Below are 66,212 nucleotides of genomic sequence, written 5' to 3'. Positions count from 1 at the left end.
CCCGAACCGGAATCGGAGGAGCAAGGCCCCGAGCAGCAGCCCGAAAAGGACGCTGGGCCCGAGCCTGAAGCGCACACCGCGCCTCAACCCCTGGCCGAGGTCGATCATCACAACTCGCAACCTGTCCAGAAGGTGGCTGCCAGCGACGCTGGTGACGCCATCAGAGAAACCGAGTCCGGGGAGAAGGAGAACGAGGTAGCGGTGGAGAAGGACGCGGCGGCAACGGACAAGGTAGCGGAGAAGGAAAAGCAACAAGCGGCCAAGGATAATATCATCAAGCCGGCGCCCCCGAAGGTGCAGTACCGCGTGGGCCTGAGCAGGAGGACCCGGATTGCGCCGCTGCTGAAGAGTTTGAAGAAGGCTGCGTGAGAATGGGCGAAAGGACGGGTGGACGGTCGGCGTTTCATTAGGAAGCGAGGAACGGGAGAGGGGCGCTATGAACGGGACGCAAATGACTCCGTGGGCCGGGTGGGACAAGGCGTTGAATATCTTTGCTTGATGATACCCATTTTTGCTTCACTTATTGGCATCGTGAGTAGTTCAATTCTTTCTTGCTTCTTGCTTTTCTTGACGAGCGCACCGGAGTAGATGGACTCAAAACTACGAGTAAGTTTCACTGCATTGCCAGGTAAAAGCAATAATAAGAAAGCAACCCAAAGACGAAGCATGTGGAGCCCCAACTTAAATCGTGGTCAATGTCCCGCCGGGCGGGATGTCAGCGGTTCGGGAGACCAACAAAGTTACTACTGGCCATGACTTTGGGGGCTTTGGGGTTTGCGGAGCTGTGTTTGTTTGGATGATGTAGGTAGTAAGTAGTCAAAGCTCAGAGGTAGGGTAATTTGATTGAAAAGGCGTTGTTGTATGTATATACATACATCCCTTTCTTCTGAAAGTAAATGTAAACGTAGGTGTATAAACGTTGAAAATATTGGGTAATGTGTTGTGGAGTGGTGGTTTGTGGGGCTGCCCCAAACGGGATGCAACTTAGCGGGTGAGAGTGCTATTCCGAACACATATTAGCGTGCTCTCTTCATGCCGGTAGCCAGCATTGACGGCAAGGCGGCGAATCAAACAGGCTGGAAATGCGGCAGGCATCTCCCCAGCTTGGCTGCGGAGCCGGCGAACCACGTCATCAGTGCACCAACGGCATGGACTCGGGAGCCTTGCCATGTCTCGGTCCTCAACCAGCCAGCTCCTACCGCATTATCCTGCTTGTCTCGTTTTTTTTCCCTCTTTTTTTTTTTTTTCCACGACAAATCTCAACTCTAGGTTCACCTCGAAACCGATATCGTCCCACATGTCGCTGCCGTAGTTCACACTGTTGACGGGTGGTGTGTAACTGCCTGCACTTCGACCCTTCCTTCCTTCCCAGAGGGGTTGACGAGAAACCAAGTAGTTATGCCTGTTCGGCAACTCCACCTACCAAGCCAGACCTTCCATTTTGTGACCAGCCAAATTCTGCATCACCCCTCCCGCCCCGCTAACCTCCCCTTCTCTCTCTCGACCAGGTCCCGCCCACCATGACTACTACTACCTCCCACCCCCGATCGCACACCTTCACCCCGCCATGCCGCCTCGCCCCAGCTCCCTCCCCGGCACCAACACCCGGGCTCGAGGACATTCCGCCGCTCCGAGCACAGTTCTTCTATGCCTCGCACATCCCCATCGATGACCCCCTCTCGGCAGCGACCATCGCCGGCTCGTCCTCGTCGTCTTCGTCCGCCGACAAGTCGAAGCCCTCCTCCTCCAAGCTCCCGCTCCGCCCCTTCTCGCCCGGCGACAACGCTGCGCTCGAGCGCGCCTGGCTGGGGCTGGGCTCCGACCGCCACCGCCGCATCCACGCGCTGTCGCGCCGCGACAGAAGCCCCGGCAGCGGCCTGTCGAGTGAGAACGCCGAGAAGCTGGCGGCCATCGTCGCCGCGCTCGCGACCAAGCATCACGAGAAGCATGACCGGGAAGGGCAGCAGGCGTCCAGTGGCACCGCAGGGGTCGCTGCTACTGCTACCACTACGGCGGCGGACGGGGGGCTGGCGACTGACTCGTCGGCCATGATGGATGCTCCCCTCGAGAATGACGGGGTGTCGCTCTGCTGCGCCGAGCTGGCCATCGACGCGTCGGCGGAGCTGAGGCGGGAGTTTTGCGCCGTCACGAGGCGCAGGCAGCCGGCCCTGGACCACGACCGCGTCTTGGAGGGCGTCGTGGCGCAGCTGGCCAGGTTGAGGATGGAGGCGGAGGGGACGGCCGCGAGGCAGGCGTGTGACTCGGGCTTGTCTTCCACCGCGCCGGGGGCGGGCCCGGCGTTGCATGCCGTCGGAAGCCTTGGCGCGAGGTCCTCCACGCCGCCCGTGGACGGGGCTCCTCCTCCCCTCGCGTCCAGCTTGCCCGTTGGGGGGGTTGTGCCCGCACGCCCGCCGGTGTTGGATGATGGCATCTCGGGAAAGCCGTTTGTGAGGGTGGAGCCGGCACCGCGGTCGAACAGGTCGTCCGGAATAGCGACCCCGGATGACAGGCCGGCAAAGAATGTGCTCCGAAGCAGGGCCCGGGGCGACAGTCGGGCGTCTGCTCGTGGGCGGCCAGTTGCGGAACGGCTGGAGGACTCGGTCGAGGTGCCCGTGGGCATCTCGAGGCTTCACATGGTCTCGCTGCCCGTGCTTCAGATGAAGCCAATATACTGGTCTCCGGTCAACGACATTGCCACGGTGTTGAGAGCCACGTGGTTCTACAGGTGAGGCGCGCGTCTCTGATACGTTCTCGAGACTCTCTTGCTAACCTCTCGACGTAGAGACACCATGGTGCCCGTAGAGCCCATGGTCGCGAACCAACTCGAGGCAGGTTACCGCGAGCTTCGGCCGTGGACAGAGACCTGGAGGGATGAGATCAGGTCTGCTCTCGACGTCGGACCCCTGGGCGAGGAGAAAATCTCCCATCGACTGTGGCCGGAAGTCCCTGACAAGCGGCACAAGAACAAAGACGGCCTGCTGCCAGAGCCGCCGATATCGAGTGACCCGTTTTGCGCCGCCAGGTGTTTTAGCGGAGAGGCGGCTACGGAAGGATCGCTGGAACCGGTCCATGCGGAGGAATACACGGCGCTGCCGCCTCCAGAGTCTAGAATGTATTCAAATCACCATGTCATCTACAAGGATGGTTCGACTGCGTTCTTGCTGAAGCCCAGCCAGAAGCCGTCCGCTTATTATGGCAGAAGACCTCTCTCGAAGATCATGAAAGGCATCACAGTAGGCCTGCCTGTTGTGCGTGGGTTTGATCGTGCCGCCTGGGAACGAGTGCACGATAAGGGGGCGAGCTCGCGGGGCAAGAGCGCGGCCGCCATGACCCCGGAGGCGGAACTACGCCAGATCGCCGAGCAAGGCGGCTGCCCGGGATGCCAGCTCGACAAGGACCGGGGCCAGGTGACCGACCTGGTTCTTGTCATCCACGGTATTGGGCAGAAGCTCTCGGAACGCGTCGAGAGCTTCCATTTCACCCACGCAGTCAACGCCTTCCGGAGGGCCATCAACATTGAGCTCGAAAACCCGGCTGTCAAGTCTGTGCTCCGCCCCGGGCAGAACGGTATCATGGTGTTGCCAGTCAACTGGCGTCATCTTCTAAGCTTTGAAGACGAGAATCCCCCTCGCCAAGAGGACAGGACGGCCTATTGCCCGGAGGGTTTCACTCTGAAGGATATCGAGCCACCTACGATCCCCGCGGTCCGGAGCATGATCTCGGACGTCATGTTTGATATCCCGTACTACATGTCGCACCTCAAACCCAAGATGATAGCCGCCGTTGTCGGCGAGGCCAACCGCGTCTACCGTCTGTGGTGCAGCAACAACCCGGGCTTCTCCGAGAAGGGGCGTGTCCACCTGATCGCGCACTCCCTCGGCAGCGCCATGGCGATCGAAGTCCTCTCCAAACAACCCACCCGCGTCCCCCGCCCGCTGGACCTCTCCAAATCTACCCCGGATACCCGCTTCTTCGAGTTCGACACAACCAACCTCTTCTTGCTCGGTAGCCCCGCGGGCTTCTTCCTCTTCCTCGAGCGCAGCGGCCTGGTCCCGCGGCGGGGCCGCCTCAAGCCGGGCGCCGACGCTGCCGATACAGTTGCCAAGGACGTGGTCGGCGATGTCGGCATGTTCGGCTGCATCGCCGTCGACAATATCTACAACATCCTCGCCAAGGAAGACCCCATCGCCTACCTGCTCAACGGGACCATCGACCCAATCTACGCCGCCAGCCTCAAGACGGCCTATGTCCCGAGCACTAACACCTCCTTCTTCCAATCCATCGGCAACGCCGTGCGCGGCATAACCGGTACTTCTCCTCACCCCGCCGCCACCGCCGCGGCGACGGCTTCCGAGCTGGGGAAGCGGCCGCCGCTCACCGCGCGCCTGCCGTCACAGCTGGAGTTGGAGGTGCACGACTTCACGCGGGAGGAGATTGCAGAGCGCAAGGCGTTTCTGCTCAACGACAATGGGCAGATCGACTACTTTCTGCGGTCGGGCGGCGGCCCGCTCGAGATCCAGTACCTCAATATGCTGAGCGCCCACACGAGCTACTGGACCAACCAGGACTTGGTCCGGCTGCTGTGCGTCGAGATTGGCCGAGAGCCCGGAAAGGGCCATGCGTTGGCTTCGATGAGGGCCGTCAAGACCAAGGGGCGTATTCTCGGACAGTTTTGATCACGACATTTAATCAGCAGCCCTGGATACGGGCGTGTGTGGGTGGCGGCTGTTGTGTGGAGTAGCAATATATCATGGCGAAAAGGAGTTCAGGTTATTGCCGTAGGTCAGGACAGGGAGCCTGTTTTCTTCATCATCGGCATCTTGCCGTCGTGAAGTGGCGACAAAGGCGGGTTTGGTGCTTGTAGTAGTTGTAGGGGACGAATGTCTTTTATAGCATTGATACAGTATACCCGTTTGGACCAAGACACTACTAGATTACAACCGCATATGTATCTTAATTCTTACATCTCTCTACCTCGAAACATGTGCGTACCTCCCTGTCCCTCGAAGCGCTGAGGTTTCCCGTGGAGGACGTCTTCGTCTCCTCCCGGCACTCTCCAGTGTCATCTCAAAAGTGCCAGCTTGATATCTTCCAGGTCTTGTGTCACTAGTTAAACGGCGCCACGCGAGCTCCCCCGCCAACTACACCGCCGAAATATGTCGCTGGAAGGGAACATCCGTCGGGCACGCATTAGGCAAATCTTGAATATCTGCGAACAGACATCCACAATCCAAGCCTCACTCTGCTGTAGTCGGTCGCTGCCCGCATCAAAAATGCCAGACAAGGTTGAGAGTGAAGGCGACGCCCTTGAAACGAAACTGCTCGATTGGTAAGACCCGTCATGTTTGTTTGCGAACTGATCTGTGGCTGACTAGATAGATCTAGACAGGCTTGTCGATAGACGACGTCGAAGTCAGCGATGAATGGAGCCCGAAGACGGAGGCTACCTACATAGAGATTCGTAACGGCTTCGTCGTTACCGAGGACGAATGGTTGTATCCACCAACTGGAAAATGGCTATACACGCGTGCTGACATTCCGGGGACTACACGTTAGGTGTAAACGATGTTGTGATTAAGTACATTGATAAGAAGACATGATGAGGTGGCCGGTAGTCCTCGAAGGAGATAATGATACATGCTGTCGTGTTGGGAACTGGAGCTGCTATTCTTCAGCCTGGAGCAGAGGGCTAGTTTTTCATCCCATCGAACCTCGTTATTTCCTGATTGGTAAAGGTGGTGGTGGCACCGCCATTACCCATCTAGGAAAAGAAAAAAGAGGAGTTACCTCCTCCCTGCGCCCGGGAAAAGGCTCTCCCTTCAGCCCTGCTTGTTGTCGAGGGCCATCAACTCGGCCTCGTCGTCATCGTCCATGTCGTAGTCGCTCACCCCGCCGTCATCGACGACGGCCGCCTGGGCAGCCACCGCCGGGTTCAGCTCTCTCTCCCGCTGGGCCTGCAGCTCCCTGATGCGCTCCTCGTCCGTCTTCTCCTGGTGCCGGCGCAGGTCGTCAATGCTCCAGGTGCTGATGCCCTCCTGGTCCTTGGCGCGGAACGGCTGGGCCATGGTGCGCAGGAAGCGGCGGGCGCTGCTGACGGCCATGTCGGTGCTCAGGTTGACGTCGGCGTCGAGCAGGGCCTGGCTGATCCACTTGGGCAGCTGGGCACGCTTGCGCTGGAAGCGCCGGTCCGCGAGCACCATGAGCCCGTAGTCGTCCTTGCCGCGCAGCACGCGGCCCAGGCACTGGGCGGCGTGGCGCATGGCGTCGAACGAGAGGAAGTCGTTCTCGCGGATCCGGTACGTCTCCCGGAGGAACTCGAGGCGGGCCTTGAGGATGCGCGACTCGGTGTACTGGAAGGGCACGCCGATGCACAGCACCGTGCGGCCGTACTGGTGGTCAAAGTCGATGCCCTCCGAGACCTTGCCGCGCGCGACGCAGAGGAGCACCGCCCCGCGCCCGTTGCAGCAGGCGGTCCGGTACGTCTCGAGAGCGAGCGACGTCTCCTGCGCGTCGGGCGTCTCGACCAGGATGAGCTTGTACTTCCAGACCTCGTCCAGGATGCCCATCCCCTGCCACATGCTGATGATGGACTCCATGTAGAGGTAGGACGGGAAGAAGACGACCATGCCGTCGGGCGTGATCTTGGCGAACTCGGTCAGGAGGTTCCCGTAGTTGCGCACCACGCTGGGCTCGTTGCGGACCTGGAAGCTCGTCGAGATGGACGCCTGATCGCTCCCGCGAGTGACAATCATGGGCAGGAAGGATCGCCGGGCCAGCGTCATGCTGTAAGACTCCTGGACGACCGTGGGGAAGTTGAGCATCTTTGGGTACATCTCCAGCGGAGACAGGGTTCCCGAGGTGATGACGACGGAGCTGAAGCGGTCGAACACGGGCTTGATGGCAATGGCGGCGTCCAGGCAGGTGAAGTGGAGGACCGGATTCGGCACCTCGGCCGTGTCCGATTCGAACGGCTCCAGGATCAAGAGAAATCCCTTCTCGTAAGTCGCCACAAGAGTCGCAAAAGTAGCGACTTCTTGGAGCGGCTGGTAGTCTTCGATGTTGGTGAGCTCAAGCGTCCTCACCAGCGACGTCAGTCGCTCGGCGCAGAACCGCAGTGGTTTCTTCTCGATAAACGTGTGCTCTTTGAGGTGGGCGAGGAAGGACGGCGGAGTTTCGGATATCACCTGGCGAACCTTCATCCTGGTCTAGGGAACGGTCAGCGCCATGCGTGCTCAACGTCCAGCCATCCGGCAGCCCGGGGGCGGAGTGGGGGGTGAATCCTGACCTTGAGATATTCGATGAACCTCCGAAGAAAGGCGACAAAGTGCTCCGCTCGCCTGATGTTTCCAGGCACGGCTTCCTTGAGCAAGTCATCAGGAAGCGCTGAGAAGGCGGTCAGCGAAATGGCCCGGTAGGAGGTTGGCGGTGGAGCATACTAGGGTTCGCCATGAAGGAGTCCTCCTGGCGGCCGTCGTCGGCGCCTTTGAGGCCCTCGACTAGTTTCTCGTACTCGTCCTGAAGCTTCTGCTGGTCCGATTCCCTCATCTCGTTGATCTTGTTCTCCAGGTTCTGAGCTCCTCTGGTGGCTTTCCGCAGCGAATCGTCGGTGATGTCGGTGCTCAAGGCCTCGATGCACACGTTGTCGATATTGTGGGCTTCATCGAACACGACGATGCAATCCTTAGACAGGTCTCTGGAGACGCGCTCGGCGATTTTGGGATCCAGGAGATAGTGGTACGAGTAGATGATGACATTGCAGTATTGCATCTGTAACAGAGTCAGGGAGTCGCGCAAGAGGATCTCAAGCACAAGGGCGACCGTACCATCCGCCGAGCAGTGAAGTAAGGACACTGCTTGTGCTGCTCGCCGTATCGCAGGATGCCATCGAACGTCCAGACGCCGTTGGGAATGAGGTTGTGCGGCTCAAGGAGGTCGAGGTTCTGGGAGGGAAAATAGAATAATCAGCGCAGGGGACAAGGCGTAGGATGGAGGTTGTGCTCACGTCGTGATAGACACAAACTTCAACATCCTCGCCCTTTTCCTTCTTTTCCTTGATGAAACCAGCGGTTAGGCTGCGGCAGCGCGCATCGACGACGTTACCGCTCTTCTCCCGCTTTACCGACGGGTGCAGGCAGAGATTCTTTCGACTGGTGAGACCGAGGCCCCTGAACTCCTCCTCGTAGCCGAGCCGTTCCGCACGGAACTTCATGAGCGCCTTGAGCTCCACCAACGCCTTCTCGATCTCGGACATTGTTCCTGGGGGGAGGCGGTCAGCCACGGCAGCTCGCAGTTTGATTGATGACCGGAAGATAGCGGCGTACGGGAGCAGTAGATGAGCTTGCGATGTGACGGGTAGTACTGCTGGTAGGCCACGATGAGGGACAGCAGCGTTACGGTCTTCCCTGTGCCCGAAGGCATCTCGAGCACGCAGTTTCCCCCAGCATCGAGCGTCTCTAGCGCTGGTTAGCAACGGGCGGGCCCGAGATCCCTGTTCCGTCCCGGGAAGCCGCTCACTTTTCAAGTCCACCATGTAGCTAGAGCAGAGCAGAGCATTCCGGTCAGCCAGAATCACCATCACACGAAGGACCCTCAGACATACGCATATTGCTCTGACGACGCGTTAGCAGCGTGATTACGAGACAGAAATCAGGCCTCGACGAAGGACTTGCCTGGGTAGATGCGGGGATAGGGAAAGAGGACGGGCAGGTCACTGTCGCCGTGTCAGCCAAGAAAGCGGATGCGGTTCCGACACGGACACAGGCCGTTGCCGTCGGGCATACTCAATGTTGAACTCCATTTTGGGCGTCTATATGATGGACGAGCGACTACTACGACTCGAAAGCGGTGCTCTATTGCCGCGCGCGGGCGTCTCGATGGAACCGCGCTCAAGATTCGCGCACCCGTTGGGAGCTTTGCGTTGCTTCTTCCTCCCCGAGTTCGCAAGACCCGGAAACCCGAGATGGGTTCCTGCCCGCTCCTATCCGCGATCCGTCAAACCCTATTACTGATCCTTTCACCGGGCACAACGTTGCGAACGCCTTGATGAATCGCGAGGCTAGCAAAAACGAGCTGGCGGCTTGATGTTCTGGGAAGTTTGGTTGAAGGGTCACGTGTGGGGCTTGCTGCCTATTCTGTTGAGCTGCAAATCTGCGCCGAAGTCGATGAACGGCCAAAGCTTCAGCAGGTTTCTCGGTCGCTCAGCACGCCGAGGTGAGCAAAGTCTTGGCGGCACCAGGCGAAAGCCTGACCCAAACCAAACTTAAAAAAAGCAGTTTGGTAAGGTGCGCGCAGGCTTGCCAACTCCCGTTACCCCATTTTTCCCACCAGTCATCCAGTTCCCCCTCCCCAAACTACACAACGGAGCAGAAATGTGTTCCTCGTACGGGAGCGTAAGCCATCAAAAATCGGATCAACCGTGTCGTTGAGCTCGACTCCGACAACCATGACACGCGGCACGCGGAAAGGTCCCGTCATGCAGGGCCGAGTCTTGGTCGCCGACCATCGAAATTGACACAGCGTTAAGGTCGCCTATCACGGTTGCGTTCGGGCACCCAAACGATGTCCGCTACGGAGTACCATCGTGCAATCCCACCGTTACACGAGGGCCCCGGTGCACTGCGAGGGTCTTCGCAGTAGTGTATGGGCCCGTCGACGGCAATTCCGATCCGTCCCTCCCACTCTTATTACTGCTTTGTCCACCAACCACGCTCCACCGCCGACGGACACCATGCATGCCTCTGGGCGCATTGCACCACTGGCAAGTCTGAGACCTGGGTCGAATGTCGTCTCGCTTCTGCCGTGGAGACCTTCTAGAGACGTTCCATGCATCATCAGCACCAGTAATCTGCGCCAGTCACCACGACCCGTCGGCTACCCCGCGGTTGCGTTGCACTACCTGTAGGCCCAGAAGCTAAGATGCTCGCCGAGGGCCATTGTTGAGGGGCCATGGGTCACGGGCAGGTCCGCGGGCCAGAGGCGAGGGAAGAAAGAAGAGGTGCCCCAAGCTTTCCTCCCGCCGCCGCCGGTCTATCCGTGCTTTGCGCCCGTCACGCCGTAAAAGTTCATGCCCGGTTCCGGGCAGATCTCCACGTGGATGTGGATGGCCGCCCGCTCTCGTGGGACCCCCCCGGGGAGGCGTTCCAACGCTGCCCGGACCGCGGGAGATCCGTGGTCTCTTCCCGCATCGCCCAGTCCAGAGCAGCAGCCACCTACTAGCCAGCAATCAGATCATGGACCAAGCGGAGCGTCATCGTGTTATCCCCCCTACCCCACCCCCCGGTTGTCGTTTCAGACGCATCTGTTTTTAGCAACCCTAGGCTGAGAAGCAATCTTTACAGTCGACGGGAGTCTGTGTGTCTCTCTGCAGCTAACGGCGGATTCCCCCGAGGATCGCATGTTTCAAAGACATGCTGAGGAGGGCGTTGTTCGAATTCCACACCCCTTCCCCCCACACACCCCCGCCCGGGTCCCTCACGCATGCCGCTCTTCCAGACCGGCCTACCCGAAAGGGTCTTACGCCGCCAGCCTGCATTCTTGGTGTGTAACCTCAACACACCATAAAGCCCTCTTTTGCTGATGGTGGCCATTTCATCTACAGCTCCCTCGTATGAGTGCGTCAGACTGGATGTCTGACCTGCCGGTCGGGCGTCATCACTGGCCGAAGGGCGTGTTCTCCGCGCAGCTGGACCGAGTAAGCTGCATGCACAGAAGCTTTCCAGAACACTCTCCCGAAACGCTACAGGCGAACGCAGGGGTGCGGCTGAGGGGCTGAGGCAGGAGATCTGGCTGGTCCGGTGATCCCGTGCTGCCCATCTTGATAACTCAATCGATTCGCAACTTTCGACCGTTGCGGACCTGGCTGCAAGGCATGATGTTCCGATGACGAGCAGAGACGGCCCCCATGGGGTCCGCGTGTCCTGGCGCCGACGGGCTACCCAATGCTCGACTGTATGTATGTACACTCCGTCGGCGTGATCAAAGTCTGCCTCAGGGCCTTCTCCCCCCTCCAGCCTAGGGTCTTAGACAGTTAGAAGCGAGGGCGAGAATGTAACGGCCGTTGATCCCGCTACGACGCTGCTCACGGGCAAACCGATGAAGGCTTATCACATCATTTGACCACGGGACCGTCCGTTTCTCGAACATGGCACCGTACATTACGACATCCCCTAGAAGAAGGCCGGGTCCTTCCCGTATCAGCAACGCTCATGTTTACATCGCAAAGTATGTTCTAGTCTTGTTTTGTATTTTTATTTTTATTTTTTTTTTGTTTTTTTGGGGGAGGGGGGAGGGGGCAGAGTGGGGGGGCTAGAGAAAGAAACGACCGGGAGCGGGTGCCGGGGAGAGCGGATGACGAGCAGCGCACGGCTCACAGCCCGCATGCTTGGGAGGGGGCCCTCCCATTCGTCCGTCCACCCAGTTCCGGGGCCGGGAATACAAGGTTTTTGTTCACTGGCTGCGCTTGCGGGCGCCTGTTAAGCCACGCTGCCCCTGCAGATTAGCCGCAGGCACCGATATGGTGTAAACTAGTGCGGGGCAGCTGGAGAAGCGCGGCCGCTTCGATACGTGCTAGTATTGTATGTACATGCATCCATACATACAGGTAGGTAATCTATTGTGTATCTATGTGCGCAGTACACGATGTACAGAATGCCTTACATACAATATTAGATTGGAAATCCGGATTCATACTCTGCAATGCGATTCGTATGTTCCGTACAGGACTTTGCGTCAGGTCACGAAGGAAGAATTTGGGCAAAATGCGGAATACCCTCAGACCATTGGGCCATCAACCCGACGTTTTGGGCAAGCTATCCTTCCAAGCTCCCCCTGGCCCGCCCACTCTGCCACGCGAGGATTACTATAGCAGAGTCATGGAAGAGACTTTGGCCAGTCGTGTTCGGCATTCCGTCTCCACTGCTGTCCCATCTTTTGTTTATAACTAATGTTTCTATTGTTGTTGTTGTTGGTGCCCAGGGTACAGTCGAGTGGTATGGAAGGGCGCGGTGGGGGTCGCGCCTAACCGAGATCAGGCTTCGTACCTCAGGAAGCCAAGTCCAGCGCAATCTTTTAGGCCGTCTCCCCCCTCCCCCCTCCAACCCATCTACGGAGTACACTAGCTTGTATGTACCTGGGGTGTATATACATGCACCAGCAAAGCATATGGTGATAGCGGGATCCAGGCAGCGAGGTTTCAACTCCAGGCTGTGCTCTGTAGGTCGATATCTGAAACACCCGCGAATGCGGGGCAGCTCGCGAGAGCCCCGCCGCCGTGGTGCATGCTGTTGGTAGGAATTGTACGGAACACTCTCCGCCTTCAGCCTTACGTGCGAACTGAAGTCTACTGTTGGTGGAACTTCAGCGCTGTCGGAGACCGGAAATCTCTTTAGTGATACTTGGTGTTATGTGTCCATAGAGACAAAAATAGACATGTCATGGTAACGTGCCCTGTTGATCGGCTCTGCACATCGCTCCCCTCCCCAGCACCGGCACGTTGGGCTGTTGGTTCTTGTCTTTGTTTCACCTCTTTCAGCTCTGGCTGCAGGCCCTCGACAGCTATCGACAAAGTTTGACACAAAAATTCCAGACGAGAAGGTGTTGGAGTTGGAAAGGACGATGGTTGGTCGGGAAGACCTGAGTGACTACCGACTGTGGCAGGCACTACCAACCACAGCGAGCCGATATGGATTTGAGGCGTCGGTTGGGTGCTTCTAAGATAGGAATATCTTTCCCCGATGTGGCTTTTTCTCTGCACTGGAGAGCAATCGTGCCTCTGCAAGGCTGCCCGTGGATGTGACAAAAAATAACAAATAGTGCCTGTATAGAGAGTAGTGCTGTATAGTGCCTGTCTGTACTACATGTATCTATCTACACAAATACCTTCAGGCATGTCCGAAAATACGTGTATACACCTGCTGGGCTTCTGCAAACAACTAGACTACACAACTACTCGCACATTTTCGCACATTTGTCACGTTGTCATGTTCATTTGTGTTAAATGAGCACTGTTCGTGCCAGTTTTTCCAAAGAGACAAGGCAAGGCCACCCGCAAGAACCAACAAGAGGAGGGCCGCTTCGGTGTTGTGCCTCCACTTAAGCGAGGGTGCTGATCATGTGCACCCACACACTATGACACAGTACGCCGCGAGAGAGATCAGATGTTCCATACGGACTACTGCGATGCGAGCCAGGCCGAAAAACTGCCGCTTTTGGCACTTCATCGTGAACATGGTGACGACAGAGCGAAGTCCCCACTGACCCCTGCGCCTTTGAGACGAACGAAAATGTCGACCATCACACGCAAGTGTTTACAAAACTATCGGGCCAGGATCAAGACTTGGGCTGTTCTTGGTAGAGGAAAACGAATGCACTGCCGAAGCACGAACATGGAGGAGCTAAATCCTCAGATGTAACCGTTTCCTCGTGATCGCGGTTAGCAATGTTTCAGAAAAAAAACCTCATCATACCATCGGTCATCAGCCACATCTTCCGGCTGGCTCTTGCAGAAAACGGGAAAGAGAAATGAAGAGAGCAGGAAGAGACTTGTGTTGGTGATCATTTGGGATGGTTAGCCGCCCTCCAATCAACGTCGCAGGTCTATATTTGGGCAAAATTCCCTCACTGTGTGGGTCGGTGGACGACGGGTTAACAAGGGTGCTATTGTTGCTATGCTTTTTTGCCCTTCACCCCCTCCCCCGTTCAACGCTAGCTCGAAGCAGCAGTACTAGCGTATGTATATACATACTACGTAGACACTAACTAACGCTAGCGTAGCTTGTTTAGCGCGAGATAAACGCGATGGAATCCATTCCAATCGGGAAGCTGGATGGCGCACACTGTTTCCTTGATCGGCTGTTTCATGCCCACGCTACGGGCCTAGCTCCCGCCTGGCGCCGTGTGGGCTTTTCGGTGGATATCTCGCCCAACTTGGTGCAGATGCGTGCTAGGCTACGGCGTGTGTAGGACGCACTAGGTACGCTCCCGTTTCTAGCGTTCGGCCATCGGCGGATGCTCTTGTGTGGCTATGTTTGGCTCGAAGAGGGGTAAATACTTGGGAACACCGAGACCGTTCGATGCGGGGGGATGTTGTTGCATTTGCGTAGGCGCAGATCACTTGGTACGTGCACACAGTACGGACTACACAGTACAAGGTACCTTCCTTTGTAGATTTGCAATAAACGCGCTAGCTTGACGGGTGGAGCAGGGACCAGTAGTGTACCTTTATCATCGCTGATCAAACCAATCCAGTCTGCCGGTCTTTTTCAGAGTTGTCTTTGCTAGCCGGGCACCTGGTATCGTCATGCCTTCCACGTTGCGGCACCGTGTCTCGTTTCGCGTGGGGCCGAGCTAGCGCAAGGAACTTGCTGAAGAGCTGCAGGATAGGCAACCTGCCGGGGGGTCGGCAGCGCCTGGAGCCGGGCGACCCGGATCTCCAGTGCTGTTCGAGATGCGAGTCGTCGTAGTTTCGTACTGTTTGAGCGAAGCGCAAAGTGCCAAATGCGGACCTCATGCACGACATGGTAAGGGGCCTTAGTTAGCTGCTCATAATGCTCACCCAATTGGGACGGTGAGCGCGCTCAACAATGGAGTCGAAGAAGGGTGGTCAGAGTAGGTTCTCTGGGCGGGTGCCTGAGTCAGGGACCTGGTTTCTCTCTCGTCCCAATTCGGCCGACGCATGTTGGTGTATATAGTAATCCGTACACTACATTACTGCGGATGCTAAGCGAGCAATCCAATCCCCGCGACTTGAGCCGTCATCTCGGACCAGATGTGCGCCTGCAGCCTTTGCACGTGCGAGCATAGTGTACGGATCCGTACTCGCGGTCGGCCGGGTGGACAAGGGAACTGGTGGGGCCCAGGATTCCAATGTGGATATCAATCGTTGCAGCACTGCGACGGTGTCGGCTCTACCTCCCAATCTTGAGGAAAGAACACTTGCTGGCCCTAGGGTGGGTGGCATCAAGCGACCGGTCTTCCTCGTTCCTGGGAAACGCTGCATACCGACAGGATGCCGCTCGTGCTGTAGTGTAGGATTTAAACTCCTGACACAAGCCGGGCATTGGCCGAAACTGCGATAGAGAAATGACGACAAGGTCTCTACAGTCATGGGACTGGCTGCCCAGAGCCATCTCTACCTTTGACTCCCGTGAAGTCCCTTCGTTACAAGGACGTGGTGCGGCCACACGTTTTGCGAGTGCATAAAAATGTCCTAGATATTGTATGTTCCGTATGGAGTGCATTATACGTTGTGTCCTGCCTCCGCTGTAGTGTACAGCACTAGTGTAGGAACAAGCAAATTGTATTCTGACGGAAAGATGAGCGCTTGGCCTGTGCACACAACCGGGGAAGGGGCGGGACGCGGAGTTCCAAGCGGGATCCACAAGCTGTTGATCTTCGATGGATCTTCACGTGGCCCCTTGCAAAGATGCCAGGGATGGTCCAAACGAGCCGACTGACCCGGTGGACAACGCCTGTCCTCACGTAACTTGAGCCAACACCAAGGCGAACCAACACCACTCCGTCGGCGCGACTCTGGCGGTTGTCCTGGTTATTAATCATTGAGGCCGTGGTGAAGGGCCCTAGGTTGTTTAATGCAACTAGTGCCTCGGAGTATGGGCTCTTTCGTGCAACCCGTCAGATACAGTAGCGAAATGTGTGCATGTAGGTAGGTAGGCTAGTATGTACGGTATATGCATATGTTGCCCTCGCAGTATGTACTGCCTTACTCAGAACTTGATGGTTTTCTTTTTTTTTTCCCCTCAAGACCAGCTGTCTATTACTAATGGGTTCCTGATGCTCGCGAACCGAGAGAGACATCCACCGGGGTGACCGTTTCTTGTTTCGTACAACGGCGGCAATATCAGCGAGCGACGCTAATGGATCAACAACTACCGATTCCAATGGTGATACATGGGCTCTCATTCCCATCCGGAAATTGTCCGAGTTTCACTCGCCCTGGTATGGGTTATGGCATGAGTGAGCCTTGAGGGATTCCTAACGTTTCAAGAGGGTGCCCATTTTTGGAATTCACCTCTTCAGCGTCTTTGCATCACCAAAGACCGGCTCCTTCGACCCAAATAAATCCCGACGAGGCCGTGGCGCTGGATAGGGCGACCACTCATCACGGTTGCCAGCCCTGTCTGCTTGGCCCAACATCTGGTCCATTCCGCTCCAGCTGGGCAGCTCAGGGGCCGGCGCAGCAGACCGTACTCCCAAGTTGGGAATTTAGGTGTGCAGCGCCGCAAGAAGCCCTACAGAGGCTTGTTGATTGCCGTGTTTCAGATTTACAGCTACAGATCTAGCCTCTGTTGGTATCTCCAGCTCTATCTGCGTGCGCATACATGCTCGCTTCGCGGTGGTGGCTGAGTCTTAAGCCAGGGTGTGTTGTAATTCTGGGTGTGGCGGCCGGCGCTAGGTCGAGGAATGCGTTACACACGGCCGAGTGTGCTTGGTTGACAGTGGGCTTTCGCAACTTCCGTTGATCAGCGGGCTCGCAAAGAAACTACAGTAATGGAAACAAGACCATCACATCATCCAGACTCTGTCTGGTTGCACCTTTGCAATTGTTTCCAGAGCAGGATGCCCGCGTTGTTCAGGCCGGAGTCGCAAACGTCGTATTGATGATGCCTGTTTGCACCCACACATTTTGCGGTTTTGTGGAGAACGAGTCCCAAATGTCGCTGCCTGATGAGCACTGTAGTATCTCGAGGCTGTGATGGTGGGGCTTACTCATTACCGTTCAGGCCAATTCCGCGTTGTCATTGGTTAGGTCAGTAGTCCCCCGATTCCCCCATGCAGAATAAACTTACCAAGCAATCCGTACACACATACATTCCATAGTGCTGTAAATACTCCGTACCTACTACATACGCAGTACACTAACATACATGGCGATTTCTACGAATAACTTCACACATGCACCATGTACTGTACATACCTTACACAAGAGAGACGATCCACACTCCCTGCACACACCAAGTCGCAATGAGAGCAAAGCCTACAAACCCCATTAGCGCGCATTTCAGTTTACCTATTCGCACCTGGTAGTTTGGTGCAGGGATGATGCTTTGAAGTGGACAAGTTTGCCGCGGCGGAGAGCCAAGTTCTAAGAACCGGGTCCCGCTAGTTTAGCCCAGCCCGAGGGCCAGGGACGGAAACGGCGGGGCAAACGGTACCGAGAGAACCTAGACCCCAAACGATCCCGCCACTACGCCCCTCGAAGGACACTACACTAGCCGTGCAGGTTAGGTTATCAGGTTGGAAAATGCTACAGGGAGTCCAATGTTACAGGGCACAAAAAATATCTCAAAAAGTTGGAGTCATCGGCGGCCAAGCTGAACTAATGGGATTGATTCTCGACTATGAGCATCACAGTGTTGAAACGGCACGGCGATGCTGAAAGAATTAACCCTGCAGGCGGAGAATGAGCCAATCAGATAGCATGGCTCGACGATGCATAAGAGCGATGGTGAACAGCCAGCGAAGCATTTTTGTAGATGCCGACCTTTCATATCGCATTAAAACATCGCTGCCGTGAGACACCATTTCTACTGGGAGTATTTCGTAGTACAAAAATATAAGAGAAATGCTCAGGATGGTCGGTTTGCTTCGAGCGCTTTGGCCCCGAATGGATCCGCCCGAGCATCGGGCCCGAGGAGCTGGGGGCCGCAGGGGCAGGGGAGCGGGGCGGGGAAAGGTCGCTTCGACCCGCCTGCGAGCAGCTGCTCAAGTTGACTGAGTAGTCTACAACCTCACTACTCTGTATTCGCGACGTCGCACCCATCTGCATCCATCATCACAGAGCGAGCCGGTCGGACTCGAAGACTGCCCTCGTATCGCATGCAATCCCGCTGGAGACTGAGCCGGCAAGGTTCTCAATCGACCTTTCTTTGAAAGGATCCTGTCCTTGATGCGCCGTTTCAACGATTCTCGGGGTGGGCATGGCTCAACTGTGGACCGGTAGCCCGATCCGCACTGCATCGGCAGGAGCCCGGCACACAGTTCGATCGATTCTGGCGGGCCAAGCCACCCACAAGCGCGGCCAACAGGCGCAAGCGCTCGTCTCCCCCATACCAACGTTCTGGATGATCCTTCCCAGTTACAGCAGTGGTACCTCGGGTCACATCAAAAGCTTCGCGCCGAGAATCGTACCGGCTGTGTAGCGGCGTTTCCAAGTAGTCCGGCCACCCTACACTAACCGATGCAGCCAACCGCATAGGCCAAGGTCTTCCGATTCCCGACCTACCTGATTTCTTGTTCCTACAAGAAAAAAAAAGGCACGTATGTACATACATAGACGAGTGTACAGCCAGAATAGAGGACCGGGAAGCGGGGGGAAAAGTTTCTCGTTTTGGAGACAAATCCAAGACTTTGAGCCCGCATATAGGGCGCTCGAGTGCGAACTTCGGAGGCGTGACTCTCCACTGCTATCAGGGTAAGTTTGTATGTACAGTGTACATGCATACTGTAGGGAACCGTACGGTCCCGTAACCTTCAAATGCACTAACTGGTGCTTGCCATTACGCAGAAAGTCTCAAAAGGGTGGCGGTGTCCTGTGACTGGTCAACAGCCTCGCCAAATTGACGGACCCCGCAACGTACACTACTGCTGCGAAGTGGAATTCGTACACAGCGCGCAGTGAGGTAGGCGACCAACAAAGGAAGTCTTGCTCTCGGGAAACTCTCTCGCACCGGAAGGGACAAAGGGCTGCCCCACCCGAGCTGGAAACGGGACACAATGACTCGAGCCGGGGTGCTGTGCGCAGGGGTCTTGTTCCCCTGTCGAGAAAACCCTGGCTACTTTTAGACAACCCCTGCCCTTCTTGAGACAAGCTGTTCCCAAGTCGGAGTAGCGTTTCTATTTTTCATTTCACCTGGGCTTTCTGTCTTGCACGCCCCTCTTTTTTAAAATTCACACCCTCTGAGGCCCCAACACCTTCCCGCACTAACCACATCGCGGGGTGCGAGCGATTCCCACTTGACCAGATCCTTCCTCATCGGGCTGGTACTCTTCCAGCCTTGCTCTTCAGGGCAAGGTACGCTCCCACACACACTAGCGCAGTTGCGTGGTGGTCGGTTGGTGCTGACCCTTGGCAATCACCGACCCCGGTCCCGGCCGCAGTCTCTTCGCTACACTACATCCACACACCACTGCCAAGGTGTGGTACAACTGCGTAGCGTAGTGTAGTGTATTCCGCGCCCTAGCTTCTCACCCCCTTGTCCCCTGTCGAGCACGAGTGTGTCCCAAGATGCGTCTCTCGACACTAGCCCCCAGGCGCTCAAGAGCGGGACTCGTTTGAGAGATAACTACCATTATTAGCCAGGCAGAAGTCTTCTACTTTTACAAATCTTATAAGAAACCCCGGGATGTCTGCCTTGCCAAACGCACCCATCCTTTCGCTCCCACAGCGCGCCTCACATCCGTCTCAAGTTGACGAGAGGGTTCTTCGTTCGAATCGCCTTGTATATGTTGTTGCAGTGCTTCGCACACACCTGAAGAAAGGCTTCGACGACCACTCTGCCGGCCTTCTATAATAATATCTGGGCTGCCCGCCTCGTCCCTCTTCCAGCTTAGGACCTCGATACGCTTGTCCACCACCAATCGGACCTCAGGCACACTCTCTTGGTTGACATCCCCTGGTCACCGCTGTTGGGCGGGCAACTTGACGGCCTTCTTTGCGGCACCGACCTTTTCTTACCCTCCTTCCCCCCCTTCTCTTCCGGGCCGCCGACCATTGTTGGAATAAATATCTCGAGCGTCCCCCAGCACTTCGCTCGCAACATTCACTTTCATCATGGAGCAGACCCCGCCGCCATCACTGACAAGGTCGCCATCATCCCCTGCCAACACGTACTGCTCCTCCTCGGAGAGGTCCTCGCTTGACTACCCGTCGCCGGGCCTCGTGGAACAGCAATACAAGATCTCGTCCATGTATGGGGACCAGTCTTGCGTGACGCCGCCCATGGACCCAGAGCTGTCTCTTCCGCCGCTCGACTCGATGGGCCACCCGGACTGGAACAACCCGACCGTGATCCATCCCATGTCGTCAGCGTCCGGCATGCCCAGCATCCTGTCGGGCGACTACGAGACGTTCAGCAACTACCCGTACAACCAGGAGGTCTACCAGGCGCACCCGACGAGCCAGCCGGCGTCGGTCCACGCCTCGACCCCTCCGCCTACCGGGTCCGCCCCGCGGTCTCCTGCGGGGCCGATGAGGACGCCGTACACACCGGCCACCTCGGTCCCCGGCCCCATGACCCCGAGAGTGAAGATGGAGAGCGGTTCGGGCGCTTCGGACTACAGCCAGAGCATCGAGGCGTCGCACTACCCTTCGCCGAGATCCATCCACACCCCGTACGCGTCCGACAGCGGGACATACACCACCACCAGTAGCACCTCGACCGGTTACCTGTCCGACAGCGGGCCGACATGGCACAAGCCCGAGTACCACCAGCCCATGGAGCCCGAGCACTTCTACCCGGGCCCGCCGCCCCCGCCGCCGTCGGCCTTCCTGCACGACCCCAGGAGGCAGTTCCGGGTGGCGCGGCCGAAGCGGGCCCCGCGCCGCCTGACCACCAAGGAGGAGGCCAACTTCCAGTGCCAGGTCAAGGGGTGCGGCAAGCTGTTCAGCCGCAGCTACAACTTCAAGGCCCACATGGAGACCCACGACGAGAAGCGCGAGTACCCCTTCCCGTGCCAGGTCCCCGAGTGCACAAAGAAGTTCGTGCGCAAGACGGACCTCCAGCGCCACCACCAGAGCGTGCACCTCCGGGAGCGCACCCACAAGTGCGACTACTGCTCTCGCATGTTTGCGCGCAAGGATACTCTGAGGAGGTAAGCCTACTCTCTCTCTCTCTCTCTCTCTCTCTCTCTCTCTCTCTCTCTCTCTCTCTTTTTTTTTTTTTTTTTTTTTCCCTTTTTTATGAATCAGGTCGAGAGAGGAAAAAAAAAAAAAGAGAGAACAGCTTTGCTAACCGGTGCTCTTTTTTTTTCCTCCTCCAACAGGCACATGGAAGATGGCTGCTCCAAGAGGTTCGACATCGGCACCATGGACGTCCGCGCCGACTCCGCCTACGACAGCATGCACCACCACGGCGCCCGCCCCATGGGCCCCTTGAGCCACATGATGCCTCCCCACGGCGGCCTGCCGCCCATTGGCATCCCTCCCCTCTGCGGCCCCAGCCTTCTGAGCTCCATGCCCCCCTCGATGCGGCCCCGGGAACCCATCGCCGGGGGTGACCACTCTCAGGGGCACAACTGGGGGAGATGATTACGCACATGCCATCACCAAACCCCCTTTGCCGTATTCCTTGACTGGGATATATCGATATACATATCTATTCTTTTCTTTCCTTCACTTTTTTTTGGCTTTCTTTCTTTCAAGGTCTTCAACATTCTCTGGGTAGATACCAAGGAGGCGTCGAGGACATCAAGACGGGTCATGAGGGTTTGGCTCTTTTTTTTTTTTTCAATTTCTTCACACGCTCTGTATGAATAATGTACGTGATATGTGGGTAACAACGGATGGGCACGGAATTCGGTGTTTGGAGAGATACATCGGGAGGTACCGGATCAAGGCCACGCGACTTGGAAGGCAATGGGCGGCTTCGACATCTTCTGCAACGATTCTTCCTTATTTCATTTTTTTTTTCTTATTTGTTCTCTTGTTCACCGTCATTGGCGGTTTGGAGAAGAATGGGGACACGATATCCCGTGTACGAAGTGTATTAAACAGTGTAAACGGCGGTGGCTTCAATTCGACAGCCTCTTCAGAAAGAGAAAGCAGCCATCTTTCCTCGCCTTATACCGTCCGATTCTCGAATGGTGACTTCTTAGCGCGCGACCCCTCATGATGGCCGGGCTGTCCCTGTCATGTGCCGCAGCCTTCCCTTTTCTCCGCCGCCATCAACGGCCCAGCACCCGACGCTAATTTCGACTCCGCGCTTGGCAACGATTTTGCAAGGTCCGGGCCCTGAACGCCCTCCCGCGATCATCAGCTACACGTAACTAGTTAGTGTCAGATAAAGCGACAGAGAGTTTGTACATTGGTACATACACCCGTCGACTAAGACAATGGTTCCTGGCACGAAACATTGCAGCACACATGCTGGCGCGCTTGGCGCGCCTACGCTTTCGTTCGCTTTCATTCCGCTCCCTTCGCACCAGAATTCCGCTGCTTTTTTTTTCTTTTGCTTCAGAGACGACCGAACTTTGCTGGAAGCCAAGGCGGCAACTGCAAGTGCCAAGAGAGCTAAGGGCAAGGCATCCTGTCAATGCCAAGCAACCCTCGTCAGGGAAGTTGCGCCCCTCTCATTGTTCCCCCCACCCCCTTCTTCCCTACTCCATGACTGCCAGACTGCCAGCTGCAAAGAACTTGCCGCTTCCGTCCATTACTGCGCGTCGCCCTGTCGCTCCTTCCAAATGCTGCTGTCAGCCTGAGCGCTGTGCACTGTACTACCTACTTGCTCACCGTGTCTCGGTCAACTGAACAAGTTCTCTCTCTGGCTGCATGACGATTGGCATTGCTGACGGAAATGAATGCACTGTAGTCGACATCTGGGGGCGAAGTCTGCTCACTCGGAAAGCGGCTGACCCGGCCACGCAGCCAATCTTAGCGACAAACCTACACGATTGGATCACAGGACACGACGCTCAAATTACTGCGTCCACCACGCAGAATCCCTACTTGGTAGTGAAAAAAAAGGGATGCTGCCCCGATAGGGTAGGTTCCATTACGCACCACGCTCGTAGGGCTGGCGGATGCACTAACACATCACCGCGTTCATCATCCACTCAGCTGCCGTCTTCCACTACCTCCTACTACGAGCCCAAGAGAGTAAGCCTTACGGCGTCCTACGTAGCACGGCAGCAAGCCGATCCTACCTTCTCGCTCCTCGAATTTGGGGGAAAAGGAGGGGGAGCGCGGACGATCGTCTTTGTGCGATTTCTACTTCTGTCCTCGGCCTTCGACACACACCCTCTCTGATCGGGATGCCTGCGCGACAAACTTTTTTTTCCCCTCTCTCACGGGCGTACGTAGTACAACAGAGGATGGTAGCAGTGGGGCACCATCCTCATCGGTCGGCCACCTCCAAGACCTCGAACTCCCCATTAATTTAGCTGCAGGCTATAATCTCGGCAGGGCTGTGTGGGGTGCGCAGAAAGCTTTTGTTCGCGATTCTCTTCCGCGTGGTGGGGAAGCGCTTCTCCAAGGCTCATGGTCCGATATGGCCTCACTAACAAGTGACGGACGAAGACTCGCGAATTCTTCCGTATTGCAGCGTGAAGCACTGGTGCACGCCTCGCTAATACGAATTATGGTTAGTTAGTGGAGAGCACCAAGCGATTTCCTTCTTTCGTGCACCTGCTAATAAGTACCACGCTAGGGATAACGGACGTGACAGGGCGCCCGTCATCGACGCACATGCGTTGACGAGGCGGAACGGGCTGCCGCGCCTCCGGCATCCTTGGAGTCCCAGGCGTCAGCAAGTGTAGTCCGGGAACGCGCGTCCTGCATGGACACGAAATGTCGGCGACTGGTCCAACAGCCGCCGGGAACTCTCGAGGTTGCAGGGCACCGCACGGCTATTCGGCTAACTTAACTCCGAAGCTATCCCCAACAAGCAACGTGACGGGTTGGCCAGCCGACGGACCGCGCCCTGACGACGTTGCGTACTTGCAACATACACGGCTTATCTCGATCTGGGTTAGAGCATCCTCCGTGGCAAAACCCAGATCAACAGACCCATTCAGCGAAACTGCTATGTACTTTACGTATGTGCATACTATTATACTACTCCGAAAAGTTACAAACGTACACCGTCACTAGTGCTTAGTGGTATGGAGTAGTGTACGCAATGCACGGTCAAGGATCGCAGCAGTTCCGTCGACTCTCCAGTCCGGACAAAGGCCCCCGACTCGCTGGCGGCTGTTGGTCCAGGCGCGGCAAGGCAGCGAGACGGATTTAACCTGGCTTTGGCTGTTGTGCGTGGGGCAGGACGAGGGAGCATTGAAGGATCTGGCAGGTCCAACAAGTGCAACCCTGTCACAGAACATCAGGGAGCTCACCATTGAGCATGGTCATGCGATGTTGTCTCCATGGTCCGGTAACACCTCCCTACACAGTACACACTACGTACACCACACACTATACGCTAGTGTAGTGTGCGTTCTCTAGTGTAGTGTATACTAGTGTACCATCGTTTCGGCCGGAGCCAATGCCAGACCGCCGTCCTGGATCCCTTGTTTCTGCCTCCCCGGAAAAGCTCGGTCTTCCACGTGCGCGCCCTCAACGCTGGTATCAAGGAGCCCAGTCATGCGGCGCAGTACATACATGCGCTAGATAGATTATCGTTGCGGCGGCGGCTAGAGGCGCGCCCCCGCGGCGCTGCGCAACTGCCGGCCGCCGCCGTCTTTTGCATCGCTTGTTAGTTATGCAGTTGGCTGTCGCTACCGCTTCTGCCGCTGCCGCTGCCGCTGCCGCTATAGCCGCATGCCCTGGGAACGGCCAACGATTGTGTCTCAACGCCCAGTCCGGTCGTTCCGCGAACCCGGATAGTTGTTAGAGGACGAGAGAGAGAGAGAAGAAGATGCCAAGCGCCATCCAACATGGGTTGGATTTCCAACCGCACAAGTCCCCTGCTTAGGTGAGATCAGGCTGATATATCGGGTCCGGCAAAGTCGCATCGCGATTTGGTTCCATTTTTTTTTCGTTTTCTTTGTGCTTTTTTTCCGTTGAAGTCGGCAGCTATTCTACCGGCTCGGTTGATGCTCATCCGTCACATTTGGCAGCATTCATACAATGGACACTACGTAGTCTGTAGTCCACCACTTGTATTCCGCACACACGCTTGAGACATCCAAACCAAGGAGTGTGGATCCGCAGATCTATTTGCCAGGGGCGTTCGTCAAGAAAGGTCCTTGGCGGCCAGGATTGCATTTGCAAAGCGTTCCCATCCTACACTAGTTATCCGCCCATGTGGCGTGGGGATCACCAACGCAGAACCGTTGTTCTGCCCCCGTTTAATAATAACAATCCGTGATCCTGGCAAACGTTGATGAGCCGACCCGCCTCACGTAATAGTAATCCGCACACCATAGTAGGTAAGGACGGAGGAGTATGAAGCTGACCGGTTCCGACCTCCGCCTGTCCTGCGTCTCGCTTGGAAGCAACACGGCGGGATTCTCATTAAGCTTTTATTTAGCACAGACCCAACAAGGGGGATGGGCGACAGCCGGGAACCAGTGGAAAGCGGAGGTGTGTTAAGTGTACGGACTATGTATTCCGTGCTTGCAAATAACGTTACGCTACTGCAGTACGGAGTAGTGTATCCGTATTGTAATGTAGTGTAGTGTAGTGTAGTCGACCCCTGGCACCGGTTCCCTTTTCCCTGCCCCTCTCTGCCCTTCCCCCCTGGCCTTTCTTGCCTTGCCTTGGCGAGATATTAGTGTACCCCTGGACTTGGGCCCATGTCCCCTGCTTCTCGCGGGAAGCCACCCACCCCCTCCCTCTCTCTGTCGCCTACCTCCTCGGGGATCGGGCATCTTTTCACCGAGTCCGTCGGGGTAAAAAGTGGAACGTTGAGGCCCCGAGAGGTCCCAGCACAGCCCATGTAACTATACATGTACAGTACATAGATACGGCACAGCAGTGGCGTATATAAACGGAGTGCATACCCGCGACGATGAGGCGGAGAGATGAGGTAAGCGGGCTCAAGTTAGAAGCCCATAACTATTGGGGACGGGCGGCCCACCGTTTTGTTTTAGCTGACTCCCATGCTAGTGTGCACGGATTGCATACACTAGTAATGTGCCCATTCTTGGATATATCACGGGGGATGTTATGTATGGGCCCGGAGGAACAATGGTTCGTGATAACCTCTGCTGATCAGGGGTAGCAAAAAACGACCTCAATGTTCCGGGGATCCCGCGTGATACATACAAGTCCCAGAGCGCACAATTAGCCTAGCTGTTCCTCTCGCCACCTTCGGGGAGCCGGGCTGCCTCCTTTACACTGTATAGAGGGGGGGAAGGAGGGGGGGGAGTAGACGGCTGATATGCTACAGTGAACTACATACACAGCAAAGTGAATATGCATGTACCTATATATGTACGTACAAGAATAGGGTATAACATCTTATCTAACGAGCTCGTCGGTGAGCAAGACAAGGCAAGGTATGTACCGAAGAGTAGGTAACTAACTCTCCGGTGGATGGAAGGGAGGGATGGAGGGAAAAAAAAAAAAGGGGGGGGGGACTGACTGTCCTGGGCCTACAGCAAGGTACACCAAGGTAGTGCAGTACTTCGTACAGATCCGGCGACTACCCGAAACGGGGTGTTGTAGGGTAGTTAAGGGAAGGGAGCATCAGGAACAGGAAAATCAACCAAGACGGCCCTACACCCCCCCCCCCCCCCCCCCCCCCCCCCCCCCCCCCCCCCAAATTTCTGTCTGTCCTCTCTGCCAGTCTGTCTTTGACACATCAGGAGAACTATGCAAGGGAGGTACGCAAAGACTGCAGGTTTGCCGCCGCTCTTGTTTACTCGCAGGGCGTGGGGTGTCACCGATAGCTGTTTTGCGTGGGGGAGGAGGGCGAATTATTCCCCCAACCCCTCCTCCGTTTTCATGTCCATGGACACTCATGTGTACAGTACAACCCTTCTCCTATGCAGAGAACTTGTGTATCGTTGTACAAGTATATATCTAACGCACCCCTTACGCAGTATGTACGAAGTGCGGAATCGTGTTTGCTCGGTGTCGTGATCACATTTCCGCGCCTGGTCGTTGTTCCCCGTCTGCAGGATCTTTGGGGATCTGCTGCACGTGCGTGGCAAGGGGGCGAGGGGCCTTGTTGTTGTTGATTCGACCCTCATCGCGTCCTCCTGGTTGTTGTCAATGACGGGCTTTTCTTGTCCCCGGTCCGACTCCGTTCCGCCCGCCGTCCTACAGATTATCTCGTCTTTTGGGCGTGCTTATCCTTCCTGGGTATCAGATAGACGGTGGCACGAAAGCCAAGATTGCTCTTGACATGCTCCCAGAGGCAAAATATGTCGCTCGTTGAGTGACGAGAGAAATGCTTACTCGCGAGGCCAGCAGGGTATCGGAGTCGGGTGGAAAGAGAGCGAGAGAATAAGGGGTCGGATACAACACTGCTGATAGGGTCTGTTCCTATTTCGCATGCCGCTTGTCCCATGCTGGCAACACCCCCCTCCCTGACAAAGAAGAAGGAGAAGAAGAAAAGAAGAAGAAAGTGAAGAAGAACGCCGAATGGTTGGTTGATTTGACAGTACCGAGCTTCGTCTCGCATGGGCATGGCATGGCGTGCACGACGGATTGGATGGGAATTAGGAATTGAGGCCTTTTTACCTGCGGTCGCTCCCGTTGCTGTGCCGTCGTTTCCCGCGCCCTTTGCTCGTCACCCCGCAGATCCGGAAGCATGAGATGCGTATCGAAGGATTCAAGGTGTGGTAAGGACGCTGATGTGTATGTATGTATGTACCTGACGGGTGCCTTCCCTCGATGCCATAGCGTCACTTCGAGTGTGAACGGCGGCCTCGAATCGCGTCAGTGCCAGGACGGCCGGGCATATGCTGTTGCATCGAGGCGAGATGCCTAGTTCCCCGGTTCACCGCGAGTTGAGTCCTTGTACCTTGCCGCGAGGTATCATCCTCCTCATTATCATCAGCACCACCACGGTCATCATAACCCCTATCATTCACCGAGAATTAAGCATAAATCATCCAAGAAAAACCTCTCAACGACACCTGTTGCTGTAGAGTTCCTATTCAAGGTCATCCATCAGAAAAGGATCCAGGTGCTGATAAGCATAAAATAAGAAAATAAGTATATATATATATATAAACAAGCTCCCTAGCAATGTCACTAGCCGTCAAGGTGCCCTTCGTTTCGGGCCGCTATGGTAACATTCCCGCAAGGCGCATAAGAAGGGATTCCCGGATGCTCTAGTCCCTTCAAACACCAGGAGCACCATGCCTGATGTAGGTTATTCCGGAGCAGGGGTTTGGACCGACTCAAGAACCAGTCCGAAGACCACCAAGACGGCTATCAATCGCACCCCGCTGAACAGACTGTAGATAGTCGATACCCTAGCGGAGCTTTCGGCGTTATTGCGTGGCAGTGCTTGCTGGTTGGGCCATTCCCATAGTTAGAACGTCCCCATCTAAATGAGCCAGTCTTCGGGAATCAGGGACGGCGTTTTCGGGGCCTTTGGACTTGACGCCAAGGATGGGGAGCCGCACAAAACGTTCCTTAGCGAGGCCTGATGAATAGCTGCTTCACTCTCTCTCTGCAGTGCGCGTTTCCAAGCGGCTGACCGAGACGCCTTAAGCATGTGCTTGATCCTTCCGAGCAAAAGAACAACGCATGGAGCATCTCACTCGACCGCCTGTTTCCCCCCCCACCCCTCCCTCGCCCCTCGGGGCAAGCCAGAGAAGCGCGAACCCTGATTGCGCATCAGCCCCTGGACATCCACCCAGAGCAAATCATTGGATATCCGTAACGTGTACCGGACGGGTTCTGCCGACCAGAGCCGCTTTCGACCCTTGCGCGCGTCGGAACCGTCTGTGTTCGGACAAGTGAGGGCTGGAAGGCCGCATCTCGCCATTTTTTTTTTCTTTCCCTTTTCTTTAAAGCCGGGAGTCGGAGAGCACGACGGCGTACTGCCCGACCTCAGAAGGGATGGATAAACGCCGACGGGGTTTGCAACATGAGCTGAAGCCGTTGGATGGTGCTCCGGGCCGAAATGGCTGTTTGATTACAGAGAACCATACATGTACGGTGATACGTTGATACGTTGCAGGACTGCTCTGCTTCCCTCCGCCAAAACGGCCTCCGCCGAAGTGTGTCGCTCACATCGGGATGCTTTTCGCCTGCGTCCAAAAGTTCTCCATCTTCCGATGGGAGAGAAACTCCCGCGCCTCCGCGTCCGTCTCGCACACCTTGCTCCCCCACTTCTTGAAGGCGGGCGCCTTGCTCTCGCCCTCGAACACCAGCACGCACTTGTTGGCCGACAGGTCCTTGAGCTGGCCGTTCTCGTCCTCGCTCCTGAGCCAGTCGCGCCCCGCGGCGGGGCCGCCGGCGGAGGCGGCGTCCCTGTCGCGCGGCGGCAGCGACTCGGTCCAGTCGATGCGGCGCAGCATGAGCTTCTTGTAGTTGTTGACGCTGTGCTCGCCGCCCTCGACGATGACGAGGCTGAACTTGGGGTGCATGATGCAGACCCCGCCGAGGCCGTTCTGCGTCGCGTTGATGTTGATCTTGTAGCGGTGCTGCCCGTTGACGAGGCTGCCGATCTTGAACACGGCGACGTGGATCCCCTTGGCCGCGTCCTTGGCCTGGTTCGCCGCGATCTTCTCGTGCCGCTGCTCCTTGGTCAGCTTGCGCTCCTCGTTGGCCTGCATGTGCTTGTTGTAGCGCTCCGCGATCTCGCGGTTGACCCGCGCCTCGACCGCCGTCGGGTCCTTGACCGCCTCCTCGCCCAGGACGCGCATCAGGTTCGACTTCTTGACTTTGGGCGGCGGGGCCGGCTCGAGCCCCAGCCGGATCTTGGCCTGCTTCTCCTTGAGCTCCATCATGCGCCGCTGCCGCCGGAGCTTCTGCTGCTCCTTGGGCGTCAGGTACATCGGCTTGGGTTCCGGGGCCAGCTTGTCCTGCGGCGGCTCGATCGCGACGGGGTGCTGGATGTACACCGTGATGATGCTGTCCGGGGTCGAGAGCTTGATCGACTCCGGCACGTTGCTGTAGTCCTTCCCGTCGACGAGCCCCTCGTCCCACCATTCCAGATCCGGAGGCGCCTCGACCACGAACGCCTTCTCGGCCGCCCGGTCCTCCTCCAGCCCCGCCTTGCGAGCCTGCTCGGCGATCCTCTTCTTCATCTCCTCCAGCGCCGCCTGCCTGCGCAGCGCGTTCGCCTGCTGGATGTATTTCCCCTTCTGGTTGAAGATGAGCCGTCTCGGCTCTCTCGCCTTGCCCGCAGGGGCGCTGCCCGTGTCGAGATACGGGTTCGTTCGTTGGCCATCTTGCGTTGTCGCCGAGAGACCCGCTGGCCTCCCCTTGGCCGTCTTTGCGCTATCTGCCGTTGGTCGCTGGCCCAGGGCGCTCCTGAGAGAATCGCCCGGCTTGAGGGGGGCGTTGAGGTCGGCGAGGGCGGGGTGGAGAGGCGTGTTGAGGCCACCCTTGGCCTTCGCGCTGCCAACCGCGGCAGCCACACGAGCCTTGAGCGCCGCCAGGCGGTCGGCTGCCGACTCGGCCTTTTGTATTCTCGACGAGGCATCATGGCGGGGGCCAAGTCCGCCGGACTGTGCGTTTCGATCCATCGCTGGGGATTGGGGTTGGCGTCGGCCCTAACTCTCGGTCTCGCCGGTCTCGTCAGTCTCGAGCTGCGCCGCGGCGGACGGCGATTTAAAACGAAGCGGGAGTAATCGTCTCTCCGGTTTTGTTTGGGAAATGACGGTCGCAAGCCTCGATTTGGTACTGTTGTGGTGTTGGTGTGTACTTGTACTTATTAGGAGGGGATGGACGCGACGATAATCTTGGGAAGTGCTAACTAGCTGGAAATTGCAACACCAGCCAGCAGCTGTGCAAGGTCCCGTTCCGCGCCAAGCCTGGAGCTCAAAGGCACCAAGGCGGACTGACTGGTTGCCCCACGCCAGTGCAGCTGTGGGGTTTTGCCTGGTTTGACCGCCAAAAAATATTCTCGCGGAAGCATCCATCTCCAATCTCCAATCCCCCGCCAATCACGGACTCTGGAGGCTGCGATCTCGAGGAAGAAGCCTTTGTACTTTTTTACACCCTCCCCCCCCCCCCCGGCCTTTCTTCCTGTCGCGGCCGACCTCGACATCCCAGCCGGCCGTAGAACCGTTTCAACCGGCCGCTGACACGGCGCGTCTGCAGTGCGGCATAGCTGAGTTTGACCCTCAAATAACCTCTTGGCCAGCATGAATATCGCACAGCCCGTGGGGTCGGCGCTCGAAAGCGTCGAATTCACCTTTCTTTCTCCCGACGAGATCCGGTCCATTTCCGTCAAGCGGATCGAGAATGACAGCACCTTCGACAATCTTCTCAACCCGATACCCGGCGGTCTCTACGACCCCGCCCTGGGGTCATGGGGCGATTCCTTGTGAGACGACCGATGCTCGCGCCGTCCCCCCCGGGTCCGGACGGACGGGCGAAGGGGGGGTAGGCGGTAAATAAACAAGACAACCTCTAGGCTAACATGGTACGCAGATGCCGGACATGCAATCTGAACCAGGCCCAATGCCCGGGCCATCCGGGTCACATCGAGCTCCCCGTACCGGTCTATCACCCCGTCTTCATGGACCAGGCGTACCGCCTGCTCCGCGCCCAGTGCGTCTACTGCCACAAGTTCCGGCTGCCGCGTCACGAAATCCACAAGTACACTTGCATGCTCCGGCTATTGCAGGTTGGCCTTGTCCACGAGGCGAACATGATTGAGTCGTTTTCCGCCAGCGACCTGGGAGAGCAGCTCAGGAAGCTGAGGTTATCCGATGTTCCTACGGTCGAGGCGGACGAGGCGGAAGAGGAGGGGAACAACCTGCATGACAGCACCATGCGCGCCAGGGAGACATACGTGCGGCAGGTCCTGCGGGAGCACAGGCTCAAGGTCAACGTTGGCGACATCAGGAAGGGCAAGCATGAGGGCGCGGCCGAGATGAGGCGGGCGCTGGTGAAGGAGTTCCTCGCCCAGATCGTCAAGGAGAAGCGGTGCAGGAGTTGCGACGGCATTTCGCCCGTCTACCGCAAGGACCGTTGGGTCAAGATCTTTGAGCGCGACCTGAGCGAGAAGGAAAGGGCAGCTATGGCACAAGCTGGGAGGACGCGGGTCGACGCGCTTGCCCTGAGCCGAAAGGCCAAGAAACACCACGATCTTAACCCTGACGAGGGTATCGCCGACGTCGACTCGTCTTCCGAGGGCTCGTCCGGAGAGCCCGACAGCGAGGGCGAGGGCGAGGAGCTCGACGAAAACGGGGATGTTGTCATGACCGATGCCGCCGTAAAGACGCAACGGGGCAAGTCGAAAGCGGCGAAGCCGGCTCAGCGGTACCTCAGCACTATGGAAGTTCACAAGCGCCTCGAGCTGCTCTTCGAGAAAGAGCAGGAAATCCTATCCCTCCTCTACAACTCGAAGCCCCGGCCGAGAAACTCCAAACCGCTCACAGCCGACATGTTCTTCATCACGGCCCTCTTGGTTCCCCCCAACCGTTATCGCCCAGAGGCTCGCATGGGGGATTCGCAGATCTCCGAAGCTCAGCAGAACAACCTCTACAAGATGATCCTAAGGAGCGCTTCCAACGTGGCGCAGATCTCGCGGGAGATCAGCAGCAAGACCAAAGAGACAGCCGCGGACGAGGACAGGAGGACCAGGGACATGAGCTCGCTGTACCAGGCGTGGACGGAACTGCAAGATGCCGTCAACTCCCTGATAGACCGTGACAAGAACCCGATTCAGGGTGCCGCCGCCAAGCGAAACGAAGAGGGGATCAAGCAGAAGCTCGAGAAGAAAGAGGGCCTGTTCCGGAAAAACATGATGGGCAAGCGTGTCAACTTCGCGGCCAGGAGTGTCATCTCTCCCGATCCCAATATTGAGACCAACGAGATCGGAGTGCCTCCCGTTTTTGCCAAGAAACTCACGTATCCCGAGCCGGTGACGAGCCATAACTTCAAGGATCTTCAGCAGGCAGTCATCAATGGTGTCGACAAGTGGCCTGGCGCCTCGGCCATCGAGAACGAGAACGGCCAGATCATCAACCTGCGCACCAAGTCACTAGAAGACCGTATCGCGCTGGCGAATCAGCTTCTCGCCCCGACCGGGAACAACTTCAGCGGCCAGCGCAATAAGAAGGTACATCGGCATTTGACCAACGGTGACGTGGTCTTGATGAACCGGCAACCGACGCTTCACAAGCCCTCCATCATGGGCCACCGTGTCCGCGTCCTGCCGGGAGAGAAGACGATCCGCATGCACTACGCCAACTGCAACACGTACAACGCCGACTTTGACGGCGACGAGATGAACATGCACTTTCCGCAGAACGAGCTTGCGCGCGTGGAGGCCCTGCAACTGGCCGATACCGATCACCAATACGTCTCGGGAACAGCCGGGAACCCCCTTCGTGGTTTGATCCAGGACCACTTGTCAGTGTCGGTCGAGTTGTGCAGCAAGGACGTCTTCCTCGACCAGGGGGCCTACCATCAGCTCATCTACAGCGCACTCCGGCCAGAGAGCGGACACATCACGGGCGAGAGGATCGAGCTCGTACCTCCAGCCGTCATCAAGCCCGTGCCCCGCTGGACGGGGAAGCAGGTCATCACCACCATCCTGAGGAACATCAGGCCGGCCGATTGTGGGAATCTGTGGATGAACGGTTCCGCTAAGATCAAGAGCCGTAGCTGGGGCGAGGACTCCGAGGAGGGCCAGGTGATGTTTCGGGATGGCGAGTTCATCAGCGGCATCCTCGACAAGTCACAGCTGGGCCCGAGCAGCGGCGGCTTCGTCCACGCCGTCCACGAAGTCTACGGCCCGTCAGTCGCGGGGAAACTGCTCAGCAGTATGGGTCGCCTACTGACCCGATACCTGGCCATGATCGCCTTCACATGCGGTATGGACGACCTTCGCTTGACGCCGCAGGGCGAGAAGGACCGCAGGGAGACGATCAGGGCCGCTGCGGATATCGGTCTCCGAGTGGCGGCCAAGTACGTGTCGCTCGAGGAGCAGAAGCCGACCAAGGACGATCCTCTCCTCCTGGAGCGTCTCGAGGAGGTCCTCCGAGACGACAAGAAGCAGGAAGGCCTGGAGTTGCTGACCAGCCACGCGCTAGCCGATCTCTCGTCCGAAATCACCAGGCTCTGCCTGCCCGCCGGTCTCGAGAAGCAGTTCCCCAAGAATCACATGCAGTCGATGACGACTTCCGGTGCCAAGGGCAGTCCCGTCAACGCCAACCTCATCTCGTGCAACCTGGGTCAGCAGGTACTCGAAGGCCGCCGCGTCCCCGTCATGGTCAGCGGCAAGACCTTGCCCAGCTTCAAGCCATTCGACACCGATGTGAGGGCAGGCGGTTACATCGTCAACCGCTTCTTGACGGGCATTCGCCCGCAGGAGTACTACTTCCATCACATGGCCGGTCGCGAGGGTCTGATCGATACGGCCGTCAAGACGTCCCGTTCCGGTTACCTCCAGAGGTGTCTGATCAAGGGCATGGAAGGTCTAAGGGTCTCGTACGATTCGTCGGTCCGAGACTCGGATGGCTCGGTCGTGCAGTTCCTGTTCGGTGAGGACGGCATCGACATCTCGAAGCAGAAATACCTCAACGACTTCGAGTTCGTCCTGCGCAATCTCGACTCGCAGCTGCCACAGATCAGGTACCACGAGCCCGGAACCCAGGCCTTGTTCGAGCACAAGGACGAGGTCATGAAGCGGATGAAGAGCGCCATCCGGTCCAGCAATACCCGCAACCCCCTTGACCCGGTGACGGCAGAGCTCGACCCCAGCACCTTCGCTTTCGCCACGTCGGAGAAGTTCTACACCAAGTTGATGGACTACGTCAAGACCAACAAGGACGGCCTGATCAAGGACAAGAAGGGCCCGGAGAAGCAACAGGGCCTGATCGCCCGCAAGACCGCCGAGAAGATCTTGGCAGCCAAGTACATCCGGTCCCTGGTCGAACCTGGCGAGGCCGTCGGCATCGTGGCTGGGCAGTCTGTCGGAGAGCCGTCAACCCAGATGACGCTGAACACATTCCATCTGGCAGGTCACTCGGCTAGGAACGTGACACTGGGTATCCCGCGTCTCCGCGAAATCCTGATGACGGCCAGCACCAAGCCCTCGACGCCGTCCATGACTCTTGTCCTGAACGAGGAGCTCTCGGAGCAGGACGGAGAGCGGTTCGCCAAGTCCATCAGCGTGCTCCCGCTGGCCCACGTCACCAAGGAGGCGGTGGTCCGCGAGCGCGTCGGGCGCGGTATCGGATACGCCCTGGCCAAGTCGTTCGAGATCCGGCTGCGTTTCTTCGAGGCGGACGAGTACATGAAGATGTATGCTATCACCATCGCCGACGTGCTCAACACGGTGGAGCGCAAGTTCATCCCGCTCCTCTCCGCCCTCACGAGGAAGGAGATCAAGAAGAAGCAAAAGCAGAACAGCGCCGCCACGCCCGAGATCGGCGTCAAGTCCGGCGTGGTGGAGATGGCGGCACCCAACCCGGAACGGGAGAGGGGGCCGGACGACGATGACGACGACGAGGAGGGTGAAGAGGACGCCACGAGCGCCAAGCAGCGAGCCAACCGGTCCGAGGCGGTCTCGTACGGGCCGAACGACGAGGAGGACGACGCGATCCAGCAGCAGCTCCAGCGCGAGACGGACGACGCCGAAGAGGGCGAGGAGAGGCTCGAGTTCGTGGACGAGGCGTACGGCGGCAGTCCGGAACCGGAGGACGGGCTGGGCGACAGCAAGACGGACGAGGGGCGGTCGCGGTCACGCGAGGCGCGCATCAAGAACAAGAACGAGCACGTGGCGCGGTTCCGGTGTGACGAGGTGGGCGGCGAGTGGGTCGACTTCACGCTCGAGTTCGACGCGTCCATTCCCAAGATCCTGATGCTCAGCCTGGTGCAGGAGGCGGTCAAGAAGTCGCTGATCCAGCAGATCCACCGGATCGGCACCGCCACGTTCGAGCCTAAGAAGGTGAAGGACGCCGTCACGGGCGAGGAGCGCACCGAGCTGCTGGTGCACACCGAGGGCGCCAACCTGCGGGCCATGCAGCAGTACGGCGACTACATCAACCCCAACAGGATATCGACCAACGACATCGCCCAGGTGCTGGAGGTGTACGGTGTCGAGGCTTGCCGGAGCAATATCGTCCAGGAGCTCAGCGCCGTGTTCAGCGGCCACGGTATCGCGGTCGACCCGCGGCATCTGAACCTCATTGCCGACTACATGACTAGGTGGGTGCTTCTCATCATCTCTTCCCGCCGGCTTCTTTTCGGCTTCTCTGCCCCCCCCCCCCCCCCCCCCCCCCCCCCCCCCCCCCCGGCCCGGTCGGCGGTGTGAAGAAGAGGAGAATGAGAAACACGACGTTGCTAACAGACACGACCACAGGGCCGGCGGCTTTACGGCGTTCAACCGGATCGGCTTGACGAGCAACGTCAGCCCATTCACCAAGATGAGCTACGGTACGTGCTTTTTCTGGGGGCCTCGACTGCCCCTCGCCCAGCGAGTTTCCTTTTCCGAGGGGCTAACGTATTTTTTTTTTTTTTTTGCCGCGTACAGAAACCACGGTCGGGTTCCTCAAGGATGCGGTCCTGGAGGGTGACTGGGACTGCCTGGCGACGCCGTCTAGCAGGCTGGTTGCTGGCAAGTTGGGGACGCTGGGCACCGGCTCGTTTGATGTTCTCACCAAGGTGCCGACGGAGCACAAAGCTGCTGTGGCATTCTAAGCGGCGGCGGGGCATACTTGATAACTTGAGATTTTACAGATGTGGAGAGACAGACTTTAGGGACACCTGTTGTTGTTGTTGTTGTTGTTGTTGTATGTGCCATGTATGGGTGCGGTTTGATGTACTCCGTATGTATGTATGTATGTATGTAATCCGTACAGCTACAGATATCGCTATCGTTGGTAAATGGCCGGTACGGAAGCTGCTGATTTCGAAATTTTGGGTCGAACCGTTTTTTTCCTCTTAGCTCTCCCCTCCTTCTCTCTCTTACTTAACCTTGTGTTCTCCGCAGGTGAGGATTGCTCTGTGAGGATGGTTGTCTTGCTCCCCGCACCCAAAGATAGAACATTCGAATTGTCGGCTCTCGGTCTTGTGGAGACCCCACAGCGCCCGTTGAAATGCGGGGTTACCGGTTGTGGTCAGCCCGGTCCGCTTCCTCGGTACTTTTGCGTTCCAAAGGTTAGTGGACGCACTGCCGTATGTAATCCGCACAGTACATACAGGACCTATGTTCTAACCTGCGTACGGACGTACTCCGTACATACTTTGGATAACTACAAGGGTCCCTTAAATACGCAGGGCTAAGGCACCAAGGTAATTTCATAGGGGGAGTTGATACCTTACACGTATATTTTGGCGGGCGGTGGCTCTGTCTCCTCCTCTTTGAGTTGTTGCACTGGGTAGAAGCGGCTATACTTTTGGTACTATGTAATACCCGGCACTTCCCCTGTTCTTCCCCTGTTCACCTAAGGGCGTGCCACTTGGTCATCTGAACTAGGAACCGAGGTTGATTAGTTATCAAGTCCGCAGTGGTCTCTCAACGTCATCTTTCTGTTTCTCTCTGTCGTTTTGTTGGGAGTCCCCAAGATCTGACGTTCTGAAAGTTTTAGGTGGCCGCTTCTTCTTGCATATGATACCACGTCGCTGGTGCTTACAAACAAATCGGTTAATAATCAGTGCAGAGTTTCGCGCAATTCGGTTATCGTCATCGCCCGTCAGAACCTTGACTGCAACCGGATTGTCCACCAGGATGGCCCGCCCGAAGATCACGCTATATGTCGACACGGTCAGCCCGTTCGCCTATCTGGCCTATCACGTTCTCAGGGTGCGTTAAGTGAAGAAGAGCAAAGGGACCGAGTACCACTACGGAACGAACGCCCTTTGCTGACACAGAGGGACCACGCAGCATGACGCGGTTTTCAAGGGGTGCGACATCACCTACGTGCCCGTCTTCCTCGGTGGCCTCATGCACAAAGTATGTTGCGACCGATTCTCCAAATGGCATACTGAGAGAGTACCTTGGTCCGAGAGACTGACCACAGCACATCAAAAAATGGAAAACAGTGCGGCAATGTCCCGCCCATAAAAATCAAGAGTAAGCTTCATTTTGCTGTTACTCTTTTTACTTACTTCCTCTTTTTTCTTCTATTTACATCCGTTTCTTCCCTCCCTTCCCCTCCCCTCCTCTCCTTTTCCAGCTCATAATAATGCCTCTCCTCCTCGTCCCGGTCTCTTTCGCAATATAAATCATCAAGGTTCATTCATGCCAACATTACGAGACTTGGGCTGACAAACCCCCCCTTCCCGAACAACCCACCTAATGGCGGGGTTGCCTTTCTTCACATAACAGACAAGGACACCTACATCAACACGGAGCGCCTCCGCTGGGCGCGGCACTTCTCGGTGCCCATGACGAGCGGCCTGCCGCCCGACTTCCCGGCCGTCACGCTGCCCATCATGCGCGCGCTGTGCTACCTCGAGGCACAGGACGCGCAGGATGCCGCCGCCGCCGCGGGCCACCAGCAGCAGCAGCAGCGGGAGAAGGAGGAGGAGGAGGAGCCGCAGAAACAGCCGCGCCTGATTAGGGCGCTGGACGAGTTCTACCTGCAGTACTGGGGCAACGCGGTGGCGACGCACAAGCCCGAGGTGCTGAAGCAGACGCTGGCGGGACTGTTTGGCGAGGCCGGGGCCGACAAGAGTGAGTTTGGGGGGTGCCCTGCTGCCATCTCTTCTTCTCTTCCACTCTTTTTTTTTTCTTCTTTCCCCTTTCTTTTACAATTTCCCAGCCCCTTCCAGACGGACAACCAACCCCCAAGCTAACAATTTCCCGTTCTTGCAGTCCTCGCCGAATCCACAACCCCCGCAATCAAGCAAGCCCTCATTGCCAACACGGACCGCGCCTTCGAATCGGGCGCCTTCGGCCTGCCCTGGATGGTGTGCACCAACGCCGAGGGCAAGACGGAGGGCTTCTTTGGCGTCGACCACCTCGGGCAGGTCGCCCAGTTTCTGGGGCTGCCTAGGCCGGGAGAAGCCAAGGGCCACAACGGGAACGAGGCCGGGTCGTCGGGATGGAGGGCATTGTTGTAGCCTCAGATAGATGGACTTTACTGAACAGGTCATAGGCGTTTCGCCCTGTTACTGATGTACTCTGTGTGTGTGTGTGAGTGCATACATACGTACCAAAATTTGCTCAGCCGGCCCCGTGTGAGAGACCATCATTCTGTGATCATGACCAAGCCTTTCTGGGCGTGTTGATCAGCCTTGGGACATGGTGGGGGAAAGGGGGGGAGGCTAAGCTATAGTCGCGTCCCTGCGTCGACTCTACCAAGCAGACCGCCCAGGGTTCGCGATGTACTCTTTGTTTTGGTCTCGAACCGAGCGCGTCGCGTGGCCGCGCGGCACCAATTTCGTTCAGGACAAGTGTTGCACACAACTAGGTCGGGGAACATAAACGGTGCACAAAATCATGATCATAAAATCAACGTCAATATTAGCGGCATTTCCCTTCGCCACTGTGTATTTGTACAACCCCAGAGAGAAAAACCCATCGCAATCATAAACGCCGGTATCCCGTAGTGCCGTGAATGAGCCCCTTCATCCAGAGCGCGTCCCAAATGAGAAAAGTCATAACCTCCCAAACCCCAAGCTAGCAAAGACCGAAACGACCATGCTTAGTTGCGCTCACCACGGAGGCGACGAGCGAGCTGGATATCCTTCTGCGGAGGTTGTTAGCACGTCTGTCACGTGTGCACCGTGCATGACTCATAGAGTGCGTTTGCGTGGCAACTTACGGATTGGATAGTGACACGCTTGGCGTGAATGGCGCAGAGGTTGGTATCCTCGAAGAGGGAGACGAGGTAAGACTCGACCGACTCCTGGAGGGCACCGATGGCCGAGCTCTGGAAGCGGAGATCGGACTTGAAGTCCTGGGCAATTTCACGGACCTGTAGAGCGAGACGCGTTAGTGGAGGTTCGTCAAAAAAAAAATGCACGCGATTGCCGGTCGCACGGAACCCGCGACCGAGCGATCGCGTTTGACTAAAAGACGGCATTAACATACCAGGCGCTGGAAGGGGAGCTTGCGGATGAGCAGCTCAGTCGACTTCTGGTAGCGACGAATCTCACGAAGAGCGACGGTACCGGGCTTGTAGCGGTGAGGCTTCTTGACACCGCCGGTCGAGGGAGCCGACTTGCGGGCGGCCTTGGAAGCGAGCTGCTTACGGGGGGCCTTACCACCGGTGGACTTGCGAGCGGTCTGCTTGGTGCGAGCCATTGTGAATGATGATGTCTGGGTTGATGGAGTTGATGGAGTTTGTTGATGGAAATGGAATAACCGCGTTGGGGTTTGATGGCTGGATGTGGAGTGATGTTGTGAGTTGAAAGGGGAAAAGAAAGTAGTGGGGGGGTGGGAGGTTTAAGTAGGCGGGCGCTGCGGGTCACGTTGCAGGCTGATTAAGTGGGCGGGTTTTCTGATCAGCTTGATTGTGCCTGCTTTTTTTTGTTGCTGCGCGCGGCCAGAAACCGGGGTCTGTTGCAGGGGAAAATGGGGGTCAGTTTTCGCGGGCAAAAGTGAGCATCTTTTGGGTGAGGATTTGGCTGCGCATTTCCGGACTGCCAGCTGCGCTGCATTTCTATTGGTCCAAAAACTTGATGCAGCGCGACGCAAGGGCCATCTGTAGAATTGTGGGGTCGCAGGCATCGAACGTTGCCGCAACAGGAGATCGGCAGCCAACCACAGGCCGAGGACGTCCGGAGTACCATTGATTCCAAGATCCGCAGCCGGTTGTAAGGCTGGGGAACGGATGTCGTGCGATACGCCTGACCGGCCAACGATTCGAAACCGGATACTTGTTGAAGAGCGAGGCTATCGAAGGGTTTAGCCTTCTACGCTTTTGGGTGGGTGCGCATCGTCGCGAAAGGGGGAAGCTGCAGCGTTGGCACAAAAGTCCCAACTGCGAAGCACGCAACATGGACACAGAGCAAAAGCGACGCACTGCACCGGCCGACTCGAACAGGCTCTTGTACACTACGCTCAGCCAATGTTGAATAGCAACTCGATGTCGGCTTTGGGATCTTTGCCTAGTTACAGAGGAACAAAAGTAGAGAGTCTGATACTTGTGACGTACGCCCGCTGCTCCGTGACAACAGCATCAAGCAGCCAACGTGTCCTTCTTCTCTAAAGAGCAAAAGGCTTGGAGCCCGACAAGACATGCACGCCTCCTTGTACTCCTATAGTTCGACGGCTAGGGCGCGACGACGGGATGGGTTTGGATTGGGTGGGCAAAGCACCTCATCCTTGGGATGGGCTATTACCGCAGAGCCTGGTAGGGCAGTGCGGGAGGACAATCCACATCCGAGCCTCTGTGTAGTCAGGACGTCTGCGACTCCCGGTTCCGTGTGGAGGGCTCCCGAAACGTCGGTTACGACTAGAGTACTTCGAGTAGTCTGCGTACACTAGTGTACGGCAAGGTGGCATGGGGAGCTGGGATGGAAGACTCCCGAGTGTCACAACGCCAGGTTCGGGGTGCGGGTGACATAAGAGAGGCGCGTGTCCGGAGGCACGTCACGGGACCGGGCCGACCTGCGAAGGGCGGAGACTCGTGGGCATGCCGGGCCGTTAACTGTTCTGCCGCAGTATGGATTACTTTGGTAACGGCGAATACGAATTAGAAAAAAAAAAGTGTACGTACTTCCTCTGATTTGAGCCAGTCATAAATCGGCACGCGTTTGGAAAAAGGTACAACTTGATTTCGAGGTGGGGCTCTTCCATGGGAAAAGACAGCCCCACACCTGTAGCATTAGCCTTGCGCTCTGCGAACGCGTCCTAAAATCAGCGCAGGGGTTCGAAAAAAAACAGAGCCAAGCAAATCAGACTGATCTGATTGTAGCGCGGCTGCAGCTGATGGAGCATCGGCATTGCCACATTTAAAGCCCGCTTCTCTTCCCCACGTTTCCCTCGAACCTTCCCCGATCCTACCCGCATCCAACCACCATCGTACATCTTCAGCCTCACTTAGTTGTACTACACTCGATCCCTCATCCATCAACATGACTGGACGTAAGTAATACCTCTTCGATGCACCAACGAGATAAACATTGTCGGTCATCGCGATGCTAACATGGATTGTTTCCCGCAGGCGGCAAGGGCGGCAAGGGCCTCGGCAAGGGCGGCGCCAAGCGCCACCGTAAGATTCTCCGCGACAACATTCAGGGCATCACCAAGCCCGCCATCCGCCGTCTGGCGCGTCGTGGCGGTGTCAAGCGTATCTCTGCCAGTATGTTTTTACCCCTTCCCTCTTTTATTTGATGTCGATAAGCAACGCGTGCTAACGCGTCGCCCTCCTTTACAGTGATCTACGAGGAGACCCGCGGTGTCCTCAAGTCCTTCCTGGAGGGCGTCATCCGTGACGCTGTCACCTACACCGAGCACGCCAAGCGCAAGACGGTCACGTCGCTCGACGTCGTCTACGCCCTCAAGCGGCAAGGCCGCACCCTCTACGGCTTCGGCGGCTAAACGGGGTAAACCAATCACCCCAACGCGGCGGCGGAGCGACGACTTCTTGATGACATTTCAGCGGCGCTTTTTCTCACTTTTTAAACTCCATCGGTTATGGTTGGGCTGCGATGAGTACTTTTTTTACGGGCAAATGGGTTCTTTGTGTTCAATTTGATCTTCCGGTCTGTCGGGGTTCTATGTACCATAGGGGGAGGGCGGTCAAACAACTGGGTGTTCTACACGGATGACATACCAAGGCATAATCGATGCGGCCCTCTCTGCATGGGCCGGGAGGGTTGCGCGTTCCTTATCAACCCTGATGTCTCCTTTTGCTGTGCTGGAAACGTGACGCTTCGTGGCGATGTTTACGCCGTGCCTGTGGGTCCAACGCGTCGAGACCGTGGCTGGGCCATGCCGCGTTTCCGCCGGTCTGGTTCGGCGAATAATTAGTTCTCCTGTGCCGTCCCTAATAATTTGTTTGGCTTTGTATCGTATGACTTACCGCTTCCCCCTGATGTTGTTGCCTTGATTGTCAGCTTGCTTAGGTTCGTATGGGGTTAGCTCAGCTGCGGTCCAAGGCTTGAGTGGAGTCGGGCGGCCAGCTGAGGGCATGGAAGGCAGGCGCTCGACAATCACCAAGAATATTGGACGCCTGCTCCGTGGGATGCTCCTTTTGAATAGACATCCGATTTGCATCAGTGATTTGTGTTGGTGGTGTGCGAGCATGGACATGTTGCGCAGCAGTTTTAAACCTCCCAGGTTGCCTATTCTCCCCACGATTCTGGTTTAATCAGGATGGCACGTGCCATGGACGTCGATGTTTGTGCGATGGGAGAGCATCAACAGTTCCCGTGTCTTTTTTTTCGCGGGCCGCTGTCGTCTTAGCTGGCCTGCTGCATATTTTATCGGTGGCACGAGCAGGCACAGATTCTATCATTCATCGGGTTTTGGGAACCGAATCTGGTCCGGTTTCACCAGCCTTTCATCTTAGGTCACAATAGCCCAGCTCCAGTTAGCTGTCAACCACCGAGTGTCAAAGTCCATGACCTCTCGAACCTGGGCAGATTTAGCCCCTCTAATGACAAACAAGCCGTTTAGTGGCCTTAAGCTGGAGGTCAGACGTTGGGTCCCTGCTTACAGCCCTATCCTTGTTCACAAAAGCAGGCTGTATGTACCTTCCCCCCTTGGCCGAGAACACAAAGGCTCCTGCCTTTCTAAGCTTTGAGTCTACCGCTCGAGGGCAGGAGATCTAAGCCGCTCGTAGTTCGAGACCTGAAGAAAATCGCGATATGAATGTGGGCGAATTTGCCCCACGCATGATTAGATCTCCGATATACGCAGAATAAGTACTGGGTCATTGTTCCGGGTGACTGGGAGCTCTTGTCGCAACTTTCTCGAGTTGCTCTGGTCTTGACTCTAGTTGATGATCGGGCATAATTATGATTAGAATGAGACCGAAAAAAAAAACCCTTGAACAACCATTACTACCACGTGCGAGGGTAGTTTGTGATAAATCTCTTCAACTCCCAGCCCGTGGTGACATGGAGCCACGGTACTCCTCAACACGCTGTGTGTATATGGCCTTGCGCAGCTTTAGATAACGATTCCCTTCTCGGTCATGATGCTCGTCGGGCCGTTCCGGGCAGCTTCCGCAAGATTGCCACCCCGGCCCTTGCCTGGTAGCAATACGGCTCAGTTTCGGTGAATATCTGGGTGTCTCTCGGGGTCTGGACTGGTTGTTGGGGACGTCTAGACGTCGTTGCTTTCACGAGGCACCGATGTAATCGTAGATAACCAGAGCTCACCAGGCACGCCAAATGGTCAGAGTTTCGGTGTGCTACATCCCCATGAAATAGGTGCTGGATAATGGAAAGTACCGGCATGGGATGAGTAAACTCATGTCGACCAACTTCTCTGTTTTTCCCTGGGTATACGTTGATTGTAGTGGCGGCTGTAGACCAGGTGCAACACCCACAGACATTTTCGTTGGTTTGATTAGGTACACGACGCACCCCACGAGAAAGATGAACTCGGTCAGAAGGGGGTGACCAATGTCATACTTCCGTTCTTCTGCCATCGACGTCCCTGTGCCGTGTTGATGCTCATAGGATCCAGAACTAGCCAACTGCCACCCTGCCCTGCATACTAAGGTAGGTTGCTTCGACACAGAACCTCGAATGCCGTGGTTACCCATTACTACGTACTGATTACTTCAGGTTTTCTTTGTCAGACGCATGCTAACAGTCGGCCATAGATAACCAACCGCCTCTTGCCAGGCAAGTTGCCCCAAGTTCATAGTGGCCCTAACTTGAACATGGTCCTCTTTGATGGCCAGAAAATACTAGTTGTTAATTGCTTCGCCTCCCAGAGCCTCACTCGCCACGGACAGTCACAAATACCCTTTTTTTAAGAGAAAAAAAAGAAAAAAAAAGAAAAAGGGACATCTGAAATGAGCGCATCCTCACAAGTGTATCCGGCGAAATGCAGAGGAGCATTATATGAAACCCCTGCTGCTCCTCAGTGCCATCAGAACCGGCATAATTACCTTACTCGAACAGCCCGACAACACACCACATCATCCGGACTGCAATGCCGGCAAATGCGCCTGCAGGATCCCAGGCTCGCGCACCAAAGAAATGAAGCGGAGTAACGCTCTCGTTTATCCATATAATTGCGTTAAATGTCAATACTTAAATTATATCTGTTCGACACCAACCAACTACAGCAAGAAGAGAAGCATATAACCCAAATGACTGAAAACGGGTTATGATGTACAGACCTAAGAAGGCTGAAAAAGGCCTAAGACAAGATCAAGCTTCTGTGCACCAATCGAAAAGCATGGTACATCGGGGATATAGACTTGGATCAATAATTGAACGGAGTCTAGCCCAATCCAACAACAGCCCGGCTAGTGGATGCATCACGGAACTCGTATGGTCTGCCAAAATGTATAGCGTTCTTGAGCGCCCCATATACCAACGCAAATTTGGAGCTTCCATGGCGACTACCCTCAATTATTGAGACTCCGGATCATGATTACATCATTCCCCCGAGTTCGGATAAACAAGATCTACGAGGACGTTAACTTCCCTAACCTCATCCGGGCATCAGCTGCACCTTAAATCCATCCCCTACAAGACGACTGCTTGGCGCATGTATGTACGTATATGTATGCACGTACGTCTACGTGAATTATTAACAGCACCCGTCAGTCGCAGTAGAGGGGCTATGCCAACCCTTTCTGTCATCTAGATATTTGGCTCGTAAGAGACTTAGGAGCACAGCCAAATTTGCCGATTCGTGCTTCAGGAAGCCCCATGACAGACTTTCAAGCCACAAGTAGAATACGAGCTCAGAACTTTGGCGGCGGAAGGATCTGGCCGATAGGATGATGGCTAGAAACCACGATATTAACTCTGGCTAGGCCGGATGGTTCATTCTTCGCAGTGACATTGACCGGCTCGTTCACATACCGCGGTAGCAATGGCTAGGACATACCCGGTAACTTTTGGCGATAAGCCGGAAGGCTCAAGTCCATGCACTCCTCCCTCATCAACCTCACAATATCCCTCAACGCTTCGTTCTAGGATCGACCGTTTCGCCAACAAAGGGGACCAAAGTCAGCACACCAAGACACGATGATCGCGGCAAACTCACGGTTCACTTTGGCGATTGCTGCCTCCCTCATGTTAGCAGACAGGCTCCTCCCAACAGCTACGCAGAGTTGGCCTGACAGCGTGACAACATCCAGTTTGGCATGAGCTCCCCGGCCTGCCATCCTCCACGATCCAGCACGATCACGGCCCCGACCTCGCCACCCACACTGCCGGCGTCATGCACGTACCGGCCGACGGCAACGTCGTATCTAACCACCGGATGCGAGTTCGCATGCCCGACCACCACCTCGGTGTGGTGCATTTCGGATGGTCAGTAAACATTTCATAAAGGGGCCCTCTATTCCCCCTCCCCCTCCCCCTTCGCAGACACGGCAGCTGAGCCAGCAAGTGCGCTGAAACAAAATCACCGCAGCGTATGTCGTGCTGCCGTGCGGATGCGACCGCGCCGCCGTCAGCCCGACGACCGTCACCCGGTGCCCGACGGCGAGCGTACACTGCCCACAGTGTTCTACTGGATGGGGAATCGCCACCATAACCGACCCGAACTGCCCGTCGTCCACGACTGAAACGGCAAGTGCGACGACGACGGCTTAGGAAGCTGCCAGTTGCTGGTATTCCTCGTAAGACACTGTGGAGAGGCCCCGAGGGAATTAGGATGCAACTCCCGTCACTGACGGCATTTGAGGTTGTGGCATCGATGGTCCTGGGTCAAGCGATGGCGACCGTCAGCCCAGCGTCGGGACCTGGCCATGGTCCAAAGCCATCCAGGCGACAACTCAGCTGCTGCATGTTAGATTGTACACGTCGTGGCTTCAATCGCACTCCACCTTCGACAGCGGAAGCGCAGAATGGGTTTGGTCCAGGGGAAAAAATGAAGAAAAATGGGGGGGGGGGGGGGGGGGGGGGGGGCGTAGTTATCACAAACTTCTCTTCCTTCCTGCGTTCCCGCGTGTCAGCTCATAAATAACAGCCCTGGGCCTGTCCTCGATGAAGCATACTAGAGCGTTTTCATGCCCGACGTCCACCCGGCAGGCTATAAGCGTGAACCTGGCGCTGGGCCACCATCGGATCGCTCGACTTGAATCCCGTGAAATGGACTGCTGCCCGGGTCTGCCAGTAGGTGGCGGCACACTTGTCAGGAGGCACAATCGGCATTTCGGTTACCGCTCGCGTTCTCAGGTCGGAACCGCTGAGCACGCTTCCCGACAGGTGCAACCCTTCGCCGCAACAGCCTCCCGGGTCACATTATAGAAGGAGGGAGTCAGTCCTAGCGGTACAGCGAGGATTACCGGAGCGAGTCGTTCTTAATTACAGGGAAAGAGGAACAAGAGTTTAAGGACTGTCGAGTAACAACGAGACGTGTCCCTGCCACTTGGCAGGAAGCCCTTTAGTAAAAGTGGAGGGGGCGAGAGGTGCCGGTCCGAATGGACAGAAAAGAAAGAAAGAAAGAGAAAGGAGAATAAAAAAGATAAGAGAAAAAGGGGGAAAAAGAGAACCAAAAACAAGAGCAAAGAGAAAGAAAGAAAGAAAGAGCTCCAGGTGTCCGCGGCACCCTTAAATCCTCTGGAGGCTTGGCTCGCTGATTTAAATCATCATTCACGCATCTAGTGGCCAGGCGTGCCGGAACGCGCGCCAAACGCGTCAACAGGGGCGTTTTTTTTCCGCGAGAACGCATTACGGATTTGTTAGTAAACTCACTAACCGAATATGTGTTTCACACATCCGTTACTCCGTACTCCGTACATGGCCGAGGATGATTGGCTGATGGCGTCCGTTCTTTCCTGTTCTGGAAAGGCATCAGGGGCGGATCTTCCCTTCGGCTGACGCATGCCGAGATTTTCAAGTTCAACTCGCCGACGACATTCCATCTCCTGCACCTTCTGGCTCCATTTTGTCTCTCAAATTTCTCAGTGCGCGGCGACAGCCCTTAGTACAACTAACACGCAACGGCTTGGAGGACACTGGGCGGCAGCAGTTCTACAGATACCTCTCCTCGCCAGCTGAGATCACTCCCCGCACCCTTGATTGAGAAGGCCACCACCTGTGGAAGGTCCGGGAGGCGCAACTGCATCGGGTGTACGGACAGGTACTTAGGACTGTTTCACAAGTTCGCGTTTCGGTCGAATCGGACAGGACTCAGAGTGATGAAGATACTTTAACCCTGATAGCCTTCATCCCGACAATTCAAACGAGATCATCACAATGGGGACATCGAACAATCCGCCGTCCATTGTCGATCGCCTCGGCCCGTCAGAAGATCCGAACAATGTGTTTTATGGAGCCTCATCAATCACTGTTGATTTCAAATATGGCAAGGCGCATACCCGATGAGCGAATCCGAACGAGAGGTCCTGAAAGCGATCAGGATACCCGGTCTCCTGTCGATGCTCTGTTGGTTATGTAACGCGACTGCCTTGGTTTTTGACACGAGCTTCTCTTATCCCCGAGACCGGTAGATCAAAAGACCGTCTGCCGTTAGCGGCCGTTGCCGCAGGGTTCCGATTCGGAGAAATACAAGGTCTATTGAGAAGCGAGCCGCGCGACTGGCCGCGGCGGGCTCACTGCGGCGGCACCTCCTGGCGAAGTGGGACCTAGAGCGGAAACCTTCCATCATCGGCGTGGGATGGTCTGTTGTGTCCAACAGGCGGACGTGGGGGAAACACTACGGACTTCGTGTGTGGGATGCGTGATTTGGGGGGAGAAACAATTGGGGCCCCGGATACCGAACAGCTCACTTGCTGGGGCATTAGACCTGGAGTATCTAGAGTTCGCGGCGCTGGCGAAGCCATGTCGTGGTCAGTTTGGCGGGCGACCTCGCGGCGAGGTATCCAGATCCGCAGGGTTGTGTTGTGCCTGGAAGCTCCACCCTGGTCCACCGCGACGGAGCCGCAGGAGATCTCCGCCAATTCCGATGGGCAACGGGCCGATAACGTCACCCCACCGCCCGTGAACGATGACGTTAAGCCATGCTGTCACAAGCCATGTTTGGCGGGTCTTTCTGGTGTGATATGCGATGTTACAGGTACCGCTGTACACTACGTGAATGTTTCCAAGAGTTCGACGCAGGTTGGCTCTCACAGGGATGCTTCCAAGCGTCTCAGCTTGGCTCGGGAAGGCGCAACCACGAGGGTCGGAGCCTCCACTTTCGGCAGGCCCGGTCCTGCACAAGGCAGATACTCTCCGCTCCTGCGAGTCGACTCCATGGGGCCCCTCGTCTCCTCGCGCCTTCCTCTCCTTCTCCAAGTTTCGGAGCCTGCATGTCCAGCTGACCGGAACTCTCATGTTTTTCTTTTTAATTCGGGGTCTGGGCCGTCATGGGCGCTCTCTGCTCTAACTCCACCACTTCGGATATAATAGCATTGCAAGCGGCCCCGGCTTCTCAACGTTTTTACCTTCTGGGTTTTGTTCTCATACACCTGTGTCTTTATGAGGGAGACCTTGTGGTCCCTTGACTAGCCACCAGACTCCTTTAACCACAGAAACAGAATTGACAAGACGATGGCATTTAAACGCTTCCAAAACCCAACGGCCGAGCATGGCACACCAGCGAAGCCAGAGCCGCCGTCGGCGGCCACCATAGCTGCCGAGCAGAAAATCACGGCCATTGCCCTGTTCCTCGGCGCCGTGGCCAGTATTGGTGGCTTCATGTTTGGTTATGTCAGGTAAGCAAGCAAGCAAGGTTGCCACCATCCACATTCGGACTCTTGGCTGATTGCAACTCCAGCGGTCAGATCTCGGGCTTTTTCGACATGGAGGACTACGGCCGCCGCTTCGGAGAGTACAACCCTAACACGGGAGCCTATGACTTCAGCGCCCCTCGCCAGGGTGCCATTGTCGGCCTCCTCCCCGCTGGCTGCCTCTTCGGCTCTTTGATCGCCGGCAACATTGCCGATACTCTTGGTCGCCGCATGGCCATTTCGGTGTCCGCTCTGTTTTGCTGTGTCGGCAACATCATTGAAATCTCGTCCAAGTCTGTCTGGGCCCAGTTTGCTGTCGGCCGCCTCGTCACTGGCCTCGGCATCGGCTCGCTCTCGGTTGCAGTCCCCATGTACCAGTCCGAGTCCAGCCCTGCCATTCTCAGAGGCGTCCTTATCTCTACCTATCAGCTCTTTATCACGCTCGGCATCTGGACCGCCGAGATGGTCAACTATGGAACTCACAATATGACGAATTCGGCATCCTGGCGCATTCCCAACGGCCTGTCGTTCCTCTGGTCGCTAATTCTTGGCGGCGGTATCCTTTTGCTGCCCGAGTCCCCTCGCTTCGCGTACCGCAAGGGCCGCGAAGACGAGGCCCGCCGCACCATCGCACGCTTGGCCGGTCTGGATACCGACGCTCCCTCCGTCAACCAGCAGATTGACGACATTCGCACCAAGCTCGAGGAGGAGAGGGCTGGCGCGGCCACCAGCTGGTATGAGATCTTCACGGGCCCTCGCATGTTTTACCGGACTCTGCTGGGTATCACCTTGCAGGTTAGTGGTCTCAGACGCCCGTCTCTTAGCCAGGGAAAAAGTCACTAACAAGCTTGGCAGGCCGGACAACAACTCACCGGTGCCAACTTCTTCTTCTACTACGGGACCACCATCTTCAGGGCCACGGGCCTTAGCGACAGCTACGTGACTCAGATCATCCTCGGGTCTGTAAATGTCTTCTGCACCTTTGGCGGCCTCTATGTGGTGAAGAAGTGCGGCCGGAGAAACGCTCTCATAGCCGGTGCTCTCTGGATGATGGTGTGCTTCTTGGTCTATTCCTTTGTCGGCCACTTCAAGCTCGACCCGGTGAACCCTGCCAACACCCCCCAGGCCGGCAACGTTCTCATCGTCTTCTCGTGCCTGTTCATTGTCGCTTTCGCTACGACCTGGGGTCCCCTCGTCTGGACTGTCGTCGCCGAGCTCTACCCCGCCAAGTACCGCGCCCCGGCCATGGCGCTCGCCACGGCGAGCAACTGGCTCTGGAACTTCCTGATGAGCTTCTTCACGCGCTTCATCACGGACGCTATCGACTATCTCTACGGCCTGGTGTTCGCGGGCTGCTGCGCAGCGCTTGTCCTCGTCGTGTTCTTCTTCCTCATCGAGAGCAAGGACCGGAGCCTCGAGGAGATTGACACAATGTACCTGATGCATGTCAACCCGATTACCAGCAGCAAGTGGAACGATAAGCTACCGGAGACCACCGATTCGAGCGGTCGGCCATCGCGGCAACATTCGTCCCATGAAGAGGAGCATATGGAAGTTCCCTGAAGAGAAGCACATTCTGGGAAATTGTGCATTGAAAACAAAAAAAGGCCTGGCGTCACGGAGCTCGTCTTGCTACGGTCCATGCATACACAACAAGTACTGGGGCCTTGAGCCTACAGCATATGTGGTTTTTGACACGTGTTTGTCCTATCATCAGTGAGGGGTTGCGGTATTATTATTCGGTTTGCTTTTGGGCTTGCGGCATCCACAGCACTTCACTCTCTGGTGCTGGTCACCTTGTCTCTGTATGATACCATCAAAAACTAGTTTACAGTAGGGGGGTTAAGTTTGCTCTGCAGCAGCTTAGGCGGCAATCGATGTTATATTTGCGTCATCTCCACACCAACCCAATTCAGCACAGGGGACGTCTGTCATGATTGGTTCGCGTCGAACAGGAAAGGCGCGAGAGAGTGTGTCAGCAAGCACGAGATGTACTATGAGAGTAAAACATGTTGGCACGAGGTTGCCGCATTTGAGAAAGGGATCCATGTCTTTGCCATCTCGGGTTAGGCTTGGCGGTTCCTCGGCAAGACTCCGGTGTCACCGTTCGAGCATCTGCGTGGTTCGGCACAAGTACGGGATCTCCTTGGCAAGGAGCCACGCAAGAGATATACCGGTGCTACTGCAGCGATCCGCAGTGGGTCCCGGCTGTTGGTTTTTTTTTTTTTCCTCGTACGCAGTAGTGCACGAAATAGATTTTCCTGCTGAACACGAAGAACCACGTTTACCTACTTTGCCTTGCTCAAGGTTCGGTATGCACATACATAATCGCATGCCAAAAAAAAAAGACTACCAAAACATCGAATAGAACAGGTCGGCTGCGGCCGTGTCGGGGGCTTCGGCGCCCTCGAAGATGTTCGGGAAGGGTCTTTTTTTGTTTCCTGGGCTGAATGGGGTGATGAGGTTATGTACGGGATGCGGAGCACCACAACATACGATTTCGCTCTTCCTTCGGCGAGGCGAGACTCTTCGGCATGCATGCATGGAATACTACTCCTACTACTTACAGTATGCACCTGATCTGCCGCCGGCCGGCCGTACTTGAGTGGTAGGTAGCTATGTGGCGTCCTCGGAGATGGCTGGCTTCGGGTGCCTCCGGTCCCCTCCCCTCCGTTCCTCTCCGGCTGCGCTGCGGATGGTGGTGTGTTAAAGCGAGGTTTTCCCATGGTGTGGTCGGTGGTCTGTTGTGGGAAACGTGTTGCGTTTCTTGGGATCTCTGTCAGCAGGCATCATCGGTGTGCGTGAGCGCGTGGGATGTACGGATTAATCCGTACGGATTACTCCGTAGCTTAGTTTACTTTCTCGAAGAACTTTCGATAGGTGGGTATGTTAAGGTATGTACGATACGCATTGGTACGTAAGGTAGTTATGTGCGGCAGTGGTGGGTTGTTACGCTAGTGGGTTCGGTCGATTAAGGAGATAAGGGCCTTGGCTTGGTTCGGTGCATTTCTTTTCCTCACTCTCATGGGTGATCCGGTCAGTGGGGGCCAGCGGGCAGGGTCTGGGCTTAGCCCGAACTGGGTACCGTCGGCATTTCGGTGGTTTGTGTGGTTCCAAGGCTCGGATGCGGCAACTTGCTCGGTATGTAATGGCAAAAATCGGGGCCAAAACGAGAAAGCAACAGAAGAAAAAAAAAATTCTGCTCGATGTGCCTTTTTTGCTTTGGCAATGCTGGTGAGATAAGTTCAGATGAATGCAAGCAGTTGGTAAAGGGGTCTGTTCGTTCGTTCGTCTGTTCACAACAACATTTGTAGAGCAGTTGAGTTGAATTGTTGATACCCCTGAATTTCCTGTCCCGTGTCGTTTTGTGTCGTCCAACAACGAGGTTATCCAACACGGATTCGGTAACCATCACCCACTCAAGGCCCACAGCGCTGGAGAAACGATTCTCAACAGACAGGGTTGTGCTTACCTGAGCCTCTTTTCTGGTTCCATCTAGACAGTCCTATTCTGTCGGAAGTTTCCATCGCAGTCGTTGGGGAGCAGCAGTTGGGTTGTTGCACTCTGGGCTCATCCCAGTTGGATTCAGGGTCTTTGCGGGTCACGGCCCATTCGCTCACTTCGTCATGGGATGCCACTTTACCGTACTCATTGAGTTTTTTTTTGTACCACCGGGGGAGCTCTTGGTAGTCGGGATGTGAGGGTATTTGGCATAGCGGATACGGAGTACGGAGTAGGGTAGCTAGGTATCCACAAGAACAACAATTTTTTTTCCTGTTGAGTTTCTGACTTCCCTCGCGGAAGGGAGGAGAGGGAGGTGGGTTCCAACAGACAACTTTTCGTCTCGGCGTTACTTTCAGCTGCTGTTCCACCGTTTCCCCGTCCTATCAGGCTCGTCTAATCTGGGTGGTCGCTTGCTGGACGCCGTTGCGCGCATAGTATCACGCGCCACGGTTGGGACGCGTCGATAACTCGAACCTCCTCCCCCCCCCTTTTCTTTCCACCAAGTCCTCCTTATCTGCCATAGCTCGCCAGCCTGGTCAACCTCTCACGCCGGACCGCCCCCCGCCGAGGCCAAGCCGACAACGAGTACGCAGAGCGCCCAGGGCGCCGTCAGACAAGGCCCCTATGAAGGCCAGCGCGGTTCCGGGGGACTGGTCGTCCTCCGGGGAGGACATCGGCGTCATGGGGTCGACGGCATACGCCGTCGGCGGCGAGAAGAGCAAGAAGACGGGCGAGAAGGGCGCCAGCGACGCCGACTCGGCGCAGCAGGGCGAGCTGCAGCGTCAGCTCTCCGGGAGGCACCTCAACTTCATCGCCATTGGTGGCACCATCGGCACCGGCTTCTTCCTGGGCACCGGCACGGCCCTGGTCAAGGCTGGCCCGGCCGGGTGTCTGATCTCGTACATGTTCGTCGGGACCATCTTGTGGTCGGTGATGGTCTGCCTGGGAGAAATGGCGACCTATATCCCCACGGCAGGGGCATTCTCGGCCTATGCGACGAGATTTGTTGATCCGAGCCTGGGCTTCGCGGTCGGGTGGCTGTACTGGTTTGGCTGTAAGTTGGTTGTTCTACCTCTTCCTTTCACCACCCTCTCACATTTTGTGCGTTATGACGAGGATGATGGCCGGTGGTACTGACACGCATGTTTGCCAACAGGGGCCATCACCTATGCCCTCTCACTCGTTGCCGCCGGCCTCATCATCCAGTACTGGAATCACGACCTGAACATCGGCATCATCATCGCCATCTTTTGGGTCGTCTTCACCGTCGTCAACCACCTCCCGGTCGGCATCTACGGCGAGCTCGAGATGTGGCTGTCGAGCCTCAAAGTCATCACCATCGTCGGCTTCATCATCTTCGCCATCTGCGTCGCCGCCGGTGTCGGTCAGGAGGGTGTCCTGGGCTTCCGGTTCTGGAAGGACCCGGGCGCCTTCAACGAGTACCTGGTCCCCGGCGGGATCGGGAAGTTCGTCGGCTTCTGGGCGGTCATGATCCAGGCCTCGGTGTCGTATCAGGGTGCCGAGCTGGTCGGCGTGGGCGCCGGCGAGGCCCGCGATCCGCGCAAGACGGTGCCCCGGGCGATCCGCGTCACGTACTGGGGCATCATGCTCCTGTTCGTCGTGACCATGCTCCTCATCACCATGGTGGTGCCCTCGTCCGACCGGGACCTGCTCAGCGACTCGTCCAACGCGTCCGCCTCGCCCCTCGTCATCGCCGCCCGGCGCGCCGGCGTCAAGGTGCTGCCCGACATCATCAACGCCGTCCTCCTGACGGCCGTGCTCTCGGCCGCCAACTCCAACGTCTACTCGGGCAGCCGCGTGCTGCTGGCGCTCGCCGAGGAGGGCCAGGCGCCCGCCATCTTCAAGAGGACGAACCGGTGGGGCATCCCCGTGTGGGCGGTCGGCGGCACCGCCGCGTTCGGCCTGCTCGGCTTCCTCAACCTGTCCGAAGACGGCGGCAAGGTGTTCAACTGGCTGCTCAACATTAGCGGCGTGGCCGGCTTGACCACCTGGGCGAGCACCTGCCTGTCCCACCTGGCCTTCATGCGCGCGCTCAAGGCCCAGGGCATCCCGCGCTCCGAGCTGCCGTACGTGTCGCGCTTCCAGCCGTACACGGCCATCTACGGCCTCTTCTTCAACGTCCTCATCACCCTGACCCAGGGCTTCACTGCCTTCGTCCGCTGGAACGTGAGCGACTTCTTCGCGGCATACATCAGCCTGATTCTCTTTGTGGTCCTGTGGGCCGGGCACAAGCTGTGGTACCGGCAGCCGAGCGTCAGCCCGGCAAAGGCCGACTTGGTTCGCGGTCGCTTCGATCTCAACGGGGAGAGATCGGCGGCCGATGGTGGGGTATGAGCATGAGCATGATTATGAGCCTGGGCCGGCGGACCTGTAACTCGTGATTCCAGGCAAAAAAAGCGGGAGGAGAGGGGAAAGGGAACTCCCGGGGGAGGAAGGGGGACGTGTGTATGCCGCGCTCAAACTCTCATGGGACGGAGGCTCGGTTGGGCAGATGAGCAATCCCGGGGCGAGCGGACAAAAAAAAAAAAAAAAAAAAAGACCCAACAGCGTGTACTGTGTATGATATAAGGTCGTGCATGATTTACGTTCTTGGTTGCTTCCCAGACTACGGCGCGCTCTTTCGCATGCACAGGCTCATAGAACCATGTTCCAGCTGACCTTCTTGCCCCTCATCATGGTCAGCACGCCGACAGGCAGGAACTTCTTGTCGACCAGGTTGAGCCCGCCAAAATTATCGAGCAGCTCTTTTGCGTAGAGCTGGAGTAGCCACTTTTTCTCGGCGTCGAGCCGGACACAGTCGGCGAGGAACGCCCTCAGCCCGCTCTCTACCTCCTTGCTCAGCGTGATGCCCTCCATCTCCGGAACGCAGATCAGCTTCTCGAAGGTCTTTAGGAAGTCGGAGCTCCATCGTTCGCGGTAGCGGGAATATTCTTCGAGCGAGAAGAAGGTCGTCATCTCCGAATCCGAAATGACCCTTTCTCTGGCATCCTCGTCGTGCAGGAAACATCGGCGCAGCCGCTGATGCCGCTCCAGGTCGTCCAGGCTCTCAAAGTTCTTCTTTTCTTCCAGGTACTTTTCCCGCTCTCTCCTCAGAAAGTCCATGATTACCTCTTCAGGGCTCTCGGTGATTTTGTTGCGAACCAGGAACAAGCTGACAAAGGGGTTCCGGAGCCCCAGGCCTCCCAGCTGTTCCGGCAAGTAGATGAATGAATCGGGTAAGTTCGAGGCTCCGAAACGATCCTGGATCATGCCCTTGACTAGAAGGGGGGGAGGGGGGGGAGGGGGGTTGCGGTGGTTAGTGTACTGCACAGAGAGCAAACCCATATAGGCGCAAAAAACATATATATGTATATATGGGGGTCAAATTTCGCTTACTGTGTTCGACGACGCTTCCTTCCTTGCCGTCTGAGCCAGGGAACAACCTCTTCATCATAAGGCGATACGTGTCCAGGACCGCGTCGATATGCTTCCGCCCGAAGCAGTAGGCAGGTTCGCCAAAGGTGTGGCTAAAGAAACGGCCGATGCAGCTGTTCCATGTCTGGACCCACGACAGCACGCTGTTGCACTCGGACAGCTGCTTCTTGAGCTGGTCGACGTGCGCCGCTACCAGCTTGTCGTCGATGCCCCATTTGCCCGTCTCGGGGTCCAGACATAGGAAGCCTATCCGGACAGGGCCAGCAGGCAGTGTTCGAGCAATGGTCGGATCCCTCTTGGCCGAGCCAGGGAGGTAGACGGACCCGGTCTTGGACTTGTTGAACTCCAGGCCAAAGACCCTGGCGAACGTCTGCATGCACTTCCAAGCCTGGGCGCTCCTCTCCGGCTCGCCGACGAGCCAGATATCGTCGTGCAGGCGGTACAACAGCACGCCGGTCTTGCGGTTGACGGCGAGATCCATGAAGAACAGCACCAGCTCCCCCGTGAACTTCTCCGACGAGTGCGCCATGGGGACGCCCCTCTTGCGGATGCGGGGGCCGAGCTGCGGCCGGTTGTCCGAGGCGGCGTCCAGGTTCAGGGGAGACTCGAGGTACTTCTTGAAGAAGTCGATCCAGTCCTGCCCGAAGCCGATGTAGCGCATAACGGCAAAGATTGTGCTGTGCGGGAGACCGGTGGCATACCACTGCAGGTCGGTCTGGACCAGGGCGACGCCGTGCCCGGGGCCTTCGCGGGTGTCGTACGTGACATTTCGCAGCCGATGGACCATCAGCTCTGCGGTGAGGTAGCGCAATAGTTGCTGCTTGATCCCAGACCGTTTCGGCGGGTTGTAGGTCACGTCCACCTCCTTCACGCTCTTCGCAGCACCATCGTCATCATCATCGTCGTATCCGACACCGCCATCGTATAGTGATGTCTCGGTGGCAGGCAGCTGCGAGAGCAGGAACGTATTGATGTAGTCCGACTTGCGCCGCACCTCCATGGACCCGCCATAAGTCCCCTTGGTACCCAGGTAGAACCATCTCCTATTGGACTCGGCTGCCGAGGGCGCCATGTGGCCCTCAAGATCCCGCAAGCATACGGCGTTCATGAAGTTCTTCAGAGCCGGCTTGAGCATGTTGCAGAGTCTGATGCCGATATATTGGACGAAGATCATTTGCAGGATATCGTCGTCGGCCCATACCCGGTACTTGCCGTTGAGGCCGCGGCGGGGCATGACACGAATGCCGTCCTCTCCGGCGTCCCAGTGCCACTGCTTTAGGTCGGAAAACCGCATGTTCAAGACGTCGGCGATCTCCGACTTGGCCACATCGCTCTCGAGAAAGTCGCGCAGGATGGCCTGCTTCTCGTCGCTGAGGATATCCTCGGTCAGGAGCCCCTTGATGCAGCTGGTGAGGGACTCCTGGGTGAAGGGAGCAGTCTCGGAAGCGAACTTTGTGCTCTCCCTGGCGATCCTGTCGCGCAGGTCTTTCAGCTCTCTTTGGCTCGCCTCGTCCGAAAACAGGTCGTCGAGGAAGCTGCGGATCTCGACCTCATCCGTCTCGAGCGGCTCGAACACGACGGATTCGAACTTGTCGACGAGCTCGCTCAGCCGCTGCCGTTGACGTTCGATAAGCTCAAACGAGTCTTCGTCCGGATCGTCGGCCGAGGCTGGCAACGGGTCGGTGACGGGCTGATCCATCCATTCTACAGGCGCATGTCAGAACAAGAAAAACAGGATATTCCTAGAACGGGTGACAAAAAGAAAAACATGGCGGGGAGGCTTAGGGTATGGATGTGTGTTACATACCAGTCAGGAGGCGCGAGTACAGATGGGCCAAGTCCAACTTGCGGCTCTGGATGTCGAGCTTGCCGCGGAGCTGGCGGCTGAAGCTATCCAGCTTAGACACGGGGATCGAGGCGTCATAGCGCGACTGGTCCAACCAACGCTGGACATTCTTGAACTCGGCATCTTTCCATGCGGCCGGGCAGAGTTCCTTCACGGCCTCGAGAAGGCAGGCGAGGCGGTCCCGCTCGTCGACGGCGGCGTCGGCCTTGGCCAGATACACACGCTTGCGGTCCTCGTACGACTTGCGGCGCGATTCCAGCTCGCGAATCTTGCTGAGCGTGATGCTGTGCAGCGTCTTGGAGAGGACTGATTTGGGACTCGCCATGGTGGAAAGCCTGGTCACGGCAAGCAAGAGACAACGTAGGGGACGATGCGGGCAGGATTGATGAGCTCGAGGACGATTGGAAACGATTGGAAACGATTGGAAAAGGAGCTTGACGCCTCAATCCATCCGAGTCCATGGAGAGAGCGGGTCTCGGCGGCTTTATCGTCAGATCCATAAGTTGTGTGCTTCAGTCGAAGCAGAAGCCGAAACCCCGTCATCAGCTCTAGGCAACAGACCACGGGGGCCCCTGCATTCAAGTTATGCTTTCTATCGTAGGCTGGGCATGTTTTGGTTCACATGGTTCACTCGTCAGGGTCGAGATTCTTCAAGGACGTCTTGCTGCCTGCTTGTTGCCTGTTGTGGCTGCGGGACAATGCTCTGGGGAAGCCACGCGCAGTACGTCGGGAACTGGAAGTAGCGGGTACGATATCGGCTATGTGCAGAGCGTAATGCGCATTCGCGCCGTTTGCCAAGATTCGTGGTGACTGAGGCGAACCCCACAGGCAGCTCAACAGATGCCCCGCCATGCCGCTTTTGCAGAACCCCACCATTGGCAGCTCCGACAGCGGCTCTGCTCTCCTGAATCCCATCTTCAGTCACCCGGAAGGTCATCTACTAGTAAAGCATAACGCCGGGCCACGCTGAGCGGACTAGTTGGACACCACGACGGTAGACCTTTAGATTCTGTTTTACCTTGGTCCGCGCATGATCTCTCAAGTTGAGACAGAACGGCCTGCACACACGCACACACGCGCACACGCGCACAGAGGCTCCCGCTCAGAATCTAATAGTACCTTGGTTGCTCTCCTCTTGTATTCAATTTTTGTATATACACGCACTCGAACCAAGCCAGATGTTTCAAATCTCCGTTGCAGACACATGCAGAGACTCGCCCTGAGACTGCGAATTGTCCCTTCAATTACGCCGTATTTTTCTGGCTTTTCTGGAGCCAAGCCTGCTGTGTCACCAACGCACAGGGCTGATGCCCGATTGTCGCTGCTCCGAGACGCGGGATCCGCTTGTTTTTTTTTTTCCCCCGCGACGGGAAGAGCTGCCGCCTGCCTGCCCACCTGAAATTTAAACCAACACCCCATCCCGAAATCGCAGCTCGCCCAAGCGCACCGCCCCGCCCCGCCCACGAAACCGCCCTGGGAAACCAACAGACCGCAGGCGCATGCTGGGCGCAGTCGAGCCCTCAGGCACAGTCTGACAACCATGGCGGGCACCAGCAGCTCGGGTCCGACGCGGATCGCGATTCTCGGCAAAGAGGACATCGTCGTCGACCACGGAATCTGGCTGAACTTTGTGACTCACGACCTGCTCCAGAACCTGCCGTCGTCTACCTACGTCCTCATCACCGACACGAACCTCTACCAGACCTACGTTCCTCCCTTCCAGACCGTCTTCGAAGCCGCCGCCCCGAAAGATGTCCGCCTGCTCACCTACGCCATCCCGCCCGGCGAGTACTCCAAGGGCCGCGAGACCAAGGCCGAGATCGAGGACTGGATGCTCTCGCACACGTGCACCCGCGACACCGTCATCATCGCCCTCGGAGGCGGCGTCATCGGGGACATGATCGGGTACGTCGCCGCCACCTTCATGCGCGGCGTCCGCTTCGTCCAGGTTCCCACGACGCTCCTCTCCATGGTGGACTCGTCCATCGGCGGCAAGACGGCCATCGACGTGCCCATGGGAAAGAACTTGATTGGCGCCTTTTGGCAGCCGAGGCGCATCTACATCGACCTGGCCTTCCTCGAGACCCTGCCGGTCCGCGAGTTCATCAACGGCATGGCTGAGGTGATCAAGACGGCCGCCATCTGGAACGAGGCCGAGTTCACCGCGCTCGAGGAGAACGCGCCCGCGATCCTCGAGGCCATCCGCTCCAAGGGCTCGAGCCCCTCTGCCCGCCTCGCCCCCATCCGCCACATCCTCAAGCGCATCGTGTTGGGTTCGGCCGGGGTCAAGGCTCAGGTGGTCTCGGCGGACGAGCGCGAGGGCGGCCTCCGCAACCTGCTCAACTTTGGCCACTCCATTGGCCACGCCTACGAGGCCATCCTTGCGCCCCAGGTCCTCCACGGAGAGTGCGTCGCCATCGGCATGGTCAAGGAGGCCGAACTCGCCCGCTTTCTCGGCGTCCTCCGTCCGGATGCTGTCGCCCGCCTGACCAAGTGCATCGCGAGTTACGACCTGCCCACCTCCGTCCACGACAAGCGCGTCGCCAAGCTGTCGGCCAGCAAGGAGTGCCCCGTCGACGTCCTGCTCCAGAAGATGGCCGTCGACAAGAAGAACGAGGGCCGCAAGAAGAAGATCGTGCTGCTCTCGGCCATCGGCAAGACCTACGAGCCCAAGGCCACCGTGGTCGACGACCGCGCCATCCGCATCGTCCTGTCGCCCTCGATCCGCGTCACCCCCGGCGTCCCGGAGAACCTCTCGGTCAGCGTGACCCCGCCCGGCTCCAAGAGCATCTCCAACCGCGCCCTGATCCTGGCTGCCCTGGGAGAGGGCACCACGCGCATCCACGGGCTCCTCCACTCGGACGACACGCAATACATGCTCACCGCCATTGCCCAGCTCCAAGGTGCGACTTATACTTGGGAGGATGCCGGAGAGGTCCTCGTCGTCAAGGGTAAGGGCGGCAAGCTCAAGGCCAGCGCCGAGCCTCTGTACCTCGGCAACGCCGGCACCGCGTCGCGCTTCCTGACGTCGGTCGTGGCCCTCTGCTCGCCAACCTCCGTCTCTTCCACCGTCCTGACGGGCAACGCGCGGATGAAGGTCAGGCCCATCGGCCCGCTCGTCGATGCCCTCCGCGCCAACGGCGTCGGCGTCAAGTACCTGGAAAAGGAGAAGAGCCTGCCGGTCCAGGTGGATGCCAATGCCGGCTTCGCCGGTGGGTTGATCGAACTCGCCGCCACCGTTTCCTCGCAGTACGTCTCGTCCATCTTGATGGCTGCTCCTTACGCCCACAAGCCCGTCACGCTCCGGCTCGTCGGCGGCAAGCCCATCTCGCAGCCGTACATCGACATGACCATCGCCATGATGGCCTCGTTCGGCATCGACGTCGAGAGATCGTCCGAGGACCCCAATACCTACCACATCCCACAGGGCGTCTACAAGAACCCTGCCGACTACGTCGTCGAAAGCGACGCCAGCTCGGCTACTTACCCCTTGGCTGTCGCCGCCATCACCGGCACTACTTGCACCATTCCGAACATCGGCTCCGCCTCCCTCCAGGGCGATGCCCGTTTCGCCGTCGAGGTGCTCCGCCCCATGGGATGCACCGTCGAGCAGACGGAGACCTCGACCACCGTTACCGGACCGCCCATCGGAACGCTCAAGGCGATCGAGCACGTCGACATGGAGCCCATGACGGACGCTTTCCTGACTGCCTCTGTTCTCGCCGCCGTCGCCTCGGGCACTACCCAGATCACCGGCATCGCCAACCAGCGCGTCAAGGAATGCAACCGGATCGCGGCCATGAAGGACCAGCTCGCGAAATTCGGCGTCCACTGTAACGAGCTCGAAGACGGCATCGAGGTGACCGGGAGGCCGTACCAAGAACTGCAGAACCCGACCGACGGCGTCTACTGCTATGACGATCACCGCGTGGCGATGAGCTTCAGCGTTCTCGCCACCGTCGCACCGCACCGCGTTCTGATCCTCGAACGCGAGTGCACCGCGAAGACCTGGCCAGGGTGGTGGGACATCCTGTCCCAGGCCTTCAAGGTCCACCTTGCCGGGGAGGAGGACCCGACCAAGAAGCAGGTCGTACAGCCATCCGGCTCGGGCACGGACCGGTCGATCTTCATCATCGGCATGCGCGGCGCGGGCAAGTCTACGGCTGGTCGGTGGATGTCCGAGATCCTGCAGAGGCCTCTGGTCGATCTGGATGTTGAATTGGAAAGGAGAGAGGGCATGACCATCCCGGAAATCATCCGGGGCGAGCGCGGCTGGGAAGGCTTCAGGAAGGCCGAGCTCGAGCTCCTCGAGGACGTCATCAAGAACCAGTCCAGGGGATACATCTTCTCCTGCGGCGGCGGCATCGTCGAGACCGAGGAGGCGCGCAAGCTGCTCATCTCATACCACAAGAGCGGCGGCTGTGTCCTCATGGTCCACCGCGATACCGACCAGGTAGTCGAGTACCTCATGAGGGACAAGACCCGCCCCGCCTACTCGGAAAACATCCGCGAGGTCTACTACCGCCGAAAACCGTGGTTCGAGGAGTGCAGCAATTTCCAGTACCACAGCCCTCACCTGGATGGCTCCGAGGCGCTCCGAGGCCCACCCGTCGACTTCAGCCGCTTCCTTTCCGTCATCTGCGGCCGGTCCAGGCACCTGGAAGAGGTCCGCAAGAAGAAGCACAGCTTCTTCGTCTCGTTGACCGTGCCGAACGTCTCTACAGCCCTGGATATCATCCCCGGGGCCGTGGTAGGGTCCGATGCGGTGGAACTGCGCGTGGACTTGTTGGAGAGCTACGACCCCGAGTTCGTCGCTCACCAGGTCGCCCTTCTCCGGTCGGTAGCCAAGATCCCGATCGTCTACACGGTGCGCACGGTCAGTCAGGGGGGTAGGTTCCCCGATGACGACTACGAGCTGGCTCGCCGGCTCTACCAGATCGGCTTGCGGACCGGCGTCGAGTTCCTCGATTTGGAGGTGACCATGCCGGCCGACATTCTGGAAGCCGTCACCGTGTCGAAGGGCTTCACCCGCATCATTGCGTCCCACCATGACCCACAGTCGAAGCTGTCGTGGAGGAACGGTTCCTGGATCCCCTTCTACAACAAGGCGCTGCAGTACGGCGACGTCATCAAGCTCGTTGGCATGGCCGGAGAGATTGGCGATAACTTTGCCCTCACCAGCTTCAAGACAAAGATGCTCGCTGCCCACGACACGCCGATCATCGCTCTCAACATGGGGCCCGCCGGCAAACTTAGTAGGGTGCTCAACGGCTTCATGACGCCAGTCTCTCACCCCGACCTCCCGGCTAAGGCGGCGCCCGGGCAGCTCTCGGCTACCGAGATCCGGCAAGCGCTCGCCCTTATTGGCGAGCTCGAGCCCAAGTCGTTCTACCTCTTCGGCAAGCCCATCAGCTCGTCGCGCTCGCCCGCGCTCCACAACACGCTGTTCGGCGCCACCGGCCTGCCGCACCATTACTCGCTCTTCGAGACGGACAAGGCGTCGGACGTCCAGGACCTTATCCGCGCGCCACACTTTGGCGGCGCCTCGGTGACCATCCCGCTCAAGCTCGACATTGTGCCGCTGCTGGACGACATCTCCGAGGCCGCGCGCGCCATCGGCGCCGTCAACACCATCATCCCGATCCCCTCGGCGGCGAAGGGTGACAACAAGCCGACCCTCCTCGGCGATAACACCGACTGGAGGGGCATGGTCTTTGCGCTCCGTTCCGCCGGCGTCGCCTCGCCCCCCGGCGCAGGCATGGTAGTGGGCTCGGGCGGCACGACCCGGGCGGCCATCTACGCGCTACATTCGCTGGGTTACGCGCCCATTTACGTGGTCGCGCGGACGCCGGAGCGGGTGAAAGAGCTGGCCGACGGCTTCCCCGCCGACTATCGGATCCAGCACCTCGCCACGCGCGAAGAGGCCGTCGCCGTCGCCGCGCGCCACGAACTCCCCACCGTCGTCGTCAGCACGATCCCCGCCGACAAGCCTATCGATTCCGGGATGCGCGAAGTGCTCGTCACGGCGCTGCAGGGCGGCGGGGCGGCGGGCAAGGAAAAGGGCGAACCGCGGGTGCTGCTCGAGATGGCGTACACGCCGAGACACACGCCGCTGATGCAGCTGGCGGAGGATGCTGGTTGGGTGACGATCCCCGGGTTGGAAGTGCTTGCTGCGCAGGGGTGGTATCAGGTATGTTTGTCATCTCACCCGAGTTGGTGTAATCACCTAAGGGCTTGTCTTTTTTTTTTTTTTTTTTTTTTTTTTTTTTTTTTTTTTTTTTTTTTCCCTTCTTGGCTTGCTGACGGAGATACTACTACTTGCACAGTTCCAACTCTGGACGGGCATCACCCCACTATATGCCGATGCAAGGGCTGCTGTTATGGGCAACGAGTCCTCGTGAGCAGGGATGGTGGGGATCTGGAGACCGGAAGTGACGGGACCAGACAGGGCTCAGAGTCTCGAGACTCGGCCACCTGAATGGTGCTAGGCATGATGATGAAGGCTTGTTCGGGTTTTGTGTTGCGTTTAGATCTGGTGAACAAAAAAAGCTGAAAAAAGAAAAAGGGGGGGGGGCATTTCTTGTTCTCGCCCCCCGGAGGAAAAGGAATGAAAAGAACATGTCGAAGTAGTGTTTCTCATTATTGTCATGGGCTACGGCAACGTAACCCTCAGCATCGTTACGAAGCACGCTTTCGTCAATGAACACTCTTTTGTTCACCCACTTTTCCTCGAGGTTGTTACTGCGACGGCGTAGGGATGTTGTTCTTCTCTACGGGGATGCTGATCAGGCTCCTATGCTACTCGCATCTACTGGATACCAATCCCTCGCATGGCTGTGGTCATGCCTGTCCTCAAAGGCTCGTCTGGGATATCCGCGTCTTCCGTTTCTGCTTAGTCGGGCGTGTGGTTCCGTGTGAGCTGGACAGTAACTGCCTCAGCACAGGCGAGTATCATTTCCCATTGAGCGAGTGCGTATTACGGAGTGCCTATGGGATGTACGTACATGCAAATCACCCGGGCACATTTTGGACAGAATGCATAGTTACATGAATGCAATGTCCATCCAGTTACTCAGTATATCGGTACAGACAGAACCGAGGGAGGATGTTAAGGTTCTGACGTGGACTGAACTCCCCTCGGTCACAAGCGTATACTCGGGTATACCCAACACGCCACTCTGGTCGTACCCCCCAACGGTAACACCTCGCAAGTTTTTTATTGTTTCTTGTCTTGATTGAACATTTTTGTCCGCTTAGTCAATTTAGCATTTTTCAATTTCCCCTTTCCAATTATTACTTTCCCCTCCCGTCTGTACACCTGGACCCCACTGGCTGTGTCATTGCGAGACGGGAGATTGCGTTACTTCGTCATCGGTGAAGTTCGTTTCCTGCTGCGGGGAGTTTTGATGTTTCTCTTTCGGGTCCCTGGAAGAAAGAAAACAAATAGATCGGGCAGATTTTAGATGCATAAGCGCAGCAAGGGCCGGGGCAGCCGGGGCAACCGCGTCTGGCTCATGACGCCACTACCGGTGACATAACAGCCCACGCGCCGGGCCAGAGCCTGGAGAAGGGGGGTTGATTATTCTAATCACGGCCTGTTTTCTCCTGCCTCGTGACCCGGCGTAGTGAGAGCTCCTTCCGACGCAGCCAGTGGTCCCGTTTTGTCTTCGTGGTTGCACGGTCAAACGACGTCCAGGGAAGGAAGTTGTCCCTCTTGAAATGTATGTATGCACGAAGTACCGACTGTATGTACTTAAGCAACCTTGACTTACCGTGTATTCTTTGTAGGTAGCGAACATTATTATATACCTATCTACATAAATGCACGAACAGAGGTCGGGAAGGCGGCAGACAGGTACAGTACCTGCCCGAAAAAGCATCCATTGACTGACAAGGATTC

At 57.1% G+C, this 66,212-nt stretch overlaps 16 protein-coding genes across 16 annotated transcripts in view; 11 read left to right on the top strand and 5 right to left on the bottom strand.

Annotated features, from left to right (window-relative positions):
- P884DRAFT_218546 (uncharacterized protein) overlaps positions 1 to 605 on the top strand; it is a 2,358-nt gene extending 1,753 nt beyond the window's left edge. The window contains exon 2 of the mRNA XM_069439380.1: positions 1 to 605. This exon is cut by the window's left edge and continues 570 nt beyond it. Within this exon, the coding sequence (XP_069300139.1) occupies positions 1 to 369 (369 nt within the window). The 3' untranslated portion in view covers positions 370 to 605.
- A 915-nt stretch (positions 606 to 1,520) lies between these two features.
- Positions 1,521 to 4,676, top strand: P884DRAFT_297555 (DDHD domain-containing protein; the record flags this gene model as incomplete). Its single annotated transcript, XM_069444526.1, has 2 exons — positions 1,521 to 2,725; positions 2,783 to 4,676. The coding sequence occupies 2 exons, from the start codon at positions 1,521 to 1,523 to the stop codon at positions 4,674 to 4,676; spliced, it is 3,099 nt and encodes a 1,032-aa protein (XP_069300138.1).
- A 1,143-nt stretch (positions 4,677 to 5,819) lies between these two features.
- On the bottom strand, positions 5,820 to 8,797 carry P884DRAFT_275538 (uncharacterized protein; the record flags this gene model as incomplete). Its single annotated transcript, XM_069442856.1, has 9 exons — positions 5,820 to 7,205; positions 7,286 to 7,383; positions 7,437 to 7,767; positions 7,824 to 7,940; positions 8,003 to 8,256; positions 8,322 to 8,453; positions 8,515 to 8,534; positions 8,666 to 8,710; positions 8,781 to 8,797. 9 exons carry the CDS (start codon positions 8,795 to 8,797, stop codon positions 5,820 to 5,822), a joined length of 2,400 nt encoding a protein of 799 aa, XP_069300137.1.
- Positions 8,798 to 10,650: 1,853 nt separating this feature from the next.
- On the bottom strand, positions 10,651 to 10,968 carry P884DRAFT_327768 (uncharacterized protein; the record flags this gene model as incomplete). The annotated part of the gene is made up of 2 exons (XM_069445562.1): positions 10,651 to 10,681; positions 10,748 to 10,968. Coding segments are annotated over 2 exons (250 nt in total), but the record flags the coding sequence as incomplete, so codon positions are not given.
- An 8,821-nt stretch (positions 10,969 to 19,789) lies between these two features.
- Positions 19,790 to 21,265, top strand: P884DRAFT_193481 (uncharacterized protein; the record flags this gene model as incomplete). Its single annotated transcript, XM_069437760.1, has 2 exons — positions 19,790 to 20,829; positions 21,001 to 21,265. 2 exons carry the CDS (start codon positions 19,790 to 19,792, stop codon positions 21,263 to 21,265), a joined length of 1,305 nt encoding a protein of 434 aa, XP_069300135.1.
- A 2,261-nt stretch (positions 21,266 to 23,526) lies between these two features.
- P884DRAFT_256270 (uncharacterized protein) lies at positions 23,527 to 24,010 on the bottom strand. The gene has a single exon (XM_069441053.1). It carries the CDS (start codon positions 24,003 to 24,005, stop codon positions 23,802 to 23,804), a length of 204 nt encoding a protein of 67 aa, XP_069300134.1. The 5' UTR covers positions 24,006 to 24,010; the 3' UTR covers positions 23,527 to 23,801.
- A 4,850-nt stretch (positions 24,011 to 28,860) lies between these two features.
- On the bottom strand, positions 28,861 to 30,324 carry P884DRAFT_193728 (pre-mRNA processing factor 3-domain-containing protein; the record flags this gene model as incomplete). The annotated part of the gene is made up of 1 exon (XM_069437776.1): positions 28,861 to 30,324. The coding sequence occupies one exon, from the start codon at positions 30,322 to 30,324 to the stop codon at positions 28,861 to 28,863; it is 1,464 nt and encodes a 487-aa protein (XP_069300133.1).
- Positions 30,325 to 30,790: 466 nt separating this feature from the next.
- P884DRAFT_238116 (uncharacterized protein) lies at positions 30,791 to 36,733 on the top strand. The gene is made up of 4 exons (XM_069440068.1): positions 30,791 to 31,127; positions 31,235 to 35,965; positions 36,120 to 36,193; positions 36,291 to 36,733. The coding sequence occupies exons 1-4, from the start codon at positions 30,946 to 30,948 to the stop codon at positions 36,455 to 36,457; spliced, it is 5,154 nt and encodes a 1,717-aa protein (XP_069300132.1). The 5' UTR covers positions 30,791 to 30,945; the 3' UTR covers positions 36,458 to 36,733.
- Positions 36,734 to 37,112: 379 nt separating this feature from the next.
- Positions 37,113 to 38,912, top strand: P884DRAFT_256265 (thioredoxin-like protein). The gene is made up of 5 exons (XM_069441052.1): positions 37,113 to 37,562; positions 37,644 to 37,712; positions 37,802 to 37,832; positions 38,088 to 38,435; positions 38,577 to 38,912. Exons 1-5 carry the CDS (start codon positions 37,368 to 37,370, stop codon positions 38,822 to 38,824), a joined length of 891 nt encoding a protein of 296 aa, XP_069300131.1. The 5' UTR covers positions 37,113 to 37,367; the 3' UTR covers positions 38,825 to 38,912.
- Positions 38,913 to 39,408: 496 nt separating this feature from the next.
- P884DRAFT_194033 (histone-fold-containing protein) lies at positions 39,409 to 40,010 on the bottom strand (the record flags this gene model as incomplete). The annotated part of the gene is made up of 3 exons (XM_069437798.1): positions 39,409 to 39,453; positions 39,529 to 39,681; positions 39,798 to 40,010. 3 exons carry the CDS (start codon positions 40,008 to 40,010, stop codon positions 39,409 to 39,411), a joined length of 411 nt encoding a protein of 136 aa, XP_069300130.1.
- A 1,646-nt stretch (positions 40,011 to 41,656) lies between these two features.
- On the top strand, positions 41,657 to 42,251 carry P884DRAFT_238107 (histone-fold-containing protein; the record flags this gene model as incomplete). The annotated part of the gene is made up of 3 exons (XM_069440067.1): positions 41,657 to 41,795; positions 41,875 to 42,012; positions 42,088 to 42,251. Exons 1-3 carry the CDS (start codon positions 41,786 to 41,788, stop codon positions 42,249 to 42,251), a joined length of 312 nt encoding a protein of 103 aa, XP_069300129.1. The 5' UTR covers positions 41,657 to 41,785.
- A 2,979-nt stretch (positions 42,252 to 45,230) lies between these two features.
- On the top strand, positions 45,231 to 46,444 carry P884DRAFT_275532 (uncharacterized protein; the record flags this gene model as incomplete). Its single annotated transcript, XM_069442855.1, has 3 exons — positions 45,231 to 45,233; positions 45,985 to 46,159; positions 46,263 to 46,444. 3 exons carry the CDS (start codon positions 45,231 to 45,233, stop codon positions 46,442 to 46,444), a joined length of 360 nt encoding a protein of 119 aa, XP_069300128.1.
- A 1,762-nt stretch (positions 46,445 to 48,206) lies between these two features.
- P884DRAFT_96224 (uncharacterized protein) lies at positions 48,207 to 49,253 on the top strand. The gene has a single exon (XM_069446198.1). The coding sequence runs from the start codon at positions 48,533 to 48,535 to the stop codon at positions 49,202 to 49,204; it is 672 nt and encodes a 223-aa protein (XP_069300127.1). The 5' UTR covers positions 48,207 to 48,532; the 3' UTR covers positions 49,205 to 49,253.
- Positions 49,254 to 49,348: 95 nt separating this feature from the next.
- On the top strand, positions 49,349 to 51,090 carry P884DRAFT_267607 (general substrate transporter; the record flags this gene model as incomplete). The annotated part of the gene is made up of 3 exons (XM_069442126.1): positions 49,349 to 49,512; positions 49,575 to 50,322; positions 50,383 to 51,090. 3 exons carry the CDS (start codon positions 49,349 to 49,351, stop codon positions 51,088 to 51,090), a joined length of 1,620 nt encoding a protein of 539 aa, XP_069300126.1.
- A 2,565-nt stretch (positions 51,091 to 53,655) lies between these two features.
- On the top strand, positions 53,656 to 55,386 carry P884DRAFT_290200 (amino acid permease/ SLC12A domain-containing protein; the record flags this gene model as incomplete). Its single annotated transcript, XM_069444046.1, has 2 exons — positions 53,656 to 54,085; positions 54,188 to 55,386. 2 exons carry the CDS (start codon positions 53,656 to 53,658, stop codon positions 55,384 to 55,386), a joined length of 1,629 nt encoding a protein of 542 aa, XP_069300125.1.
- Positions 55,387 to 59,852: 4,466 nt separating this feature from the next.
- On the top strand, positions 59,853 to 64,713 carry P884DRAFT_194198 (EPSP synthase-domain-containing protein; the record flags this gene model as incomplete). The annotated part of the gene is made up of 2 exons (XM_069437814.1): positions 59,853 to 64,502; positions 64,639 to 64,713. The coding sequence occupies 2 exons, from the start codon at positions 59,853 to 59,855 to the stop codon at positions 64,711 to 64,713; spliced, it is 4,725 nt and encodes a 1,574-aa protein (XP_069300124.1).
- Between the last annotated feature and the right edge of the window lie 1,499 nt (positions 64,714 to 66,212).

The sequence above is a fragment of the Thermothelomyces heterothallicus genome (assembly GCF_042370625.1).
Source record: "Thermothelomyces heterothallicus CBS 202.75 unplaced genomic scaffold P884_scaffold_4, whole genome shotgun sequence".
NCBI lineage: Eukaryota > Fungi > Ascomycota > Sordariomycetes > Sordariales > Chaetomiaceae > Thermothelomyces > Thermothelomyces heterothallicus.
Note: the sequence above shows the minus strand (reverse complement) of the source record. Positions and strands in the feature narration are given on the sequence as shown.

What these genes read in the sequence shown, in the direction of transcription:
- P884DRAFT_256270 (XM_069441053.1), bottom strand. Translation starts at nt 24,005, where the DNA reads ATGCTCCCTCGTCCTGCCCCACGCACAACAGCCAAAGCCAGGTTAAAT.
- P884DRAFT_238116 (XM_069440068.1), top strand. Translation starts at nt 30,946, where the DNA reads ATGAATATCGCACAGCCCGTGGGGTCGGCGCTCGAAAGCGTCGAATTC. An exon ending in GGGTCATGGGGCGATTCCTT is followed by an intron (nt 31,128 to 31,234) that starts GTGAGACGACCG and finishes CATGGTACGCAG; the next exon opens with ATGCCGGACATGCAATCTGA. An exon ending in ATTCACCAAGATGAGCTACG is followed by an intron (nt 36,194 to 36,290) that starts GTACGTGCTTTT and finishes TGCCGCGTACAG; the next exon opens with AAACCACGGTCGGGTTCCTC.
- P884DRAFT_256265 (XM_069441052.1), top strand. Translation starts at nt 37,368, where the DNA reads ATGATACCACGTCGCTGGTGCTTACAAACAAATCGGTTAATAATCAGT. An exon ending in TGGCCTATCACGTTCTCAGG is followed by an intron (nt 37,563 to 37,643) that starts GTGCGTTAAGTG and finishes GGGACCACGCAG; the next exon opens with CATGACGCGGTTTTCAAGGG. An exon ending in CCCGCCCATAAAAATCAAGA is followed by an intron (nt 37,833 to 38,087) that starts GTAAGCTTCATT and finishes TTCACATAACAG; the next exon opens with ACAAGGACACCTACATCAAC.
- P884DRAFT_96224 (XM_069446198.1), top strand. Translation starts at nt 48,533, where the DNA reads ATGCGTGATTTGGGGGGAGAAACAATTGGGGCCCCGGATACCGAACAG.